Genomic DNA, 71,266 nt, shown 5'->3' on the forward strand with positions numbered 1-71,266 from the left:
AGGTTGTAGCTGGGCTTCGGGTTCATCCATTCGTGCGTTGCATCCAAATCGAGAGATCCAGACGCGACAAAAAACAGAAAGGATTACTTTTCCTATTTCTGTGATTGGAGCAGCTGTAACACGATCAAGTGCAGAGCGTAAGTACGTACCGTTTATCCAGTTCTTGGCAGACTGTAAGTGGTAGGTGGTTCTAGGTTATCAACAAGCTGAGCTCAAACGAGCTTGGATGAGACTGGCATAGCAACCTCGAGTTTGATAGAAACTCGAGCTTACTCTAGACGGAGTTGCTAACCGAGCTTAGAGAGAGGAAGCTCGATTTAGCTCGAGCTCGATTTGAGTAGGCTCGTTAATAGTTAAAAATTATAAACTTTCTTTTTTATTTCTAATTAAATATATAACTTATCAAATTATTGAGTCACAAGCTTCGAACAAAGCTCGAGTTTGGCTCGAATCTTAGACAAGCCGACCTAGAATCGAGCTTTTAGTAAGTCAAGTACAAGTAGCTCGTGGGTCTTAGGTTTTTGTTGACAGCCCTAGTTAGTTCTACCATGGTGCAGACGATGATTCCCGTTCATGGCGTGAATCGGGGGAGGATGAAGAAATGGAAGAGAAAAGGGGGCAAGGAAAATTTACGCCATTGCCATGGTCTAATGAGCGAGTTTTATAGCTGTTAAAAATGTTCGCTTGCAAATTGCAGAAGACTTCAGCCGCAATAGCATGTGAAGTCTCCAAGTTTAATACATGTTTTAGACATGAAAACGAGTGGACAATGTGTGTAAGTCTGTTAATTCGTGCCTAAGCATGCTTGAGTGCTTGACTACTAGTGCTAAACGGATGAGATGCTGAGTAAATTCGCGAGTTGTTTACAGGTGGAACACCCTATCTTCTCTTGACCAATGAAACGTCACGGTCAGAAAGCTCCTCACATTTTCGATTGGAGGAATGACTGGACCAAAGCAAATTCGCTGCCACCTCCTTGCTGCTCGACGGCAACGTCTCCGGCGCAGGCAAGACTCTCCTTCTTGCTATTCTTGTCCCAGCTCTGCTCGGTCCTCCTCCTCCTCTGTCTCCAATAACTTCCACCATCTGATCCACAACTGTCGGCCACAGCGTAATCCGTGACTATTGGCGGTGCCGGATTGTCGCTAAGCCACCCCTGCCACCAACACCGGCCATCGTCGATCCACACACTGTCGTCGCCAATCCATCGTACCACCCTGATGATCTCTCTAAACACGCCCCTACACCCCAATCTCATATCCTAACCCTAGCTCGCCGGATGTGTCATGACCAAGCGGCTGCAGTTGAAGAGTGAAACACTCGGACAATTGTGATTGGAGAATACCGGTTTGCTAATGGATCTACGGCTGGGGGCGTTCCGCCCTTCTTGTTACCGTTTATTTAGCTTTGTCAAATCAGCACAATTAAAGCTGTCTTAGCTTTCGGTTAAATTCTGTTAAGCTTTCATTTTATTGTATTTAAACTTGTAATCAGACTGGGTAATATAACCAGTCGTGGCGGATGGTTGGAGGACATTCAAGACCTCATGTATTGCTTGAGTTCCAAGTAGAGTAATAGACTACCGTAGCTACTTTCCCCAATTTTTGTCCGCGAATTTGATACGTTCTTCGTTTGATTCTCCTATTCGTGATCGATTCCATCTCTGGATCGACGCAGACCTATCAATTGGTACCAGAGCCTGACGATTCTCGGCCGAATTATCGATGGAATTGGTCATCGGCGAGGGTTGCGTTGCTCATCCGCGTGTAAAATTCCTTAGCCGATCTCTGATCCAAGCGACGATAGTCATTTGGCGCAGGTCTTCACGGGGAGGACTGAGTTATGAACCAATTTGCTCTGACGGAGAAGTATGACATGCAACACCAAAACAACGGCGGCGGCGGCCGCGACATCCACATGTATTACCATTCATGATGAGTTGGACGGTTCTAGTTTGGGGTTCGCTGAGAATATGCAAGACGAAGTGATTGAGTTGAAATCTAGAGTGGGTGGTGTAGAGCTTTAGTTGTCTCTCTTGCGAGATCAAGTGGACAATGTTTAGTCTACGCTAGTGGATCTAGTTAATCATTTTGAAGCAACTGATGGCCAAGGGGTTACAAGGGTTGCTAGTCACGATGATGACAAAAGGACTGGTGCAGAGATTCCCAAGGACTTGAGCAAAACCCTCTCTGATGAGAAGTTGGGAAAATTGTGTGAAGATCATATGTTGGATTTGCCTGACGCTGTACTCCCTAAGCATCATCAGTGTCCTAGGTTTGTTTACACTAAAAATCCTACTAGATTCTTTTCCTAGAACCATGATGTTGAGACCAATCAGAAGCACCATTTCTATTTTCAGCACCAGCCTCCTCCAAGATTTCCCACCCAAACCAGTTATATACCACCCTGTGCTAGGTCTACTAAAGCTCATAGACACAATTCCTGGATACATCAGGATAGATGGGGTCCTAAGAACAATGACACCACATTCAATCCATCTCAAGACATAAGCTGAATTTCCCAGCTTTTCATGGTGATAATCCCATTGGTTGGACATGCCAATGTGAGAAATACTTCGATTTAGCTGTTGTTACACCAGACATGTGGGTTCCTATGGCACTTTTTGCATTGCTCTGGTCGTGCTAAAAATTGGTGGTCTGGTCTCTGTTTGCTTCCAAGGCAAGTCAATTGGATTCAATTATGCACAATGGTGTGTAATAGGTTCGCTGAACACAGTGTTTATGATGTGGTCGAACAATTCCATTCCCTATCCCAAGACACAAATATCTCTCAATGTACTTATCATTTTGAGGAACTGATGTCTGCCATGCAAAGACAACACCCAGGTCTTCATGAAGACTATTACATCAGGTGTTATGTGAGAGGATTGAAGGATCGGATAAAACATCTCTTGAAGCCCCACAGACCAAATTCACTGGAGGAAGCATATGTCATAGCCAGATATTTGGAAAGGGCAGCCTTAAGCAAGAAATAATCTACCATATTCTATGCAGGACCTGGCAAACAAACCAGTGGGATCAACTCTCATCTCAGATCAACATCAGTACTATAGAGCACTCAAAGGCTGGATAACGATACAAAATCTGAAAAAATTCCCTACCCTGATCATAAAAACTAAGGAACCAGGAACATGTTGGAAATGCTTAGCTCCATGGATGCCTAAACACAAATAAAAAATGCAAATTCTATCAAGGTTCTGCCCATGCTATCTCTTTGGAACCTGAGGAACTGTAATTTTCAGAAGGAGAACAACAGGAAACCACAGATCAGGAGACATTGCCTCCATAATCAACCCTGATGCAAATATCATAACAAACTGTCCAAGGCACTAGAATTATATCCACATTTTGTTTACCAATTACCCTTAGTAGTAAATGAGTTGTTGCATTACTGGATAGTGGCAGTACACACAATTTTATGGATATCTCCTTTGCTCACAAGGTTGCTTGTTGCATTCAACAAACTACTTCACAATAAGTTGTGATGGTTGGTGGTGGTGAACTCAAATCTAGGGGACATGTACCTCACTGCCTCTATACTATTAACAAGGAGAAATTTCATACCAACATCCAATTATTGCAGCTCCATAGCTATGATATTATCTTGGGTTGTGATTGGATATATGAACATAGCCCAATTGCAATTGATCTCAAATGCAAAAAATTGACTATTCAGAAAAATAGGATTCAACATTTATGTTTCCAGGACTGTGTCTCAGATACTACTCCTTACCCCACATCTGCAAAATAATTCAACAAGCTATTGGCCAGAGGAGCCATGGGTTACATTTTGCGGATCAACATGATTTCGGCTGAACATTTACAAGACCAACACCTTGACCCAGTCCTCATATCTTTACTAGACCAATATGAAGAAGTCTTCCATGAGCTATCAGGTTTGCCTCCTAAAAGATAATATGTCCATTCCATTCCTTTGAAACCAGGTACTACTCCTCCCAACATGAGATCTTATAGAGTCTCACACTATCAAAAAAATGAAGTGAAAAGATTAGTTAAAGAAATGCTGCACCAGGGAGTGATAGAACCTAGTGAAAGCCCATACTCATCACCTTCCATTCTAGCTACGAAAAAGGATGTAACCTGGAGGTTTTGTGTTGACTATAGACAACTCAATGACCTCACAATAAAAAACAAATTTCCAATTCCTGTAGTTGATGACCTATTTTGATGAGTTGCAAGGTGCTTCATTCTTCTCAAAGTTGGATCTTAGGTCAGGCTTTCACTAGATTTTAATAGATGAAAAAGATATACATAAAATTGCATTTAGAACTCACTTTGGTCATTTTAAGTTCCTGGTAATGTCATTTGGGCTTACCAATGCCCCAACCACTTTCCAATCCATGACAAATAAAGTCTTTGAAGATTACTTAATAAAATTTATCCTTATATTCTTTGATGATATACTTGTGTACAACAAGTCTTTTGATGAACATATGCAGCACTTACAACTTGTCTTACATAGGCTATAGCTCAACCAACTCTATGCCAAGAGAAGTAAATGTGTTTTTACAGTGCCTCAGATTGAGTACTTGGGACACATAATTGATGCTAATGGCTTATCTACAGACAAGACAAAAATACAAACTGTATAAGATTGGCCAACACCTCAAAATATAGCACAACTCAGAAGCTTTTTGAGCTTGGTTGGATACTATAGAAGGTTTGTATAAAATTTTGGTAGAATTTGTAGGCCACTCCATGATATGCTAAAAAAAGACTCTTTCTCTTGGGGCCCTCAACAGACTGAAGCATTTGACAACATTAAGCAAAAGTTGGTATATGCTCCAGTCCTTGACTTACCTGACTTTCCCAAACCTTTTACTCTCGAAACTGATGCATGTGGTGTTGGTATTGGAGCTGTTCTTATGCAAGGGGGTCAGCCCATAGCATTTTTCAGCAAATCTCTAAGTAGTAGAGCTCAAGCTCTTTCCACCTATGATGAGGAGGCTTTAGCAATCTTAGAGGCAGCAAAAAAATGTAAACATTATTTTCTGAGGTCCAAATTGATTATCAAGACTGACCAAAGAGGCCTTAAGTATATTTCTGAGCAGAAACTTCATGATGGTATACAACAAAAACTCATGTTAAGGCTATTACAGCTGGATTTTCAAATTGAATACAAAAGTGGTAAAAAAATGTGGTAGCAGATGCTCTTTCCAAAAGGGACCACAGTTTCCATGCTATTTCTGCAGCTCAACCTCTCTGTATTACCCAAATTATCAAAATCTATGAAAATGACAACACCTGTCAGCAGTTGATCACACAACTATCTTTGGTAGCTGATCCTTCCTCACCATATTCCCTACATTATGGTATAATCAGGTACAACGGGAGAATACACTTAGGCAATGATGCTAATACTCACCTCCAGATCATATCCGCTCTTCATTCTTCTGCAATTGGTGGTCACTCAGGCATTGCCGCCACTTATCAAAGAATCAAGAGATTATTTCATTGGTTTGAACTCAAAAAGGCAGTAGAACAGTTTGTCTCTACCTGCCTAGTATGTCAGTGAGGAAAATCTGAGCACTGCCACTATCCAGGCTTACTTGAACCGCTTCCAATTCCAAACTTGGCATGGTCACAAATCTCTATGGATTTCATTGAAGGACTTCCAAAATAAGGTGGCACAAACATGATATTGGTGGTTGTCGACAGGTTGACAAAGTTCTCTCATTTTCTTCCTCTATCACATCCTGTCAGTGCACAAACTGTTGCTCAAACATTCATTGATAACATTTTCAAACTCCATGGGTTACCAATCATCATTGTTTTAGATCGTGATAGAGTTTTCACCATTTCTAGAAAGTCCTTTTCAAATACCTCAAGGTTTCACTCAACTTAAGTTTAGCCTATCATTCACAAAGCGATGGACAGACTGAAAGTGTCAACCCGTGTCTAAAAAATTACTTGAGGTGCATGGCCTTCTATGAGCCCAAATGGTGGTCTTCCTGGTTACCCCTTGTTAACTGGTGGTATAACATAAACTACCATTCTTCTTTGAAATGCACACCATTTCAAGTATTATATGGGTTCCCTCCTCCATTGATAAGTGAAGTAAGCATCCCTGGACCAGAATTTGCTACAAGGGACTTTCTAACAGAGAAACAAAATATGATCACAGCTCTAAAATCCAATCTGTCTCAAGCAGTTGCCCGCATGAAGAAATTTGCTAACCTCAAAAGATCTTAGCGAACCTTCAATGTTGGTGATTTTGTTTACCTCAAGATGTAGCCTTATTGTCAGGTCACATTTGGCATCAGAAATATTATGGTCCATTCAAAATTCTTCAGAGAATTAGGTCTGTAGCCTACAAACTGCTACTTCCTGCTCATGTTCAGATTCATGACGTCTTCCATGTGAGTCAACTCAAACGTCACCTGGGTTCTCATGCAATTCCCTCAGAAGACCTTCCTCTGGTGGACTCTCGTGGCCAAATCAAAACTAATCTAGTTGCGGTCCTGGAGATCAGAGCACTTCCTCGGGGCGACTCAGTGATCACCCAATGGCTGGTTCAATGGGAGAACACTCCCCCGGATGACATGACTTGGGAAGACATGACGTTCATCATATCCACCTTTTCGGACTTTTATGATCACACAATCAAATAATGGTGGCCTCAAGATGGGTTTGCTCCTACTCAACCAGCCGCTCAATCACTCAAGCACTAGGGGACAAGTGCTATCTTGGGGGGGGGGGGGAATCTTTGACATGACCAAGCGGTTGCAGTTGAAGGGTAAAACAGGTTGTGATTGGAGAATACCGGTTCACTAATGGATCTATGGCTGGGGCGTTCTGCCCTTCTTGTTGCCGTTTGTTTAGCTTTGTCGAATCAGCATAGTTAAAGCTATCTTAGCTTTCGGTTAAATTCTGTTAAGCTTTCGTTTTATCACGGTTAAACTTGTAATCATACTGAGTAATATCACGGTTAAACTTGTAATCATACTGAGTAATATCACAGTTAAACTTGTAATCATACTGAGTAATATAACCAGCCGTGGTGGATGGTTGGAGGACATTGGAGACCTCATGTATTGCTTGAGTTCCAAGTAGAGTAATAGACTACCGTAGCTACTTTCTCCACCATAGACAAAGAAAATCGCTAAATCTCACCTAAATGCTTTAGAGGGTTCAAGCACCTGAATTTGGGTGTATCGAATGTATACAAGATCTGTGCTTAAGGACGGTGAATATATGATGTAAGCAAAATTCATGTGTTTAAAGGCCTCGTAACGTCTTAGTTTTTGTTTACACATAGGTACCATCACTTTTTGGTGTAATTTTCAGGCAAAAAAAACCACTCGAGGCATGGCAGCGAAAAGGCTACAAAAATATTGACAATTATTTTCCCCCCAAATCTACCAATATGGATTTTCTCCACAACAATGTTCACCGGTATTTCTCATTTAAATACATGTTTTCTCCCCATATCATCAAATAAAATGTCCCCTGAAATCAAACCGACTAAGGGGAAAAATAATCAACAGGTCGGATTGTCACTGTAGCCATCGAACAAATTAAGCTGAAGCTTAGTATGGCTCACTTTCGCGTGTGGATTAAGACACAATCAAGCTGTCGCCTACAATATTTACGGTCGCCGTCGCGAGCTCCCACACCTCGAGCTTGGACACCCTCAGCGCGTCAGTTCCATTGTTGAACACGAACAAGTGGCTGTTGCTCGTCGCTGCGTGCTCTGGGTACACTCGAGCCGTGATGCAGGCCCGTCCCCCAGCGCCGAAACTCTCCACGACCGAATGATCAACCTATTTTTAAAAAAATATATATAACGTCTTATTTGATTTATTTTAGTGCATATTGTTAGCTAGCAATAAGCTTCGCAAAAAAAGGGAATAATTAGAACAGAGCAAATCACTGATGCTGCAGTACGTGACGAAGAACTCACCAGGGTTCTTAGTTTTATGCTCCTGTGCTCCTCTATGTCAATGTCCACAAATCCTCCGTAGGGTGGCTTGTACACCCCTGCTCTTGTAGATGACCTTGTCAGGTCCGTGCACATGAGAACCTTGTACTTCTCATGGTGCTTGAACACCCTGAAGAAGACGGCCGTGTGTTCCTGCAGGTCGCCGGACGCCATCACGATGAGCCCGAACGGGCCGATGCCGCCTTGCACGGAGGCGCCCTTCTCCCCGCACAGCTTTTGGGGGTCGAGCAGCCAGTTGGGATCGAGCGTCTCGGCCTCCGCCAGGCTCGGGATCTTGAACACGACCTTCACATCCGCCTGCGAGCCCGCGACGCCGACGATCTCTTTCAGGGCTCCGGCATTCACCTCGGTTCGCTGAAGACCGACGCGTTTCGTCCTCAGCGTCTCGATCTCCTCGATGGGCCACTGCCGCAGCGTTTTGCCGTCCTTGTCCATCCACACCTTCCTCGGGAACGTCTGCATCGCACAAGCCAATGAGAAGTTAGCGGATCATCGAGCAGAGTGTGTCAGATTGGTCGGAGCAAAGCGTGAGGGGACCTGAACTCCAGACCAGCCCCTGGCGATGTCATCGGCCTGGCTGTCGGACTCGTTGGCCCACGCCCACAGCACGCGCCGGTTCTTGCGTGCGTCGAAGAAAGATTTGGACGCGTACACGTGCCCGTAGTCAAGGCGCCGCCAGTTCCGTACGTCGTCGCCGCGCTCTGGCTCCTCCGGCACGAAGGCGTCCGTCGCGTCGTTGTACCGCCCGATCATGTAGTAGTCCTGGAGCGTGTCCATCACGCTGAGCTTGAGCACGTGCCTGACTCCGGGGCCGTTCGCCGACGTGTCGAGCCCGTCATTGCCGTGCTCCTTCACGGGGAACAGGTCCGGGCACTCCACCATGCCCGCGGCGCGGGAGGAGTGGAGCGGCACGGCGTTCCGCTCCCAGCGAAGGAAGTCCGCGCTCCGGTAGATAAGCGTGGACGCCACGCCGCTGACCTCGGCGGACAAGGCGATGCGCCACAGGCCATCGCGGCCGAGCCACGCCGTCGATGGGTCGCGGAACTTGTCGCCGGGTACGTCGACCGGCAGCGGGATGACCGGGTTGTAGCTGGGCTTGTCCCACTCGCGGAGAAGCGGGTCGGACGTGTTCTTGGGAAATGCCAAATTCTGCACTTGCTCTTTCTTGGCGTCAATGCCCGTGTAGAGAATGGCAGGGGTGCCACCCGGGAGGATGGTGGCGGAGCCCGACCAGCATCCGTTGGCGTCGAAGGGCACCGTCGGGTCGAGCGCGTTGTCGAGGGCGGCCCAGTTGACGAGGTCGCCGGAGACGGAGTGGCCCCAGGAGAGGTTGCCGATGTCCCAGAGCGCGCCGTGCGGGTTGTACTGGTAGAAGAAGTGGTAGATGCCGTTGTAGTACATTGGCCCTGTTCGTTTTAACGGAAATAACCGTCACTTTTCAGTACTCCAGTAAGTACCTCATGATCAGCTTAGTGTTACACATTGTCACATATTGTCTAAGAAACCTGGTTCTACCGTCTTTTGCTGTTAACATTCAAACGACTTCTGTTGACATAAATGGAGGGCTGCAGTGTTTTCCACGAAGATTAGGGCAATCTTATACGTTTGGCGAAGAGTAAAAAGAGATATTAATAATTAGCGCATAGCTATGACCACCGAAGCTAAGGATAACTAGTGAGTTACCACATGAACAATATCATGTTGTTGGCGTTTATGCTTCTACGGTTTTTTATAATGCCTCCATATAGTCAGCTTCGAGCTGCCGCATCGAAACTTCATTTTCTTTGTTTCTAAACTTGAACCTTCTTAAATGAAAGGGAAAAATGTAAAACCCCCCCTAAAAGTCACTTGTATTTTAACTTTACCCCTAAAAGTTGTTTTGTTGCAAAAAACCATCCAAAAGTTTGATTTTGTTGAAAAAATCTCCAAAAATTCAAAAAAATAAAAAAATCACAAAAAAATTCTAAAAAAAATTAGAGATAATTCTAAGATCTTCTGTGAAATTTGTTTTCAAAAATAATATCCTTTGCATAATATTTTATGGAGATAAAGTTTTGAAAAAAAGAAAAGAAAAATGTGCACTGCCACCTTTTTTTTTTAAAAATGACAGTGTTTTCCAGACCGAATGAGCTCAATGGCAGGGAATCGGAAACCTCGAGTCGAACACTTCTGTTTACTGAGTTCAAACAATATGATTTATGTTCAAAGGTAATGACTAATCACTACAGCCACTGAGCAGGTTAGGCATACGTATAAAATATGTCATCAGACACCAACTCCAAGCACGGCCACAGTAGCAGCAGCACTTGGCAAACCACACAATCTACCCCACCATTGCGGGCCACACAAGCATCAATGGATAGGTATGTTTCCTGGCTTGTTCCTTTCTTTCTTCGGTTCTTATCATCAATGGATAGGTTTGGTCTTGTTTAGTTAGTTTTTGCTACTTAGAAGTAGAAAGTTGAATTAAATAGTTTATTTTTAGAAATGATTTTTAAAAAGTAAAAATAAACAAAAATTGTCATTATTACGTGAAACTATAAATTAGTTTGGAGAAGCTTTTGTAGTTTCTGAGATATGATATTTTGAAAAATATTATATATATTATACATTTTACTTGCATCAAAAGCTATTTCAAAATTAAATTTCCTATCAACAACTTTTCTACCATAGTTTTTAAAATCAGCTTTTGAAAATAGCCTAACCAAATAGGCCCAAGCTGTTCACTACTGGCAATGCTCTTCGCTGGACATCATCCAAACTAGGTTTGACCGATAACAAAAAAAAAGTAGACAATCTGGGATGTAATTTGTGCTGCTGAATTAGATACACACAAGATATGATTAAGCGACCCAGTTTAGTAGAGCAAATCGAAACCTGTAGCTGTCAGATACCAAAGAGAAAGAAGAAACAGGAGAGCGAAACGAGAGGACAGCACGTACCATTCGGATCTGATTGGCATCGGCAGCAATCAAGAACCCATCCGGATCAGCAGTTCGGCACGCGATCGGAAAATCACACGAATTGCTTCAGTTAAATCTGTCTTCGAATCAAGCAATAGCACAAGCGACTCGAGAAGTCAGCAGCGTCCTTACCGTTCTGCCAGTTCTTGGCAGGCTGGAAGTGGTAGGCGGTTCTGGCACCATGGCGGCCTTCGCTCGAGGGGGTCAGCCGAAGAGTTGAAGACGAAGCCGCGAGGAGGCAGAGGTGGAAGGCGACGGCGGCGCACGCGGCGAGAGGAAACCCCGCCATGGCGACCGCGGGACGAGAGCGAAGTGAACAAGTGACCTCTCTCTGCTTGCTCTGCTTCTGCTTTGCTCGCTGAAGACTCCCGGATTAATAACCCCTCAAGTCTCAAAGTTCATTGCAAGTTGAAGACTTGCTGCCATGTTCATAAGACAATATATTTTTTAGTATGAAATGGAATAATTTCCCGTAAACATTTTCCTCGGATGCACACAACACATGGAATCAAGCATCAAGCTGTGTAAGGGATCTAGATTCCAGCCCTCTTTTGTTTGAATTTTGAGTTAGTAAAAAAAAGGAGAGGGGGGGGGGGGGGGGGATAAGATCTGATCGGGTCTTTTGTTAAAGGCCACCGGCCAGAAGACAAATCAGATCGTGGTTTGGGAATAGGGATCTACTCTGGCGCAAGTGATCCCTTCTCCTCCAACGCAAAATTACTTGGAAATTGACCGCAGTCCAGAGGTTAATTTTTACGAGTAATTGAGTACTGAAGCTTGATGACAGTGTATGTACCACAGGATATGACACAGTCGGATGGCCAAGGGGATGTAATCCTAGCTCGTCATGAAGGCAAAGGATAGGACCTTTTTCTTGGGGTGCTTCAGGTCTTTCTGAAAGTCTGAATATTTGATCTGGCTAAACTAATGATGTGGTCTTCTTAACTATTCTTTCGTCCAATGATGCCCATAGGTTGCTTCTGCATCTGGCCAACTAGGACAGATGCTCGTCAGCTGCTCAGTAATTTCAGGAGTTATTAAGCTTTAGTGGAGCCCACTCTTATTTTCCAAATGACCCTTATCTATCACATGGTATTCGTCCTGTCTGAACTCAGTGCCCGGCAAAGCATAGACCCAACTAACTAATATTCACATAATACGTGTTCAATCCAGACGGCTTTTTTTATACTAAGTTGGACGTGCACACACGCCCATGTATAAGAACATCCCAACCATATTCTCTTTTATCTTATTTTCTTTTTGATTTCTCTTCATGATTTCATTTCTTTTTATTCTCACTCTATCTCCAACAGTTTTTCTTCGAGAGATTTATGAAGAAAAAGAAAAGAGAATCTCAAGTGAAGGGAATGGAGATAGAAATATCTTCATGACAGGAACTAAAAAAAACTATTAAAACGTTAAATGGACGAGAATTTCTTCGTGAAATGAAAGATAACTACGAATGGATTCGGTTGAATATAGCCTTACTCGTGTCCTAGCGCTTGTCTAAACAGCCTTTGGTTTTTTTTTATGCTGCCAACTTTTTCTCTTTGTTTCTAAAGGTGGCATCTTTTTGGCCCATGTCGTAAGCTGGGCCACCGTGAACAGGTGGACTACAAATAGCTCAAAACAAGGCCGTCCGTATAGCCCAGCATGTAGAAATACGCACATAACAGCCCATTACCACCCGTTTCCAAGCCGTGTGCAGAAAGGAGACGGAGAGAAGGAAGAAGAAGACGGCATCATGGCGACGGCGCAGGCGGCCTCGGCGTCCCCAACCCACCACCGCGTGTCCTCCCCGGCGGCGTCGCCGCCGCAGCCGCCGTACCCCAGCGCTGCCAGGATCGCCGACTCCACCTGCTTCCCCCAGTACACCGCCTCCCTCAAGTGTATGTACCCTACTACCCAGCCGCCCTAATCCCAATCCATCCACGCCCATCTCCTCCGCGCCTCGACCCCTTCACGCTTTTTAGTTCGTTCTTTCGGAAAAATCGCATGCTTGTACGGTGACTCGCTGATGCTATGCTATCGCTGTCTCTCTTCAAGGTCTGGAGGCCAACCAAGACAAGAGCAAGTGCCAGCAGCAGTTCGACGATTACAAGGAGTGCAAGAAGAAAGAGGTTTGCTATCTCCCGATTTCTCTTCATTCTTTGGTGCTGATACGCGATGGATGGCTTCATTGGTTGCACACACCGACTTACTGTTAGTTGTTCGAGATGCTTCAATTGAGCAACTTTAGGCCTTTATTGCTCCAAAATTGCCTCTTTTAAAAGCTTTAAGCACTTTTGGTGCATCTTAAAGGACCTCAGCGTGCTCGTGATTATATAGACTCGCTTCCTAGCTATGTCATCTTGTTCTACTATGTTTACCGTATATGGTTTTGAGATTCCTCGTTTAGCATATGTCCATGCCTGCCAAATATTGATTTCAGTGGCTAATAGTTGCGGAGTTGTAGTCCACAATTCCACGGTGAGGTGGATTTGCGGAGTTGTAGTCCACAATTCCACATGATTCACTTCTGAATCTCTGACATATTTCTATATTTTTTGTTCATCTGATGCTGTCACGATTCAGTGATTCACGCCAACGGAAGCGAGCAAACGACGTGGAAGAGCTGCATCGTCCCCACAAGCTCCCTCGCGTGCCTGGCCGCGAGGGGCGAGCACCCCTGCCAGCTAGGCCAGAGTGCCAAGCGTTAGTGCGTTACAAGCAGCAATATGGAACTAGTTGCTGCGAACCTCCGTGAGCACTGAGCAGTGTTCACGGCTGGGCAGTCAACAGGTAACCACATAGTACATCGGTACCAATTACACAAGCAATCGAGTAAGGGCAGAGCTCCACTCCCAGCTCCAGCTGGATCCAGATCCTCTGTCAGTATGGAACAGTAATTTTGCGGGAGGACAAACAGTATTTTCAGTCGGCACTCTTAGTAATGCACCGGTTGAAAAAAAGTATTGTAACATCAAATCCTATCGGTCCATCTATGATTCAACAGCTCATGATGAAGCAAAATCATCGTAATTTCACTCCACTGTGAAGTTAGAAGATTTGGATTCGCTCAAGCTTTAAAAATTTTAGAACTACAGCTGTAAGCAAATTGATGGTCTTTGCTTTAACCATCTTGGTTCTTTTTTTCTGACTGAAAACATATATTTAAATAATTTTTTTATTTTATCCTATAAATTGCAGATGTGCATGAATCTCAAAGCTTGAGCTTGTCAAACAAGATCTAAAATCAGTATGCGTGCACGCATTATCCATGTCATTTCTCACGCAAACATCATTTCAACATCGACAGAAACTAACCCAGTCGGAGCAATAGCCAGCCGCATTCCTTCTGTGTCACGAAACCAATTTTTCCTTCCATGAAACAATTCAACACAAGGTTGTTGCAGTAAAAGCAGTCAAAGATCTTCTGCAAAAGTAGTGATATGCTGAACACGGCACTCTTCTATTTGTGCTGAACCACAGACAAGCAATACACACATCGAAACTGAATCTAACCACTACGGGACACTAACCCAAGCTATAATCTTCAGACAGCTAAAAAGAGCCTTCGGGAGTGGGACTGCCCTCGGGACACCAAATGCCAGTTCTCTAACGCCCTATGAATCACAGCTTCACAAGGTAATTTGCCTAACGAACTGCGCTCAGGAGAAAAGCCTTCGGGACCAAGCGGAGGCGGGTGCTGGTTGAACTGCAGCAGCTGTTGCTTTATGGGCGAGACTTGGAGCCTTTTCTTTGGCTTCCACTATCCTTGCTCCCTTCGGATCAGCCAAAAGGGACTGCTGGAAGGACTGTGGAAATCCTGTTGCGATGATCGTCACATGTATCTCACCAGTGTAACGGTCGTCAACAACGGCCCCAAAAATTATGTTTGCAGAAGGATCAGCCAAGCTTGTCACAATCTGCAAAAGGTGAATGAGCGATTACTTACTATTAGGATATGTGTTTGCAAATTTAATACTTCGTAGTTCATACATCTACAAGGCTTGATGCCCCTGTCCCAGTGGAACTATATGGTCACTATGATCTAAATATTCACATATTTGGTTCTTCTACTTGAGATACCCAACATTTCTTAACTTTCCAGAATTCATTATCCTGAGGCCACTCAAGAATAAGGGAAACATTTGTAAGGAATCCTAGACACACCTGGGACACCTTGTTCACTTCTTGCAAAGTGATGTCCTTCCCACCAGTGATATTGTACACGACACCGGTAGCTGCCTCGATGGATGATCCAATTAAAGGAGCAAGTGTTGCCTGCTCAGCAGCTTCTTGTGCCTGATTTTTGCTGGAAGAAACACCAACACTAAGCATGGCAGTTCCAGAGTTTTTCATGACAGCTTTCACATCAGCAAAATCAACATTGACTAGTCCAGGTATCTGCAAAGTTTTATCATAAGTTATGTGATCACAATTCGCAACTGAGTTAGCACATTATAGGGGGGAAATCACCCATCGTGATAATGTCTGATATTCCTTGCACACCCTGACGAAGGACATCATCTGCAAGTAGAAACGCATCTTGCAAGGGCATGTTTTCATCGGCAACATCTAATAACTTATCATTGTGTCTACACTCTTTTCCAGCTTCTCTAATGCTTCCAGTGCCTGAAATGGGTACATACAGATCAAGTAACAAGAGAAAAAAAAAACAGAAGCTATCTGAAAAGAGAAACTGTGGTCTGTTGACCAAAAAATGTGCATAGAAATTCAAAAGTTCTAACACCTAAAGAATTCATGCTAGAAAAATCTTGAAAAAATGCACTTTGATATTTACAAAGCAAATATCCCTCCATAAGCCACCCAGATAATTGCAAGATAATTTTAGGCATGACACATCCAGAAAGGCAGGGACTGAAAATGATGAAACGAACTACAGGTAATGCTATGTCTCACCTACCAGTTTGTAACTTTGTATATGATCAGCAAAAAATGCGGTGAAATAACATTGTTAATACTTCAAATTAATGCCTCCGCCAAGCAAAAGAAAGTTTTTGAATGGGATATGACAATTTGAATTTGAACTCGGGAGGGGGGAGGGACCTCAGATACATGCCTGTAGAGAGCGCTTACGGCCTTCAAAGCTGAATGGATAGGTGACAACACCAACAGTAAGATAACCAGCTTCTTTTGATATCTGGGCAACAACTGGAGCAGCACCGGATCCAGTACCCCCTCCCATTCCAGCTGTTATGAAGACAAGATCTGAATCCCTGAGGGCATTGGCTATGGCTTCTCTTGATTCCTCGGCCGCTTGCTCTCCCAAATTAGGATTTCCACCAGTACCTGTGTGTGTGATCATATTTAGTGAATCTAGTTAACCTCTGTAATATTTTCAATGGAAATTTACAGTATTTACACGATCCATCTGTTCCAGTGTTCCCTATCATTCAATTGATCAGAATGCCAAGTACTATTTACATTATCAGCGCATGTTTTTACATTATACAAATTTGCATGTAAACATATCTTTTATACACGAAAAGCAAATAAGGGGAGCATACAACATTACCTAGACCACGAGTCAACTGCTCTCCAATTTGGAGAGGATATTGCGCTTGTGAATTAATAAGCGCCTGTGAATCCGTGTTTATAGCATAGAATTCAATGCCCTGAAATTGTACAGTTCAGTTATCAGTATTGAGGAGGCAACAGAATGTACAGTTATTTCCCAGTTAAATAATGTATTGGACTTTAAAATTCATAGATGTTCCAATAATTCCAGTGCAATAAGCATATAATAAACAACAGCATGACTACACAAATACTCGTATGCTAAACTAAAGCACTGTACCATGAACGGTGGCATGGAATTGGATGGAGAGGAAGTAAGCAATGTGGTCCATTCAATTGCTACTCTTTTTTTAGAATATAAATTTGTTAACTTGTTCTAAAGTGGACATCCGACTATCAAACAGCATCACTCCACAGAAAACAACAGCATTACTCCACAATCTCATATGCTGAACTAAGGCATTGACGCTTTGTCATGAACGGAGGCATGGAATTGGACGGAGAGGAGGAATGCAAAGCAGTAGATTGTTCTAAACTTCACATCATCCTCTCAAACAGATCTGGACGTGGAGCACGGGCGGAAAAAGGAAGCCCAATTCTGGAATGAAAGGGGCCAAGGAGCGCCGCAACTACCTGTAGGCCGCTGCCGATCATGCGGTTGACGGCGTTGTTGCCGCCGCCACCGACTCCCACCACCTTTATCCTGGCCGTCTCCACCGGCGCGAACGAGCACCGCACGGTTGCGTGGCGGGGCCGCCGCATCCGCGGGTGGTTCCGCCACCCACGGGGTGGGGCGCCAAGGTGAGCCGGGCCCGGGAGGTGGACGAGGGCGGAAGCCGACGAGGAGGCGGAGGAGGACGTCATATGCTTCGCTTCTGGTAGAAATGCGGGGAACGGGAGGTGGGGGAGAGGAAGGGATCTGGTGAGCTCTGGTGCCGTTTGGATATATGGAAATGGGGGTTGGGATAGGGAAATAGAAGGTGAGATGATTTTATTCCTTTGTTTGGATGGAGGGTTTGGGAAAAATAGGGGGTTTTGGAATGGGATAGGAGTCCTCTTTTTTCACCGCTCAAAACCCGCTGGCGGGGGTGGGTTTGGGCTGGATAGAGCGGGAAAACATGTGAAATTACATTTTTACCCTTATCTTCTCCATTGGTACAGCCCAATTTGCTTCGTTCCTCTCGTCTATTCGCAGCGAGGAGAACGAGGCGCCGCTCTGGCTCCCTCTCACGATTCCCAGCGCTCTAGCTCACGCTCTCAATTTGCCTGCGACAGCTGGTTTGGTCACCGCGGCCGGCGGCAAGCGCGACCAGGTAAATTGCTTTGTTCTTCTTGCGATAGCTTGTTTGCATGCACCAATATGTTGATTGGATCTTTGTTGGCTCAACACAAGATTAGGTCACTGGATGCTTATTTCTTCTCCGAGTGACTATTGTTTCTTGAACTGAACATTTTTGTCCCTTTCTGTTTGACAAATTCGATGCATTTTGCATGCATAAAAATTGAAAAATAATTATAAAAATGGCAGAGAATACAATATTAGATTGGGTCTGTTCCAATTCTTTTAGATTGCTTCCTGTGTAATTAGCAAGTACTCTACCATGACCTGCAGTTTTGGTGGAAATTTAAGCTTGATTCAGCACTTAAACGAGTGAATTCGACTTCAATTTTTTAATGCATTACTTGGGTCCTGCGATTTTGTTACTGCTGTACAAGGATTGTTAAGTCTCCTAAGAAATGAACTAATTAACTATATGTACAAGGATTGTTTTGTCAGGTAAAGCTGGTAGCTTCATATGCTTGTTGCCCTGTACCAGATTTTACTAATCAGGATCGGTAAGATAGAGAATGTGCAGTAGGACAAATCTTTTCTGAATTCTTAAACCAGTACAGTGATTCCGTGCAAATGAAAATGGATATGTAACTTCACCTTTTCTAATAACTAGCATTCCTTGGTTTCTGCAGATTTAGTCACTTGTGAAACCAACTCATTTACCAACTTTATGTACATGTAGACAGGACACTACTTAGATTTGGGGATTTTGTCTCGATTGATACAACTAATATTCTGTATTACTAACATTCACTCATATTCAAACAGAGGCAATGGCTCCAGGGTGTATCAATATCTTGATGCACCATGGGGGTTCTTTTTCAAAGGAAGATACAGTAACTTATGATGGAGGTGAAGTCTCCCTTTTTCGAAATATTGAGAAGGACGTAATGTCCTACTTTCATGTAGTGCAACTGGCAAAAAGTGTAGGCTTCAAGGATGGCGACACTCTGTTCTATGTCATTTCTGGTCGTAGTATTGAAGGTGGTATAGACCAGCTCACAGATGACAGATCTGTTTCTGAAATGATGAAGTTCGCAAATTAAAACAACTATCTAGAGGTTTATATTCAGCATAATGAACATGATGTTAGCAGCTGTCCAACAATTGGTGACACCGCCCAACAAGATAGCACCACTGAGGTACTACTTATGCTTCACTGCAACTTTTTTTTTTATGCAAAACCATGTTATAATGCAAATTCTACCTGAGCGTTGTTTGATTGAGGATTCCGAGTTGCTGTCCAACTGTGATGCTTATTTGGTTCTCTCTTCTTTTATTTTATTTTCATCAACCAAATTTGTACGTTTATGAACTTATTAAATTTTATTTCACAGAAAATGACCCGACCTGCAACCAAGAGAGACATTCTAGTCTTGAGCCAACAAATGAGATGTCATAGGATGAAACTTTTGATGGCTTTACATATTGCTTTGCTTTACTGGTTGTATTTTATTAGAAAGCAGCACTTAAGGTTGATTAGAGAGCCCTATAGGTTTGACCCGGCAAGCCGAACCAAGAATTTAAATGATATGATCTATCAAAGCGATATCCTATATGTTCAGCAACTTCGAATGGATAGGCGCTGTTTCTGGACTTTGTGTTCTTTGGTGAGAGACGTTGGAGGATTAAGGGATACCAGGAATGTGAAAGTGGAGGAAATGGTTGCGATGTTCCTACATATACTAGCTTACGATGAGAAAAGTCGCTCCATGAGGACAGATTATCAACGATCTCAAGAGACTATAAGTCGACACTTCAATAATGTGTACGGAAGAAAGATGGAAGTGGTTTAAGGTAAAAGTGACTTAAAACACAGAGTAATATAATAAATTTGTACACAGACTACTCACTATATTTTTTTTCCATATTGTAGAATTGTATAGGTGCTCTAGATGGTACCTATATTAAAGTTAGAGTTCCAACAGTTGATAAACCAAGATACCGTTAAAGAAAGAATGATATTGCCACAAATATTCTTGGTGCTTGTACATCAGACATGCAATTTATCTATGTATTAGCTGGTTGGGAAGGGTCTGCTGCTGATGCAAGGGTACTCAGAGATGCCTTGTCAAGGCCAAATGGTTTGAGAGTTCCTCGTGGTAATATATGTTAGCTTAGTTCATAGTCTTTTTCATATACATATATCATATCTTAGAAAAATATAATATGATTTAACAAATGTAGGTTGCTATTACCTTGTGGATGCCGGGTACAAGAACTGTGAGGGATTCCTTGCTCCGTATAGAGGACAACGTTACCACCTAAAAGAATGGAGTAATCCACCAACAAGAAGGGAGGAATTGTTTAACATGAAGCATTCTTCGGCACGAAATGTGATAGAAAGGACTTTTGGGTTATTGAAACTACGTTGGGGTATAATTAGGAATGGATCGTATTACCCTATAGATACCCAAATTGCTATAATCCTTGCATGCTGCTACCTCCACAATCTCATAAGACAACAAATGAGTTCTGATCCATTTGAGCCACAGTTGGAAGCTTTCTTGCAATGTGAAGGCAACAGCCTAGGCGTAATTGATCGTACTGAGTCATCAGCGGAGTGGACTGAATTTAGAGATGGTCTAGCAACTAGGATGTGGGACGCTTGGCTAGCAAAGAGCCGACGCTAAATGTACTTTGTAATGCTTGATGACAAGATGTCATCTTATGTATTGTGGTACTTATTTTCATGCCTGTAATTGTTAATTATCATGTAATATTATGTTGCTATGGTTCTGAACTAGATACTTGGTTAATGAATTGATTAATTTTGCTTTCTCTTCCCTCTTATTATATAACTATTGCTATGAGATAGATAAAGAAGGGAAACAAGACTAAAATGCTGCATAAGAAGAGAGACAAGAGGATTTAGACTGCAGAAGAAGAAAGTATACTTGTTGATATTCTCTATGAAATGAATGACTCTGGGTGGAAGGTGGACACTGGTCACAAATGTGGTTACATGCTGTACATTGAGAAGGAGCTTGCTAAAAGATTGCCTAATGCTAATATCAAAGCTGACCCTCATATTCAATCTAAGGTGAAGACATTGAAGAAGTTGTTGTCCTATGTCTTGGATGTTCAGCAATATGGTAGTGGCTTTGGCTAGGATGATGAGAGAAAAATGGTTATTGAAAACAAAGAGGAGTTCATGGGCTGGGCAAAGGTATATCAGGACATACATGGATTTTTACTTCTTTGTTTCTCATTCAATTTACTCTCATTCATTTGGTCATGATTATGTACTGTGTATTGCAGAGTCGTCCTGGTGCAGCAACTTTGTATATGAAGCCTTTTGTAAATTATGATAAGCTTTGTGGGATCTATGCCGAGGATCTAGCAAAAGGAGGCAACGCTAAAGGCCCTGGAGATGAGTGTGACCTGCAGGAAGAACAATTTTCTGCAAATGTGACCGAAGCAACCCATCAAAGTGAAAATGTTGATGACTCTCAATCTCAAGACCCATACCATGGTAGCAACCCATCAAGTGGAGTTAAATCTACAGCTGGTCGCAAGAGAGTGTTTACACAAGATGATGTCTTCGCTTTGGAGTTGTCAAATGTATCGAAATCACTCAAAACTCTTGTGGAAGCTGAAACAGCAAATGCACGTGCTATGAATGCCATCCAGTCTGCATTTACCCAAGAACTTGAGGCTCAAAAGAAGATTGATGAAAGGAGGAATCAGTTGTTCCATGTGCTTACCAAATGTACTGAATTTAGCCGGGATCAAATTGTGAAGGCAGCGCTTAAAATTGGTCAGGATGCAGCAATGCTAAATCTGTTCTTTACCACTCCAGATGATTTCAAAACTGACTTTGTTCGGCAGGTCCTTCAAAGTGTTAAGTAGATGGTGTAAATACATCTCTATAAACCTGACTTTTGGTGTAAGTACAGTAGATAGTTGGAACCGGTTCGGCAGGGTCTTCAAAGTATTAGGTGGATATTTTGTTGTAAATATGTAAAGTGTTCATGGATGTGCTCCTTGCACATCTTAAAGCTGCCATCTCTGTAATGCAGCAGCTAGCAAACATCTAGCAATTGGAAACCTGCCAAAGTAGCATCGGGCTGCTCTTTCAAACATTTATGTGTCTTGGATGAATTCTTATGTTTAGTTTGTTATCCATATAACTCCAGCTCACATGACGAAAGTGTCTCGAACTTGGATGGAGAGATTTTTCAGGCCTATTAGATATATGTTCAAGCCTGCCGAGGCCTTGTCAACCTCTTTGCATCAGGTTTAGTGGTAGCCAAGTCATTTGTTTTAAAAAATTTATATTGAACTTCATCTTTTGGTAGCCAAGGTATTTATGTTGTATAACTTGACTGATGTATACTGTAGAAATGGTATAGGTTGATCACTGATGTATATGAGAATGGTGAAAGCTTGAATTTTCAAAAGAATGCCAAAAGTTTCGGTGTACAATGTCTCAACTGGCCAATTTACACCACTACTGTTGTAAGCCTGTAACTAATCATCATTACATTGCGTTGTTCATTACATGTTAACTTCAGTTGCTTTTGAAGCTCGTTTTCATTCTTATTGATAAACGAACAGTGCAGAAGATTTAAGAGAACAACAACCATACAACCTGCAAGATCATACATTTTCTCATGAAATCGCATCATAGATTTGAAGTTGACACTGACAATTAGAACATGTGCAATCTCAGCAGGGTCAATTGAAGTCGAAGAGGACATCAATCTAGTCAGCAGAGTTATAGCAAGTCCCTGATATCCATCTGCTCTTGATACTGTATGACTGCAGAAGGCACCGAAGACGAGCTCGGAGGAGCAGAAGGCGCCAGTATGGGGCCTCCGGGGAGGCGCGGGATGCGACGCCGCGGGACGGGAGGACTGCGGGGTGCGGCGCCGTGGGGAAGAAGAGCTTCGAGGTGTCAGCGGTCATGGCGAGCGGCGGCAGCAACAAGGGTATTTTTGTCTAATAAAATTCTTATCTCATTCCCAAACCTAACTTATCCAAACATGATATAAATCTATAATTCTCATATCCCTATCCCTAACCCACCATTTCGTATCCCATCTCATATCCATATCCCAAACCCACCCACTATCCAAACGCCACCTCTAGGTTTTGAGGATTTGGAGGGTTTAGTTTATGGTCTTCATCTCTTCACTCTTTCCTCTAGCTAAAAAATTGTAGCCTGCTGATGTGAGCCAACAACGAGCTCACCAGCAATTAGGGTGTAATCGGATTATTATATTCTATTTTATAATTTTTTATTCGAGCTAGAGCTAAATGCAGATAAGGTCGGATACAAATATAGATGTGGATAGTCTCAGTCATGAATATGTATCAAATATGTGATGAGTCAGATATAGATAATATCAGTTACGAATATTTATTCAGATATCGAGTAAAAACAACAACCATATATATCATATACGTTATGATTATTTGACTATTCCACATATTCAAAACTCAATTATGTTAGAAGTCCAACAAACAAATCAACAATATACTCACATTGAAATAGTTATGTCAGTGTATAGCCTAGTGTGCCTCATATTCTATGGTCTCACAGCTGGCGATTTTAATTGACAAAAGATTTTTTCAGACCAGTGTTCTATCGCGCGACCAGTATGTGCTCATGCGACCAGTCGCCTTCATGACTAGGATCCTCACCACAAATGTCTCATGACCAGCCTTCGCTTTTCGTGAGGCAAGTATTCACCAAACCAGTCTATTTTTATTAAGTATTTTTCATTCAAGTGTATTTCCTTCCCCACCCACTCCTCCCCAGCGGACAAGTTGTGGCCAGTATAAAGGTGTCATGCCCTGTCCCATAGCGTTAAATGCTACGAGACGAGCTCGCAGGTGTGATGGGTTGCTTCACAGGCACGCGTGCGAGACCAGCAATAGGACAAGGCAGGCCGGCTAACCGGGGTGAGGTGAGCATGGAGGTGTTCGACGGATGGGACAGGCTCAACAATATCTTCAGGGTAAAAGGGATCCACTTGTAAATTCTCCCTCTCTCTAGTATAAAAAGAGATGAGGATCTGGTTTGTATGGGGGAATCAGTTTAAAACACTGATAACCAAATACACAGGACGTAACGTTATTATTTTTATGGAGGCTTGAAATTGGATAACCCCTGTGTTCTTGAGTTTATAGCATACGCGTCTCGCAAGCGTTGTTCACGTGCTCTTTAATCGATACACCCTAGAATCATTCTCAGGGATTAATCCTCGACAAGTTATATTAGAACAAAATCAGAGAAGTTACCCAATATAGTGGCTGAAGATTCTATTAATTATTTGAATATATTAATAATTTCAAATAAAAAAGTAGCAACTACAAATTTATATATCTCATCGAGAGCTATAATTTTCATATAAAAATCATCTCCATCCGATTTTGTATAAAAAAGTTACACACTCTAGAAGATATACTCGAATAGTTGTCGGCTAGTCTTAGGATATATCCGATTTTATTCTTGAACATCTGATATCTTATAGATACCTGATTCTTTACATCTGAATCTGATATCCGATCAACTATTCGAGATTTTTTTCGGATATCCGAAATCTAATTAGCATCTAAAATGGTTCAGACGATCTAGCGGGCCGAAAAAATCTGACCCGTTTTCACCCCTATAAGGAATTAGGTAAAATTATGCATTTGGAATTTTTTCAGATATATTATTGTTGATTTGACATTTTTAGGTTTTTCAACTAAATATTGTCATGAATGATTGAAAGGACAATGATGTCGCTTAGAGGGGGTGAATAGGTGTAAGGATCGGTGACGTCCTAAGAGGGGGGGGGGTGAATTAGGACACTTAGAACTAAACTGGCTCAAAAAATAACACAAGATAAACCTATATCAATTTCTATCTAAATGTGCTCTAGGTTTATCTAGCGTGTCTACTCTACCGATTAAGGAAACTTGCAACCTATCTAGTAAGGTAAATTGCAAGAATGTAAATGCGGAAGTGTAAAGAGGGTAGAGAGAACAAACTCGGCACAAGGATTTTTATCCCGTGGTTTCGATGGCATGAAAGCCACCCCTAGTCCACGTTGGAGCTCCACAAAGGATATGCTCCCGGTCGGCACCCGGTCACGGCCTTTGAGCCACCAAGTCACAAAGACAAGGCCTCTACCCGGATGAGCCACCAAACCACCAAGGCAAGGTCTCACCACTAGCCTCTCTTCCGGTTCCTCGCCGTCGTGATCACTTCGGAGCTTGAGCCACAAAGGCAAGGGTCTCCGCGTCCCCGCACAAATACCTTGCCGCCTCTCCACACCAAGTCGGAGGGTCAACAAGCTTACCGGCGAGTCACCAAGACTCCAAGGTGCCGGCGTACCACTTGGTACAAGTTAGGATCACTCCTTGATCCACTCTCTATGCAGCTATCAACTAGCTACACTCTCTCTAGGCCTACAAGCACTAATCACTCTCTAATGGTGTGCTTAATCGCCTTGGATTTGATCACTTAAGCACTTTGGTGGCTTGGATGTCTTCTCAAGTGTACATGAACTTCTCTGGACTCCAGCCCCTTCAAATGACTGAGTGGAGGAGTATTTATAGCCTCAAATCCGCCAACTAGCCGTTGCCCCAACGGCTCAGAAAATTGTGAGCACCGGATAATCCTGTGATGATAGTAGTACAAGCACCGGATTATCCTGTGAGTACATCAGAGAAACTAGCCGTTGGAACCCACTCAAACTCAACTGTGAGCACCGGATTATCCTGTGATGAGTTAGTTAACACCGGACAAAAGCACCGGATTATCCTATGCCCATAAGTTCATTTTGGAGCTCTCTGCAAAAATTAGTCCGGTGAGTTCATTTTGTGAGCACCGGATTATCCTGTGATGAGTTAGTTAACACCGGACAAAAGCACCGGATTATCCTATGCCCATAAGTTCATTTTGGAGCTCTCTGCAAAAATTAGTCCGGTGAGTTCATTTTGTGAGCACCGGATTATCCTGTGATGAGTTAGTTAACACCGGACAAAAGCACCGGATTATCCTATGCCCATAAGTTCATTTTGGAGCTCTCTGCAAAAATTAGTCCGGTGAGTTCATTTTGTGAGCACCGGATTATCCTGTGAGGCACTGGACTTATGTTGATTTGAGCACCGGAGTTATGTTGATTTGAGCACCGGATATTCCTCTGAAGCACCGGAGTTATGTTGATTTTGATCACCGGATTATCCTGTGAGGCAAATTTCAGCACAACTGTATTTTGGGCATAACTTTTCGCTACGAACTCCGATTTTGATGATCTTGGGCTCTATTGAAAGCTTGTGAATAGATCTACAAGATTATACAAAAATTCATCCCATTTGATCACATCAAAATTCATTGTGACAAGTCCAATTCATTTCTTTCTTTATTCCGGCTTCGGTGACTTCTCTTTTGTTGCATCCATGAGACCTACTAAAGCATATACTTGACAAACATGTTAGTCTTATTGACTATATTGTCATTAATCACCAAAATTACATACATGCCCTTATGTAATTTAGGCAATCAACCTAAGGGCATGTTTCCTACAATCTCTCCCTTTTTGGTGATTGATGACAACACAACCAAAACAAGTGGCAAATAATAAAAGATAACAAATGTAAACCAATTGTAAAAGGCAAAATGCCTTACCACATTGCTTGGATGCATATTCTTACCATTAAGTCCCCCTTTGTTGTGGCTCCCCTTTTTTCCATCGCCACTATCTCCCTTGGATGGCCCATGCAAGAGCTTCTTCCCTTTGTCAACCTAGATGCCTCAAGTTGTTTCTTGTTCCTTCTTCTCCCCATTTGTCAACACTTGCAACTTGAACTTGATTTGTCTCTTACTTTGGTCACCATAATTCTCCCCCTTTGTCAACAATCTCCTAAAAAGGCTATATGCACATGTTGAACTCAAGGGAAAACATTAGAATACATGGGAGAGAGTTTCACAAATCATGATCCAATAAAAGAAAATGATACCAATTGAAGGAAATCAAATCAAGGAGATGGTACCAATTCAATGCAAAGAAAGCATATGGATCACAATTCATGAAACTCACGTAATATGATTTAAACTCTCCCTATATGTGTGCATACATATGATAAGAGAAAGACATATGCAAAACTAGATAATATAGAAGATGGAAAGTTTAAACCATATTATGTATGGAGGTAGCTTAAATGAACAACCGGATTGGCAATGATACCAAATGAAAAGTATGTGCATAACATACCTTCGGGGACTTATTGACTTCTCCATGAGACTACAAAAGATACAACTTGCAACACATGTTAGTCTCAAAATCACAACCCATAGGATATACTCCCCCTAAATGTGTGTATACAAGTGTTGAATACTTGTGAGGGATATATGCACTTGTTATTGATAACAATGAGGATTTATCCTATAGATTGGACTTATGGCACATAAAAAGATATCAAATGAAAACTAGTGCCATTGATTAAACCTACAACTAATAAACTATGTAGGTTGCTCATAGATTAAAGATAAACACAAGCAACCTACCATATGAAAACTTACACTAGGCATTGCAACAAATTGAATTAAGCACATGCAATCCTAGACAAGGCAAAGGTACAAATTGAAAGAAATTAACATATGGTACCTTCCACCTTTGGATGGGGATTTGGGTATATGATGATTATGATCTTCATCAATACGCCCATCTTGTACACTTGGCTTCATTGCTTGAGCTTCATCTTCATCTTGTGAGCCAAGTCTCCAAATCCCCGTAGCCGCTTCGGACTTCAAGTCTTCTTTGGAACCCAAACCGATTGGGGCCCCTTCATGTTGGTGATGACTTCTTTAGGTACCCAAATGGATTGGTTCCTCCCCCAATCTCTTCTCCCAACCTTGTGTGCAACCACCTTACCATTTTCCTTCTTCTTAAGCTTGTAGTGGTTGTTCTTAGACTTGAGCTTGTAGTTGGGCTTGGTGTAGAAGTTGGAGGCTTTGTTTAAGAGGTTAGCCATCTTCTTCTTCTCCTTGGTCTCCTTCTTCACTTGCTTGCATTTGAAGGACTTGTGGCCTTCCAAATGGCATTTGAAGCATGTCACGGTTGACCCCTCCGCAAGCTTCTTCACCATGAATGCATGGTTATCTTGAGGAGGTTGGACATGTCCTTTGCCCTTCAATCTTGCTAAGTCTTCCTTGAGCTTTTCCACTTCTTGCTTGAGCTTAACATTTTCTTTTGCAATGAGGTTGTTAGATGATTCTACAACAAAATTCTCAACACACATCTCATTGCAAAGGGGTGAGCATGATAAAGCAATTAAATCATTACAAGAAGTGAAAGCATCTACCTTAGGATTGTAATTAAAGAGAGAGGTAGATTGCTTCAAAGGGGTCTTAGTTTGAGATTCAATGCACTTAGCCTTAAGCTCTTCATGCTCCTTGTTTAGCAAATTGAATTTGCACAATAATTGATCATAATTAGAAACAAATGTAGCATGGATGTCATTAAGTGCATTGAATTTCTTAAGCTCTTTTGATTGTTTCTTAATGGCCCTTTGTTGCTCATTTATCAATTGAAGGAGTTCATCATAGGAGGGGGAATCCTCATCGGATTCATCATCACTTACATTGCTATCTATACTTTTGGCCATAAGGCACTTGTGTGAAGACTTACGTGATGATGACTTTGAGGAAGAGCTTCTCTTGGGGTAGAGGATGGTGATGCTCTCATCATTTGAGCTTGAATCTTCATCTTCACTCACCCATCTTCCCATGGTTGCAAAAGCTTTGGCTCTACTCCTTGTCTCCCTCTTCTTGATCTTCTTCTCTTTCTCTTTCTTGATATGATCCATTGTTTTGATCATGTCTTGAATGGAGATTGGATGATCAATCTTGGCGTTGATCCTCTTCATGTTCTTCTCTATTTGCGAGAAGAGCTTAGCCATCTTGGGATCCAATTCTTCATCACTTGATGTGCTTTGATCATCCTCTTCTTCGCTCTCTTCTTCGCTCTCTTCATCTTGATCACCATCATCTTCGCTTGAGCTTGACTCTTGCTCTTGCCTCCTCATCCTTGCCTTCATGTGTTGACATTGAGCTTGCTTGCTTGTGAGAGCAAGATTCTTGGTGTTGGATGAGGTAGGGGCTTCCACCTCCATGTTCATGGTCATCTCATGGACGGTGATCTTGCCTAGCACTTGACTTGGAGTCATCCTCTTGATGTCATTGTTGTCATAGATGATGGAGACTATCAACTTGTACTTTGGAAGAAGAGCTTGAAGTATTCTTCTCACCACTTGATCGTCTTCAATTGGCGTCAAACCTAACCCATTGATCTCATTCACAAGAATATTCAAACGAGAATACATATCATTAGCACTTTCATAGGATAGTTGTTTGATGCCATTGAGCTTAGTAACAAGCACATGATATTTCTCATTACGCACATCCTTTGTGCCCTCATGTATTTCATTGAGACTAGTCCAAATATCATGCGCATTGGTGAGAGAATAAACACGATTAAATGCATCGGTGCATAAAGATGATAAAAGGATACTCTTCGCCAATGCATTTAATTGTCTCTCCTTGTTGGTGATGCGTTGCCTCATCCCTTCCTCAGTGACTCTCCAAATATCTAATCCCCGGGCTTGCAAATAACAAGACATTAGAACCTTCCAACGGGGAAAATTTGTGCCATCGAAAAGTGGAGCGCTATGGAAATCCATCCCAACCCCGGACGTCACAACTCTAGGCGGTTAAGCCCAATTTAAGAGCACGAGGCTCTGATACCACTTGTAAGGATCGGTGACGTCCTAAGAGGGGGGTGAATTAGGACACTTAGAACTAAACTGGCTCAAAAAATAACACAAGATAAACCTATATCAATTTCTATCTAAATGTGCTCTAGGTTTATCTAGCGTGTCTACTCTACCGATTAAGGAAACTTGCAACCTATCTAGTAAGGTAAATTGCAAGAATGTAAATGCGGAAGTGTAAAGAGGGTAGAGAGAACAAACTCGGCACAAGGATTTTTATCCCGTGGTTTCGATGGCATGAAAGCCACCCCTAGTCCACGTTGGAGCTCCACAAAGGATATGCTCCCGGTCGGCACCCGGTCACGGCCTTTGAGCCACCAAGTCACAAAGACAAGGCCTCTACCCGGATGAGCCACCAAACCACCAAGGCAAGGTCTCACCACTAGCCTCTCTTCCGGTTCCTCGCCGCCGTGATCACTTCGGAGCTTGAGCCACAAAGGCAAGGGTCTCCGCGTCCCCGCACAAATACCTTGCCGCCTCTCCACACCAAGTCGGAGGGTCAACAAGCTTACCGGCGAGTCACCAAGACTCCAAGGTGCCGGCGTACCACTTGGTACAAGTTAGGATCACTCCTTGATCCACTCTCTATGCAGCTATCAACTAGCTACACTCTCTCTAGGCCTACAAGCACTAATCACTCTCTAATGGTGTGCTTAATCGCCTTGGATTTGATCACTTAAGCACTTTGGTGGCTTGGATGTCTTCTCAAGTGTACATGAACTTCTCTGGACTCCAGCCCCTTCAAATGACTGAGTGGAGGAGTATTTATAGCCTCAAATCCGCCAACTAGCCGTTGCCCCAACGGCTCAGAAAATTGTGAGCACCGGATAATCCTGTGATGATAGTAGTACAAGCACCGGATTATCCTGTGAGTACATCAGAGAAACTAGCCGTTGGAACCCACTCAAACTCAACTGTGAGCACCGGATTATCCTGTGATGAGTTAGTTAACACCGGACAAAAGCACCGGATTATCCTATGCCCATAAGTTCATTTTGGAGCTCTCTGCAAAAATTAGTCCGGTGAGTTCATTTTGTGAGCACCGGATTATCCTGTGATGAGTTAGTTAACACCGGACAAAAGCACCGGATTATCCTATGCCCATAAGTTCATTTTGGAGCTCTCTGCAAAAATTAGTCCGGTGAGTTCATTTTGTGAGCACCGGATTATCCTGTGATGAGTTAGTTAACACCGGACAAAAGCACCGGATTATCCTATGCCCATAAGTTCATTTTGGAGCTCTCTGCAAAAATTAGTCCGGTGAGTTCATTTTGTGAGCACCGGATTATCCTGTGAGGCACCGGACTTATGTTGATTTGAGCACCGGAGTTATGTTGATTTGAGCACCGGATATTCCTCTGAAGCACCGGAGTTATGTTGATTTTGATCACCGGATTATCCTGTGAGGCAAATTTCAGCACAACTGTATTTTGGGCATAACTTTTCGCTACGAACTCCGATTTTGATGATCTTGGGCTCTATTGAAAGCTTGTGAATAGATCTACAAGATTATACAAAAATTCATCCCATTTGATCACATCAAAATTCATTGTGACAAGTCCAATTCATTTCTTTCTTTATTCCGGCTTCGGTGACTTCTCTTTTGTTGCATCCATGAGACCTACTAAAGCATATACTTGACAAACATGTTAGTCTTATTGACTATATTGTCATTAATCACCAAAATTACATACATGCCCTTATGTAATTTAGGCAATCAACCTAAGGGCATGTTTCCTACAATAGGGGTTTTTGCAAAAATTTGTTCTCATTTACCATTGATCTAAACTTGCAGCGGAATATAAACTAACGGATTTTTCACAAGTGAAAAACCTAAATATGCTAGGCTCAACTAGTGCATAATCACCATAAGTAAGTGTGAAAGTTACAATCATAGGGTGACAAGAATTACTCTAATCTAGCGAGAGATATGCAATAAAACCTAAATTGAAAAATGGCTGAAAACACTGTTCATCCAGAGTATCCGGGGTACTCTGGATACTCCGGGTTGTACATGTCCGGAGTCTCAAAAAAGTCCGGAATCTCCAGATTCTATACAGAACAGAGCTCGAAACTGAAATAAAAGGATGTTTAAAGAGTTCTAGCTCAAACCAAGTGATGTCGTGTATTCCAAGAGATGATTCCAATTAGATTCACGAAGAACCTACACTCAAATACACACAAACAAGTAGATCAAGTAATATGCACAAAGATTTGAACAAGAACTTGAAAAATAAGGGAATAAGAGATGTGACACAAAGATTTGTTTCCCGAAGTTCGGATTCACCACCGTGAATCTTACGTCTCCTTTGAGGAAGCTCCAACAAGCCGGATCTCTTTCAACCACTTTCCTCGATCCACTCTTGATTTCTTCCCTTGCGAAGGCGAAATTATAGCATTCACAAACTTCCGCGGCACACCGCAACTTTAGGTGCTCGCTGGTAACACCTACCGGCTAAGAGACTTTACTTCCAAAAATAACAAACGCGATCGAATTTCTTGCTGAGAACTCAAGAGCTCAATCGACCCGTGCTAACGCAGCCTCGCTGCTAACTAGTACGTGTAGCAACGCGTCACCACCATCTTATCCGCCCGCTAATTTTATCGAACCAATTAGACCATACACGGAGCAGTGAAGTCAATTTGGATTGCTGAAAAGAGGCTAAAATTAAACTCTATCTGACAGATGACTGTGATTAAGAAACGGAGATGATGAAAAGTACGAAATACTCGTGCATTTTGAATGAGTTTAACTAGCTTGTACCTTCCAATTGACTTGCAACGAAGCAAATGGGGCTTACTTTCCAAGCCAAAGCATCAATTAGCTTGACTGATCAGATCGAAATGTTTGGTGTGGACTTGTCGTGCGACCTGTAGCAAGTTTCGTCGAAGCACACCAAATTTCTCAATGTTCCATGAGTTAACTTTTTAACCTGCAGACGGTGTTATGGATCAGTTCTTGAATTACTCCATTTCCATCAGTTAACTGTTTTGACATGTTATGCATGCATCCTTGCAGCATCGTGAAGCGGAGGCCTGGGGTCGGTAAACCAAACAACCAGCACTTCAGATCCCCGTATTACCAGATGATCTACATTTGGCGATGGCATGGAGAGCCAAGAATCGCGAGAAAAACCATGGAGAAGGGGGGTGGAAGTTCGCATCATCTTGCAGAAATTCAGATTTTGATGTGATCTCTAGAGGGAGCAATGAAAAAGAAAGAGAACGAGCGAATGCTCGGTTGGTAAGCTCAACGGGAGCGAACCAACGAGTCGGGGTTAAATCTCTAGCTCTAGCATCTTTGCCGGTTGTGCTTTAAGGTGGAATCTGTCTTCATATGACCTCCAACGAAGATCGAGACCGTAGCAAAAATTAAAGCCTCCTTTTTTAAGTAATGAAAAAGAAAAATTCTACCTGGGGGTGGTCGGTGAATGAAACAACGGCCACACCAGAACCTCACGTCGTCTCGATCTCCTCGACGGGCCACTGCACAGCTTCCCGCCACTGTCCAACCACAACACCCGCAGAAACGCCCGAAGGCCGGACCAGCCCTTAGCGACGTCGTCGGCCTCGCTGTCCAGGGCGGCTTGGCTGAGGGGAGAGAGGAGAAGGGGGAAAAGAAGAGGACGGCTTGGGTCGTTGTGGCCCAGCGAGAGGAGAAGAGGGGGAAAAGGGGGCCGGACTGGGATGAGAGAGCGGACCGGCCTAACTGCCCTCTCTCTTTTTTTTCTTCCTTTTTTATTTGTACAAATATCCCTTTTATACATATACATACATACATATATATATATAGATTTATATCCATAAGTGTGTGTATATATATATCCCAAAAACAATAAATGGTTCAATAAATTTCAAAAAAATCCCTCGTACACCTGGTTTGTAACACAAACCGATAGTGATATATCATTGTCGGTTTTAACAACTCAATGTTAAAATTGTCGGTTCGACTTATGAACTGACAGTGATATCTGATCACTATCGATTATTACCGAAATGACAGTAAAAATGAGACAGATATAACCTTTTTATAGTAATGCCTCTCAAATAGTACAACAGGGCATTAAGTCATGAACGCTGTTAGGGCCAAGGGCCAATGGGATAACAATTTTGACACAGCTTAAGCCCATAGGTAGTAAAAAGAAGCAACAAAACATTTCTCGTTGGCTAGGAGCAACAGCAAGATAAGTGCATGTACTTCAAGAAACAGCTTATTTCTAACCGCTATTAGCACCTCAAAGTAAGGATGGACCATGCGATGGTACCGCAAGCCGTGAATTTACTTGGCAAAGTCAGGTTGGGTTGAGCCATCGAGGAGGCATATTAAATTTGGAGCAAAAAAAGTATACTAACCCCAACCTCACATGATAAGTCTAAATATAGTTATCTTTAGGGAGTGACTTGTTGTCAGGTGACTGAAAACAAAATTAATCTCAGTCACTTACTCTCACCCGATTCATATGTGTTTTTTCTATAGGTAATTCAAAATTACACTGTTCTACCACTAAAATTACATACTCACAACACTGTTATTTTAGGGTAAACAATATGTAATTTTGGGTGACTGAGAGCGGAATTTTTTTCAAGCGTCTGTGAAAGAGACATTCATGTGCACTCACAGTCTATAACGTGGCTCCGTCACTGCCGTGAGGGTTGTACTGGTAGAACAAGTGATACATGCCGTTGTAGTGCACGGGCCCTGTTGATCAACGAGGCCTAAGCAATCAGGGATCGAGGAAACAAATCAAGAACAGAGTAGCAAGACAAGAACACGCACCATTCGGATCTGTAAGCACCCGTCGTGTCCATGGTTTTCTCATCCACATGAGTGGTTCCACATCCGTAAGAGATAATTCACCAAAGTCTGTGACTGGACCAATTCACAACAACATGAGCGTATACATACCGTTCTGCCAGTTCTTCGCGGGCTGGAAGTGGTAAGCCGTTCTGCCATGGCCGTGCGTGTTCGCAGCACAAATCGATGAAGAAGAGGCAGATGAGAGAGGAGGGCAAAAGAGCGCCGTGATGGCACAGACGACAAGGGGAAATGCTGCCATTGTCATGGACGGATGTGAGTGAAGCATCTGCACTTCAGCGGAGCAAATGCTCGGTGACTTGGTGTTATAGCTTTTACTAATTTACAATTTTCAGAAGACTTAGAAATCAATACCATTCCTGGCATCTAGTTCGATACTTTGGGCACAAGAATTAAGGTGGAGGTACAATGACCTTATTGTCCATCAATTATTGCTAGGGTTAAGATTAGCGACAATTTTACTGTATTGATTAGAGTATATTTAAATAGGGGCAAACATGGAAGAATAAAACAAAAATATACATCGGAGTTGTGATGGACTTATATTTAGTGCGTTTGAGAAAAATCTATATGAACTTATATTTAAGATTAGAGGGAGTACAAGTTTGCGATCTGGCACAATGTGCCCGATGTTTTATTAAACACTAATGACCAATTAGTCACAGTCAATCATATTCCTACGTAAGCATTTTGAGCAGATGCCGAGTAATTCAATATTTCAGTAGTTCTTTACTTTGGTGGAACCCACTCCCTCTTATTATATGACAAGACTTGATCCGTCTACTTAGTGATGTAGCAAGAAAACATTTTACCTAGAGGGCCCTATAGTTAAATTACATAAATAGTAACGAACCAAATGAAGATATGTTTGCTATCGTACAAGAAAAAATAAATACTAAATAGACCAAACATAAGTATAGGGGCCAAGGCTCACCCTAGTCTTCGATACCTCGAACCTTCATCCATAAGTCTATCGGTTGCTAATACATGTTTCTATTTTATAAATCATGCATCAGTCTCTATTTCTATCTCTATCTCTATCTCTACTACTAATAATAATTTAATAATTAATAATAACGTGGGACTTTCATCGTGCGTCATCATCCCCTCCCCCTCCCTTTCTAATAAAGAAATCGGTAGAAAACCAAATACCGCAAGGAAAACACTCTGGAAGTAAACCAAAGAAACCGCTTTGCTGACGTCTCACCAACGGAAACCGCTGCAATCCCCCTTGCACGATTCTGCAAGGCAACTTCCCACGCTCCTCTCAGCACAGCATCCAGCCTCACGTGCCGCACCATGTCGCCGCCCTCCAGATTCACCCTAATGGCTGCACAACCTTATCCACCCCTGCTCCTATGTTGCCTCTGCCATCCCTCAAACCCTATCCAGGCGTGTTTAAATCCTCACCGCCCGCTGCTCCCTCGTCCTCTGAGTCAGCAAAAGCTCGCCTTCTACCTCGATCGCCCTCGCACCCTCGGCACTGGCCGCCTGGGACTATGGAGGTTGTGGGTCTCAGAGACGATCATCTCCATCATAACCTACCTTGGCAGTGGCCCCATGGTAGTTGGCAATCGGGATCGTGCGTAAGGCCCGGCGTCAGCGGTGATATTAGAGGTGCTGGTGGACATCTAAGGCAGAGGAAAAAGGTGAAATCCATGAATAAGACAATACCACAATGGTGGGATTGACAAGCTCAGCAACGATACTGCTTTCCGTCAAGGTGCCTCCCGACACTGTACAGCTGTAGTCATTGAGCAGCATGAACGCCGGATGCAATCTCCCACGCTGTGCAGCCAAGAGATCGGTGATCCGGTGCTCGCTCCTCGTCAGAGGCTTTGGCGGCGCTGCCTCCTCAATCCTTTTGAGCAGCTGAGACCTGAGAAAACACCCACCTATCCTCCTTCCACGCCGTGTCCACTTGCCAAGCACATGTTGGAACACCTTGGCTCACGACGGCAGCGAGTACATGCGTGCACGCCTTAACTAGGAGGCGGCACTGGTGTGGGTTGATGTGGAGGGCGGCTCGAATGGCGCTAGCGGGTTTATGTTGCCCATCATCTCGTTGAGCTGCTGGAGCTGCTTCATCATGACCGGCGATCACAGATCACCCCTTGACAAGATGAGCAGGGACCAAGTGTTCGTGTGCATCTTGCCTTAAAAAAAGTGTTTTCCATTCAATTTGTTTTCTGCTAGCACGTTCTGAGTTAGCAATTTCGATAGAACATTAGAAATAGGCTGGTTGATGCATATATTGTCATCTTTCAATTTGTTGGCAAGCTATGTGTTTGAAATAAAATAAGTGCATGAGTATGAAATTTAGGAACCGTTGTAACACACAGGCATCTTACTAGTCTTTACCAAAGTTTCACTATTCAAAACGAGGCTCCAAATGTGACCTTAGGCCATAATGGATCAAGGACTATCAGTCCGCAATACAATGACAATGGAATGAACTCCTGCTCAACAAAATGACAATGGAACAAACTACAGCTTCTAACATGCTTCACTGCACAAGATGGTTGCGCGCGGCTATTCGGAGACATCTGACAGAACTGGAACAACTACTGACGACCGCAATGCAGTTAGACTGCCATCTTCATTCTTCAACATTGACGGTTGCCGTCCCGAGCTCCCAGGCCTCGAGCTTGGACACCTTCACTGCGTCCCATCCATTGTTGAACACGTACAGGTGGCTGCTGCCTGTTGTTAAGTGTTCATGGTACACCCGAACCGTCATGCAACCATAGTTCACCTTACCGATCGGAGCTCGATTACCGAGCTCCGGCGGTAACCTAAAATTCACGGTTACCGTGGTAATCGGTTGAAAATTCAAAAAAATTCGGATAAAATTTATTTGGTAAAATTTGAAATTAAAAAAAAATTGTGACTTTAGTTGTTCGGTAACCGGTCGGTTTGGATTGGTTACCGAGCGGTTTTTGCGATTTATCAAGCAGTTTTTTCGATTTTTTGTATTATCGGTAACCGCTCGGTTTTCTCGATTTATCAAGCGGTTTTCTCGATTTTCAGTGAAGTTAAAAAAAACCCAAAAATTATCTCAATCTTGTAAAATTAATAACTAATTCATCTGAGCTTCAAATAGTAAAACAAAATTTGTTAGTTTCCTTGTAACATGATCTACATGATAAAAGTATTTATACTGAAAAAAAGTTCAAAATTTTCTGTGAGAAATTGTATTTGTTAAACCAAGTTAAATGCATAGTTTACTCTTTGCTAATCCAAAAATCATGAAACTAATTTTATTAGTCTTCTTACATGATTCTATGTCTTTTAAAAATACATAAACTCATGAATTAGTTATTGTAATATGTATGATTGTGTAAATATGTTGCAACTAGATTAATTCATAACTAACCCATCACACCTCAAAAATTAGTGAAACCGCTTTTATTAGTTTATTTATACTATGATTTACGTAGAAAAAATAATAGTAGACATAGAAAAGTTGATTACAGTGGTGTTTCTTAACATATTCATTTTATGCTTGTGAACTTTGTAAAACTCATAGAGAAATTAATAAAACTCTAAACAAAGTGAAATCAATTTTAAAGATCCTCTTAAGATACGTTTTAAAAAAATATGTGTTTGCTTGTTAGACTTTTCCTTAACATGAGTTAATAACTGAGCTGCACACTTGAATTTTTTTCAAACTTCCTCCCTATAGAATATGATGCAAACGATATTATTTTTAAAAATTGTTTTCACATAAGGTCTTAGAATTGTGTCTAGTTTTTTTAAAGATTTTTTTAGTTTTTTTATTTTTTTCGATTTTTTTAATTCAAATTCGGTTACCGTTCGGTTTCTGAAACCGAACCGGACCGAGAAGGTCGATTATCTTGATTTTTGCTTGGTTACCGTTGGTTTTTTGAACCCTGTATACAACTCCAGCATCCAGAAAGAAATTCTATAGGACTGAATCCTTCAAAAGACATCTTCTTCCAACACGTGTCGTGCCCTCATCCTTCTCTCTTCTGTACACGCCAACTGTTAAAACAGTAAAAAGACAGTATAGATCAGGATCTCGTGAAATTCTTTCTATAAAATGTCATATAGAATTTCCTCACCAGCCCCCACCTCTATAACTCTCAATGACAGAGTGATGATCTATTTTTTTGTCGACGTATGTGGCAGTTTCGTCACTCGGGCATACAATTAGGTTTCAACAAAAAAAAAAATCAATAATTGCTTTCTGATGTCACTGAAGAGTGACTGAAATAGTATGGGACAGAGAATTCACCAATGTTCTCAAGGATATGCTCATGTCCTCTACGTCTACATCCACAACGCTCTCGGGAACGCCTGCACATGGCATTGCCCAAGCCAATCAGCACAGCAAAGTTTCATGCCAGATTGTTCAGTTCAGGGGAAAAAATCACAGGAAAAATCATGGAGACAGGGAATGAAGCTACGTAGCGTCGTACAAATTTTCAAACTGTGAAGTCATCTGTAGTGGGAGAAATGAAAATGACAAATTTCAGCCTGGGTGGTCGGTGGATGAAATAACGACTACCCCGTATTATCAGATGATCCACATTTGGCGATGGCACGGAGGGCCAAAATAGCGAGAAAAATCATGGAGAAGGGGGACGGAAGTTCTGAGACGTCGGCGAGGAGCGGGACGACGAGGTTGTAGCTGGGCTTGGTCCATTCGCCGAGGAGTGGGTCGTGGGCGTTCTTGGGGAACGTGACATTCTGGACCTGCCGGCAGTTGGCGTCGACGCCGGAGTAGAGGATTACTGGTACACCATCGGGGAGGATAGTGACAGACCCTGACGCGTAACCATTGGCATCGAAGTGCTCGGACGGGTCGAGCGCGGTGTCGAGAGCGGCCCAGTTGACGAGGTCGCCGGAGACGGAGTGGCCCCAGGAGAAGTTGCCGACGTCCCAGAGCACGCCGTGGGGTTGTACTGGTAGAACAAGTGGTACATGCCGTTGTAGTTCACGTTCACCGGCCCTGTTGGTTAACGAGGCCTAAACCAGCAGCCGAGCCTGACCAGCAGCCGTCGGCGTCGAAGGGCGATGTCGGATCGAGCGCGGTGCCGAGAAAGGCCCAGTTTACGAGGTCACCGGAGACGGAGTGGCCCCAGGATAACTTGCCGTGGGCCCACGTCGGGCCGTGCGGGTTGTACTGGTAGAAGAAGTGGCACATACCATTGTGGTACAAAGACCCTGCCAGAGAACGGGAAATTACCTCCCCATTCAATCTTCAGAAATTTTACCCTCAACTACATCCAACCAAGATTTCGTGGAGTACATACAAATTTTTACGTTGAACACTTGAAGTTGAAATGTATGCAAGTCCGAACTTAACTAGCTCTAAGATACTGAATAGAGTCGAGATACATTGTTTGGCTTTGCGGAACCGAAAGAACACAGTAAAGGACAGATGAAATTAAACAAACACGTACCATTTGGGTCTGTTCGGGTTCATCCATTCGTGTGTTGCATCCAAATCGAGAGATCCAGACGCGACAAAAAACAGAAAGAATTACTTTTCGTATTTCTGTGATTGGAGCAGCTGTAACACGATCAAGTGCAGAGCGTAAGTACGTACCGTTTATCCAGTTCTTGGCAGACTGTAAGTGGTAGGCAGTTCTAGGGTTATCAACAAGCTGAACTTGGGTAAGACTGGCATAGCAAGCTCGAGTTTGATACAAACTCGAGCTCACTCAAGCCGGAGTTGCCAACCGAGCTTAGAGAGAGGCTCGAGCTTAGCTCGATATAATTCGAGCTCGGTTTGAGTAGGCTCATTAATAGTTAAAATTTATAAATTTTCTTTTTTTATTTCTAATTAAACATATAAATTATCAAATTATTGATTCACAAACTTCGAGCCAAGTTCGAGCTCGACTCGAATCTTAGACAAGTTGATCTAGAATCGAGCTTTTAGTAAGTTAAGTTTAAGTAGCTCGTGAGTCTTAGGTTTTTTTTTTTTTGACAACCCTAGTCAGTTCTGCCATGATACAGACGATGCTTCCCGTTCATGACGTGAACTGGGGGAGGATGAAGAAATGGAAGAGAAAAGGGGGCAAGGGAAATTCACGCCATTGCCATGGTCGAATGAGCAAGTTTTATAGCTGTTAAAATGTTCGCTGGCAAATTGCAGAAGACTTCAACCGCAATAGTCTATGAAGTCTCCAAGTTTAATACATGTTTTAGACATGACAACGAGTGGACAATGTGTGTAAGTCTCTTAATTCGTGCCTAAGCATGCTTGAGTGCTTGACTACTAGTGCTAAACGGATGAGATGCTGAGTAAATCCGAGAGTTGTTTACAGGTGGAACGCCCTATCTTCTCCTGACCGATGAAACGGCACTATCAGAAAGCTCTTCACATTTTCAATTGGAGGAATGACCGGACCTAAGCAAGTTCGTTGCCACCTCCTTGCTGCTCAACGGCAACGTCTCTGATGTAGGCAAGACTCTCCTTCTTGCTATGCTTGCCCCAACTCTGCTCGGTCCTCCTCCTTCGTCTTTAACAGCTTCCACCGTCTGATCCACAACTGCTGGCCACCACGTAATCCGTGACTGTTGGCGGTGCCGGATTGTCTAACCCTGATGATCTCTCTAAACGCTCCCCTACACCCCAATCTCAGATCCTAACCCTAGCTCGCCGGAGGTGTCATGACCTAGCGGATGCAGTTGAAGAGTGAAACACATGGACGGTTGTGATAGGAGAATACCAGTTCGCTAATGGGTCTACGGCTGGGGGCGTTCCGCCCTTCTTTTTACCGTTCATTTAGCTTTGTCGAATCAGCACAGTTAAAGTTGTCTTAGCTTTCGGTTAAATTCTGTTAAGCTTTCATTTTATTGCGTTTAAACTTGTAATCAGACTGAGTAATGTAACCAGCCGTGGCGGATGGTTGGAGGACATTCGAGACCTCATGTATTGTTTGAGTTCCAAGTAGAGTAATAGACTACCGTAGCTACTTTCCCCAATTTTTGTCAATGAATTCGATATGTTCTTCGTTCGATTCTCCTATTCGTGATCGATTCCATCTCTGGATTGACGCGGACCTATCAATTGGTACCAGAGCTCGACGATTCTCAGCCAAATTAGCGATGGAATTGGTCACTGGTGATGGTTGCTTGGCACCTGTTCGAGCATCAAATCCTGGGAACTAGTGACTGATTCGTAATCACAGTGGTGATAGCAGGGATCAGATTCAGTGCGAGGGTTGTGTTGCTCGTCCGCGTGTAAATTCCTTAGCCGATCTCTGATCCAAGCGACGGTAGTCATTCAGCGCAGGTCTTCACAGGGAGGACTGAGTTCTGAACCGATTTGCTCTGACGAAGAAGTATGACATGCAACACCAAGACGATGGCAGCGGCGGCGGCAGCCGCGACATCCACAGGTATTACCATTCATGAGGAGTTGGACGGTTCTAGTTTGGGGTTCGCTGAGAATATGCTGAACAAAGTGATTGAGTTGAAATCTAGAGTGGGTGGTGTAGAGCTTTAGTTGTCTCTCTTGCGAGATCAAGTGGACAATGTTTAGTCTACGCTAGTGGATCTAGTTAATTATTTTGAAGCAACTGATGGCCAAGGGGTTACCAGGGTCGCTAGTCACGATGATGACAAAAGGACTGGTGCAGAGATTCCCAAGGACTTGAGCAAAACCCTCTCTGATGAGAAGTTAGGAAAATTATGTGAAGATCATATGTTGGACTTGCCTAACGCTGTGCTCCCTAAGCATCATCAGTCTCCTAGGTTTGTTTACATTGAAAATCCTACTAGATTCTTTTCCTAGAACCATGATGTTGAGACCAACCAGGAGCACCAGTTCTATTTTCAGCACCAGCCTCCTCCAAGATTTCCCACCCAAACCAGTTATATCCCACCCCGTGCTAGGTCTACTAAAGCTCATATACACAATTCCTGGATACATCAGGATAGATGGGGTCCTAAGAACAATGACACCACATTCAACCTTTCCACCTCAAGATCTAAGCTGAATTTCCCAACTTTTCATGGTGATAATCCCAGTGGTTGGACATGCCAATGTGAGAAATACTTCGATTTAGCTACTGTTACACCAGACATGTGGGTTTCTATGGAACTTTTGTATTGCTCTGGTCATGCTGAAAATTGGTGGTCTGGTCTCCATTTGCTTCCAAGGCAACTCAATTGGATTCAATTCTGCACAATTGTGTGTAATAGGTTCACTGAACACAGTGTTTATGATGTGGTAGAACAATTCCAGTCCCTGTCCCAAGACACAAATGTCTCTCAATGTACTTATCATTTTGAGGAACTGATGTCTGCCATACAAAGACAGCACCCAGGTCTTCATGAAGACTATTACATCAGGCGTTATGTGAGAGGATTGAAGGATCAGATAAAATATCTCTTGAAGCCCCACAGACCAAATTCATTGGAGGAAGCATATGTCATAGCCAAAGATTTGGAAAGGGTAGCCTTAAGCAAGAAACAATCTACCATATTCTTTGCAGGATCTGGCAAACATACCATTGGGACCAACTCTCATCTCAGATCAATATCAGTACTACAGAACACTCAAAGGCCGAATAACGATACAAAATCTGAAAAATTGCCTATCCTAATCATAAAAACTAAGTAACCAAGAACATGTTGGAAATGCTCAGGTCCATGGATGCCTAATCACAAACAAAAAATGCAAATTCTATCAAGGTTCTGCCCATGCTATCTCTTTGGAACCTGAGGAACTGCAATTTTCAAAAGGAGAACAGGAGGAAACCACAAATCAGGAGACATTGCCTCCATAATCAACCCGAATGCAAATATCAAAACAAATTGTCCAAGGAACTAGAACTATATCCATATTTTTTTACCAGTTACCCTTAGTAGTAAATGAGTTGTTGCATTACTGGACAAGGTAGTACACACAGTTTTATGGATATCTCCTTTGCTCACAAGGTTGCTTGTTGCATTCAACAAACTACTTTACAATCAGTTGTGGTGGTTGGTGGTGGTGAACTCAAATCTGGGGGACATGTACCTCACTGCCTCTATACTATTAACAAGGAGAAATTTCATACCAGCATCCAATTATTGCAGCTCCATAGCTATGATATTATCTTAGGTTGTGATTGGATATATGAACATAGCCCAATTGCAATTGATCTCAAATGCAGAAAATTGACTATTAAGAAAAAAAGGATTCAACAGTTATGTTTCCAGGACTGTGTCTCAGATACTACTCCTTACCCCACATCTGCAAAATAATTCAACAAGCTATTAGCCAAAGGAGCCATGGGTTACATTTTGCAGATCAACATGATTTCGGCTGAACATTTACAAGACCAACACCTTGGCACAGTCCTCATATCTCTGCTAGACCAATATGAAGAAGTCTTCCATGAGCTATCAGGTTTGCCTCCTAAAAGACATTGTGTCCATTCCATTCCTTTGAAATCAGGTACTACTCCTCCTAACATGAGATCTTATAGAGTCTCACACTAGCAAAAAGATGAAGTGAAAAGATTAGTTAAAGAAATGATGCACCAGGGAGTGATAGAACCTAGTGAAAGTCCATACTCATCATCTTCCATTCTAGCTAGGAAAAAGGATGGAACCTGGAGGTTTTGTGTTGACTATAGACAACTCAATGACCTCACAATAAAAAACATATTTCCAATTCCTGTAGTTGATGACCTATTTTGATGAGTTGCAAGTGCTTCATTCTTCTCAAAGTTGGATCTTAGGTCAGGCTTTCACCAGATTTTAATGGATGAAAAAGATATACATAAAACTGCATTCATAACTCACTTTGGTCATTTTAAGTTCCTGGTAATGCCATTTGGGCTTACCAATGCCCCAACCACTTTTCAATCCATGATGACCAAAGTCTTTGAAGATTACTTAATAAATCTATCCTTATATTCTTTGATGATATACTTGTGTACAACAAGTCTTTTGATGAACATATGCAGCATTTACAACTTGTCTTAGATAGGCTATAGCTCAACCAACTCTATGCCAAGAGAAGTAAATGTGTTTTTACAGTGTCTCAGATTGAGTACTTGGGACACATAATTGATGCTAATGGCTTATCTACAGACAAGACAAAAATGCAAGCTGTATAAGATTGGCCAACACCTCAAAATGTAGCACAACTCAGAAGCTTTTTGGGCTTGGTTGGATACTATAGAAGGTTTGTAATGAATTTTGGTATAATTTGTAGGCCACTCCATGATATGCTAAAAAAGACTCTTTCTCTTGGGGCCCTCAACAGATTGAAGCATTTGATAACATAAGCAAAAGTTGGTATATGCTCCAGTCCTTGCCTTACCTGACTTCCCCAAACCTTTTACTATCGAAACTGATGCATGTGGTGTTAGTATTGGAGCTGTTCTTATGCAAGGGGGTCAGCCCATAGCATTTTTCAGCAAATCTCTAAGCAGTAGAGCTCAAGCTCTTTCACCTATGATGAGGAGGCTTTAGCAATCTTAGAGGCAGCAAAAAAAGTGTAAACATTATTTTCTGAGGTCCAAACTGATTATCAAGACTGACCAAAGAAGCGTTAAGTATATTTCTGAGCAGAAACTTCATGATGGTATACAACAAAAACTCATGTTAAGGCTATTACAGCTGGATTTTCAAATTGAATACAAAAGTGGTAAAAAAAAATGTGGTAGCAGATGCTCTTTCCAGAAGGGACCATAGTTGCCATGCTATTTCTGCAGCTCAACCTCTCTGTATTACCCAAATTATCAAAATCTATGAAAATGACAACACCTGTCACCAGTTGATCACACAACTATCTTTGGTAGCCGATCCTTCCTCACCATATTCCCTACATTCTGGTATAATCAGGTACAAAGGGAGAATACACTTAGGCAATGATGCTAATACTCACCTCCAGATCACATCCGCTCTTCATTCTTCTGCAATTGGTGGTCACTTAGGCATTGCCGCCACTTCTCAAAGAATCAAGAGATTATTCATTGGTTTGGACTAAAAAAGGCAGTAGAACAGTTTGTCTCTACGTGCTCAGTATGTTAGTGAGCAAAATCTGAGCACTGCCACTCTCGAGGCTTCCTTGAACCACTTCCAATTTCAAACTTGGCATGGTCACAAATCTCCATGGATTTTATTGAAGGACTTCTAAAATCAAGTGGAAAAAATATGATATTGGCGGTTGTCGACAGGTTGACAAAGTACTCTCATTTTCTTCCTCTATCACATCCTGCCAGTGCACAAACTGCTGCTCAAACATTCATTGATAATATTTTCAAACTCCATAGGTTACCAACCATCATTGTTTCAGATCGTGATAGACTTTTCACCAGTGATTTCTAGAAAGTCCTTTTCAAATCCCTCAAGGTTTCACTCAACTTCAGTTCAGCTTATCATCCACAAAGCGATGGACAGACTGAAAGTGTCAAGCAGTGTTTGAAAAATTACTTGAGGTGCATGGCCTTCTATGAGCCCAAACGGTGATCTTCCTGGTTACCCCTTGCTAAGCGGTGGTATAACACAAACTACCATTCTTCTTTAAAATGCACACCATTTCAAGTATTATATGGGTTCCCTCCTTCATTGATAAGTGAAGTAAGCATCCCTGGACCAGAATTTGCTGCAAGGGACTTTCTAACAGAGAAACAAAATATAATCGCAGCTCTAAAATCCAATCTATCTCAAGCAGTTGCCCGCATGAAGAAATTTGCTAACCTCAAAAGATCTGAGCGAACCTTCAATGTTGGTGATTTTGTTTACCTCAAGATGCAACCTTATCGTCAGGTCACATTTGGCATCAGAAATATTATGGTCCATTCAAAATTCTTCAGAGAATTGGGTCTGTAGCCTACAAACTGCTACTTCCTGCTCATGTTCATATTCATGATGTCTTCCATGTGAGTCAACTCAAACGTCACTTGGGTTCTCATGCAATTCCCTCAGAAGACATTCCTCTGGTGGACTCTCATGGCCAAATCAAAACTAATCTAGTTGCGGTCCTGGAGACCAGAGCACTTCCTCGGAGTGACTCAGTGATCACCCAATGGCTGATTCAATGGGAGAACACTCCCCCGGATGACATGACTTGGGAAGACATAACGTTCATCAGATCCACCTTTTCGGACTTTTATGATCACACAATCAAAGAATGGTGGCCTCAAGATGCGTTTGCTCCTACTCAACCAGCCGCTCAATCACTCAAGCACTTGGGGACAAGTGCTATCTTTGGGGGGAGGCTTTGTCATGACCAAGCGGCTGCGGTTGAAGAGTAAAACAGGTTGTGATTGGAGAATACTGGTTCACTAATGGATCTATGGCTGGGGCGTTCCGCTTCTTGTTGTCGTTCATTTAGCTTTGTCGAATCAGTATAGTTAAAGCTGTCTTAGCTTTCGGTTAAATTCTGTTAAGCTTTTGTTTTATCATAGCTAAACTTGTAATCATACTGGGTAATATAACCAGCCGTGGTGGATGGTTGGAGGACATTCGAGACCTCATGTATTGCTTGAGTTCCAAGTAGAGTAATAGACTACCGTAGCTACTTTTCCCAATTTTTGTCCACGAATTCGATCTTTTCTTCACCCGATTCTCAAATTCGTGATCGATTCCATCTCTGGATCCATGCGGACCTATCAGGAGGTCTCAATGGCGGCCAGAGTTGGTGGGGGAGAGGGTGTGCAGTGAGCGGCTTTAGGTCAGTGCAACCTATGTTTTTCCCAAATTTATTCCCTAAAATAAAGCGGGTATTCACTAGTACGCCTCTGGTTCACTAGGCCCTGGAACTACGATACATTCTCCACCATAGACAAAGAGAATCGCTAAATCTCACCTAAGTGCTTTAGAGGGTTCAAGCACCTGAATTTTGGTGTATCGAATGTATACAAGATCTGTGCTTAGGGACGGTGAATATATGATGTAAGCAAAATTCATGTGTTTAAAGGCCTTGTAACGTCTTAGTTTTTGTTTACACATAGTTACCATCACTTTTTGGTGTAATTTTCAAGCAAACAAAACCACTCGAGGCATGGCAGTGAAAAGGCTACAAAAATATCGACAATTATTTCCCCCCAGAATCTACCAATATGGATTTTCTCAACAACAATGTTGACCGGTATTTCTTATTTAAATACATGTTTCCTTCCCATATCATCAAATAAAATGTCCCTTAAAATCAAACCGACCAAGGGGAAAAATAATCAACAGGTCGGATTGTCACTGTAGCCATAGAACAAATTAAGCTCAAGCTTAGTATGGCTCACTTTCGCGTGTGGATTAAGACACAATCAAGTCGTCGCCTACAATATTTACGGTCGCCGTCGCCTACAATATTTACAGTCGCCGTCGCCTACAATATTTACGGTCGCCGTCGCGAGCTCCCACACCTCAAGCTTGGACACCCCCAGCGCGTCAGTTCCATTGTTGAACACGAACAAGTGTCTGTTGCTCGTCGCTGCATGCTCTGGGTACACTCGAGCCGTGATGCAGACCCGTCCCCCAGCGCCGAAACTCTCCACGACCGAATGATCAATCTATTTTTAAAAAATATATATATAACGTCTTATTTGATTTATTTTACTGCATATTGTTAGCTAGCAGTAAGCTTCGCAAAAAAAAGGAATAATTAGAACAGAGCAAATCACTGATGCTGCAGTACGTGACGAAGAACTCACCAGGGTTCTTAGTTTTATGCTCCTGTGCTCCTCTATGTCAATGTCCACAAATCCTCCGTAGGGTGGCTTGTACACCCTTGCTCTTGTAGATGACCTTGTCAGGTCCGTGCACATGAGAACCTTGTACTTCTCATGGTGCTTGAACACCCTGAAGAAGACGGCCGTGTGTTCCTGCAGGTCGCCGGACGCCATCACGATGAGCCCGAACGGGCCGATGCCGCCTTGCACGGAGGCGCCCTTCTCCCCGCACAGCTTCTGGGGGTCCAGCAGCCAGTTGGGATCGAGCGTCTCGGCCTCCGCCAGGCTCGGGATCTTGAACACGACCTTCACATCCGCCTGCGAGCCCGCGACGCCGACGATCTCTTTCAGGGCTCCGGCATTCACCTCGGTTCGCTGAAGACCGACGCGTTTCGTCCTCAGCGTCTCGATCTCCTCGATGGGCCACTGCCGCAGCGTTTTGCCGTCCTTGTCCATCCACACCTTCCTCGGGAACGTCTGCATCGCACAAGCCAATGAGAAGTTAGCGGATCATCGAGCAGAGTGTGTCAGATTGGTCGGAGCAAAGCGTGAGGGGACCTGAACTCCAGACCAGCCCCTGGCGATGTCATCGGCCTGGCTGTCGGACTCGTTGGCCCACGCCCACAGCACGCGCCGGTTCTTGCGTGCGTCGAAGAAAGATTTGGACGCGTACACGTGCCCGTAGTCAAGGCGCCGCCAGTTCCGTACGTCGTCGCCGCGCTCTGGCTCCTCCAGCACGAAGGCGTCCGTCGCGTCGTCGTACCGCCCGACCATGTAGTAGTCCTGGAACGTGTCCATCACGCTGAGCTTGAGCACGTGCCTGACTCCGGGGCCGTTCGCCGACGTGTCGAACCCGTCATTGCCGTGCTCCTTCACGGGGAACAGGTCCGGGCACTCCACCATGCCCGCGGCGCGGGAGGAGTGGAGCGGCACGGCGTTCCGCTCCCAGCGAAGGAAGTCCGCGCTCCGGTAGATAAGCGTGGACGCCACGCCGCTGACCTCGGCGGACACGGCGATGCGCCACAGGCCGTCGCGGCCGAGCCACGCCGTCGATGGGTCGCGGAATTTGTCGCCAGGTACGTCGACCGGCAGCGGGATGACCGGGTTGTAGCTGGGCTTGTCCCACTCGCGGAGAAGCGGGTCGGACGTGTTCTTGGGAAATGCCAAATTCTGCACTTGCTCTTTCTTGGCGTCAATGCCCGTGTAGAGAATGGCAGGGGTGCCACCCGGGAGGATGGTGGCGGAGCCCGACCAGCATCCGTTGGCGTCGAAGGGCACCGTCGGGTCGAGCGCGTTGTCGAGGGCGGCCCAGTTGACGAGGTCGCCGGAGACGGAGTGGCCCCAGGAGAGGCTGCCGATGTCCCAGAGCGCGCCGTGCGGGTTGTACTGGTAGAAGAAGTGGTAGATGCCGTTGTAGTACATTGGCCCTGTTCGTTTCACGGAAATAACCGTCACTTTTCAGTACTCCAGTAAGTACCTCATGATCAACTTACTGTTACACATAGTCACATATTGTATAAGAAACCTGGTTCTACCGTCTTTTACTGTTAACATTCAAACGACTTCTATTGATATAAATGGAGGGCTGCAGTGTTTTCCTTGAAGATTGGGGCAATATTAGGTCCTATTTGTTTCAGATTATAAAAGCTAAATTATGATTAAAATCTAAAAGCTGAAACAAAGAGCTGGATTGTAAAAGCTGAATTCTGATCATAATCCAAAAGCTGAAACAAACAGCTAATTGGAAAAGCTGGATTGTTATAATCCAACACACAGATTGTAACAATTCAGCAATCTGTCTTCCACCAGATTGTAACAATCCACAATCCAGTTTTTACAATCCAGATTTTATAATTCAGCTTCTTACAATCCACAATCCATAAACTGCTTTTCACAATCTACAGCTGAAATAAACAGAGCCTTATACGTTTGGTGGAACATATGCAAAAAAAAACAAAATCGACGGGTGTCTGAAAGGTCACGAAGAAGATTAGTGAAGGTAGCGATAAGAGCAAAAGAGATATTAATAATTGGCGCATAGCTATGACCACCGAAGCTAACGATAACTAGTGGATTGCCACATAAACAACGTCATGTTGTCGGGGTTTACGCTTCTACGGTTTTTCTATAATACCTCTATATAGGCAGCTTCTGCCACGTCGAAACTTCATTTTCTTTGTTTCTGAACTTGAACCTTCTTAAATGAAATGACAAAGCACCTGCCACCTTCTTTAAAGAAAAGCAGTGTTTTCCAGACCGAATGAGCTCAATGGGCAGGGAATCAGAAACCTCGAGTCGAACACTTCTATTTACTGAATTCAATGATTTCTGTTCAAAGGTAATGACTAATCACTAGAGTCACAGAGCAGGTTAGGCATATGTATAAAATATGTCATCAGACACCAACTCCAAGCACGGCCACAGTAGCAGGAGCACTTGGCAAACCACTCAATCTACCCTACCATTGCCGGCCACACAAGCATCTTTTCTGGCTTGTTCCTTGCTTTCTTCGGTTCTTATCATCAATGGATAGGTTTGGTCTTGTTTGATTTTTGCTACTTAGAAGTAAAAAATTGAATTAAATAGTTTATTTTAGAAATGACTTTTAAAAAGTAAAAATAAACAAAAATTGTTATTATTACGAGAAGCCATAAATTAGTTTGGAGAAGCTTTTGTAGTTTCTGAGATATGATATTTTGAAAAGTATTATATATATTATACATTTTACCTGCTTCAAATGCTAATTCAAAATTAAATTTTCTATCAACAACTTTTCTACCATAGTTTTTAAAATCAGCTTTTGAAAAAAATCTGAGCCTAACCAAATAGGCCCAAGCTGTTCACTACTGGCAATTCTCTTCGCTGGACATCATCCAAACTAGGTTTGACCGATAACCAAAAAAAAAAAGTAGACAATCTGGGATGTAATTTGTGCTGCTGAATTAGATACACACAAGATATGATTAAGCGACCCAGTTTAGTAGTGCAAATCGAAACCTGTAGCTGTCAGATACCAAAGAGAAAGAAGAAGCAGGAGAGCGAGACGAGAGGACAGCACGTACCATTCGGATCTGATTGGCATCGGCAGCAATCAAGAATCCATCCGGATCAGCAGTTCGGCACGCAATCGGAAAATCACACGAATTGCTTCAGTTAAATCTGTCTTCGAATCAAACAATAGCACAAGCGACTCGAGAAGTCAGCAGCGTCCTTACCGTTCTGCCAGTTCTTGGCAGGCTGGAAGTGGTAGGCGGTTCTGCCACCATGGCGGCCTTCGCTCGAGGGGGTCAGCCGAGGAGTTGAAGACGAAGCCGCGAGGAGACAGAGGTGGAAGGCGACGGCGGCGCACGCGGCGAGAGGTAACCCCGCCATGGGACCGCGGGACGAGAGCGAAGTGAACAAGTGACCTCTCTCTGCTTGCTCTGCTTCTGCTTTGCTCGCTGAAGACTCCCGGATTAATAAGGCAACTCCAGGAGGTACTTAAATTTACATCATCTAAAACACTATTATAACATCCCTATTATTATTACAGCCTCTCTCATTCCATCCATCTCCAGCAGATCCCTTATATCTGGATTTCTTTTTTCTCTTTCATATTTTTTTAATGTTACGTGGGCTACCGCCATAACCGCCCTAGCAGGTTTAAATTTTAAATAATCGGGGTTCATTTGACGCAAAAATGGAACATCGAAATTTTATGGTGACATTTGGAAGGTTTTTAAATTCATAAAATTATCTATGATATGTGGTGGGGCTTGTTGCGGAAGACAACGTGGCTTGCAGAGAAAGGTTTTAGAGTAGTGGCTTCCTGTGGAAGGAAGGGAGCTTGCTTCCGCCAGAAGATTGTGCGTGGCACTATAAGTAGGAGGGAGGAGGATGGTTAGATTTGGAAGTCACCGAAATGGATCCTCAGCAAGCTTGGAAGGAATACTTGAGGGAGTTATGTTTCTCGTCCAACGACTCGTCCGATGAAGAAGATGAATTGTTCATGGAGGGTATGAGAGCTTGGCAAGCCGACTTGGAGGAATCAGAGAGGCGACCATGGGGCGGCTCAGTGCCAGGGCGGAAGCGCATCGACCGGTTCCGGCTCGAGGGCCATATGAGGTTGTTCAACGACTACTTTATCGATCCCCCCGTGTACCCCGACTACGTATTCCGACGCAGGTATTGTTTCATTTGCTAGTGTTAAGGTGTACAAAATCGGTGGGTTGTTCGTAATCATGTGCGTTGTTGCAGGTTCCGGATGAAACGCAACCTGTTTCTGAAGATAGTTGCAGCTGTTGAAGAGAAGGACCCCTGGTTCCAGCAGAGGAGAAACGCAGCTGGAGAGCTCGGGCTATCGACATTGCAAAAAGTGATTGCGGCATTTTGTATGCTAGCATACGATGCGCCGGCTGATTCTCTCGATGAGTGCCTTCGGCTTGGTGAGAGCACCATCATTGAGAGCATGCGTCGTTTTGTCAATGCTGTTGTGCAAGCATTCGGCGATGAGTACCTTCGTTCTCCTAATGAGGAGGACATTGCGCGTTTGCTAGTCATCAACTCGCGTAGAGGCTTCCCCGGGATGTTAGGAAGCGTTGATTGTATGTATTGGAGGTGGAAGAACTGCCCCACGGCGTGGGCCGGGTCTTATACGGGTCATGTTAACGCTCCGACTATCATTCTCGAGGCGGTAGCATCGCACGACCTGTGAATCTGGCATGCCTTTTTTGGCGTGCCTGGTTCGCTAAACGACATCAATGTCCTCCACCGATCACATCTCCTCGATGACTTAGCCGCCGGAGAGGCACCAAAGGTTAATTACACAATCAATGGTCACGAGTACACTATGGGTTACTACCTTGCCGACGGAATTTATCCAGAATGGGCCACGTTTGTGAAACCCATTCCGTCGCCTGTCGGGCGGAAGCGCCAACACTTCGTCGTGCAACAAGCGGCGCCTCGTAAGGATGTCGAGCGCGCCTTCGGAGTACTCCCGTCGCGGTTTCCCATTGTTCGGGGGGCAACACGGTTGTGGGATGAGGAAACTTTGTCCGCCATCATGACCGCATGCATAATCATGCACAACATGATTATTGAAGATGAGCGTGAAGACAACGATGTGGAGTACGTGTACGAGGGAGCAGGTGACGACATCCAGCCTTCTCACGATGTGACGCCACCATTGATGGTCTTAAGCCAACGGTACAATGCTATTCGATGCAAGCAGTCCCATGTTAATCTCCGGGAAGACCTAGTCGAACACCTTTGGCAGTTACACGGAGGCGACTTCTAGCGTCATGGTAGTAATAGGATGCGCTATGTTTCCGCATTCCCTATATTGTGTTATCGGTATCGAGCTGCACGTATAGTGCATTGTATTGTGTTTGGTACTAATAGTGTGTGGTATTGTCTTTCGTGTATTGTGGTAGTTTATGATTGTCGATGTATCGTGTAAAAGGTGCCAAGCTACACGTATAGTGCATTGTACTATGTTTGGTATGGAAAAGATTTAGTTACGATATGTATCACATGCAACTTATTCTGCAAATTCCAAGACCATATCCTGATATCACAATCACAAATTTCAGACCACAATCAGAAATTTGACAGCTCAATCTGAAAAATTCAGACCACATATCTTGTAATTTCAGAGCACAAGCTGAAATGTGAGAACACAATCTGAATATTTCAGACCACATTTTGAGAAATTTCAGACCACATATTGGGAAATTTCAGACCACATATTACGAAATTTCGGACCACAAGCAGAATTGTGACAACAAAATCTGAAAAATTCAGACCACAACCTGATATTTCAGAAGAATAAGCTGCAATTTCAGAACACAACATGACATTTCAGAAGAACAGCTGACCTCAGACCACATATCTTGTAATTTCAGAACACAACCTGACATTTCAGAAGAACACTTGACCTCAGACCACATATCTTGTAATTTCAGACCACAAGCTGACAACTTGACACCACAACCTGATGTTTCACAACATATCATTGACATTTGAGACCAGAAGCTCAAATTTCAGACCCCAACCTGATATTGCAGACCACAACCTGAAAAATTTAGACCACAACCATGAATAATTTCAGAACACAATCACAGTCTTCGAAACACCAATGAACCGACACATACATGTCTTAACCCGAACCTTACAAGTCTGACCATAGCATATAAGTCAAACCAGACAAATACAACCGAAGCAAGGCATATTAGTCCGAAGGAAAAAACATTGTTTAGCTCACAACTGAAGTTTCAAAAAGTAGAACCAGAGGAGGCTCGCCTAGCAGCAATTATACTCTGCCGAAGACTTTTGTAATACTCTTTTTGTTCATCGTCCATTTGCGATAAGTCCATGTTCATTATCCTCATCTCCTCCTTCACCTTCTCTAGTTGCATTCGCTCCTCCTCGAGGCGAAGGCGCTGCCGCTCTACATTCATCATCTCCGCGAACCTCTCGGCCCTTTCCTTCTCGAACTCTTCCTTCATACTAAATTGCCTGTCAAAAACTTTCTTCATTGGTGCCGACGGCGAGTTCGAAGACGCCGAACCGCGACCTAAATCTTTGGATCGGCTCCGGCCAACAGGCCTCTTAGCTCTTACCGTGCCTTCGCTACCTGTTTCTTGTGGTACACCCGCAACCTGTGATGATTGCACGTTCTGAGTCGAGGAAGGGCTTCCACCTTCTCCTGCACCGGTTGTCTTTTGCTTCTTCCGCGACGCCTCGGACTGCCACTTCGGATGGTGCCTCAATTCACGCCAACAAGGAAGCAACGTGAACTCTTTATGTTCAATGGCCTGGAACATTTTGCAAGCCTCCACAATCTGCACAACAAGGAAACATATACAACAAGCCGATTACAAAAGTAATTATAAGCAAGGAGTGAAGACAGCATACAACATCTTACTGTCTCCACCTCCGTGGTATCGCTGCGTCTACTACGCATTGCACGCGCGTAGTGTCCGCACAACTTTTGGACCATGCCGTTAATGAATGCCCACCTCCCTTGCAAGGACTTCTTGTTGCGAGTTGACGGGAAGTCTTTGTGGTCGTGGAAGTAAGACTCGATCCGCTGCCAAAACGCGCCTAAACTTTGGTTGGAACCCACCACGGGATCCATGCTAACGTTGAGCCAGGCAGAAACAAGTAGTAGGTCTTCCTTCATCGAGTAGCTCTGCCCACGGCCACCAGCAGCAGCTACCTCTGTCGGTGCATCTTCACTCTGCACCACGGGCACCGGGGCCTGCGAACCACTCAAGCCTTCTTGGGTCAGTGGTACTACATCATCCCATGGAATATCATCGTCGTCTCCTCTAAGAAAGTCTACGTACTCCATGGAATCCCTGCACACTTAGATATAAGCACATATGCAGAGCATGTATAGAACAATTGCAGCATGTTGCATCCCATATTGATTAGAGAAGGTCCATAACATGTTTGAAAACAGGATTCAAAGAAGTACACAGTACACACAAATACTTTATTCGGCTTATAGTCGCCTCTAGTCAACCTAGCATCCTAGAGCCTCCATGATCGATCAGACTCAATGGAGTAGTCCTCCACGGACTCAGGACATAACACGGTCTTGGAGCTCCACTCGTCGGACAGTACTTCGTCTTGATCACTGCCTGGTGCACCCGATGCTTCATCAACGCCGGGTACGCTAAGGTTGTCTTCGGTGGCTGAGTGCTCGGGTTCTCTAGCGTTGATCAAAGCATCTTCGACCTGAAACACAACCTGTTCCAAGTCCTGAGCTATGCTCTCTACCTCAAGTAGAGCCTGATTCATATCCATGGCCGCAGGGCAGCTGTCCGTTGTCAAATTGTCGACGGCAACCTTCTTCAACGCTTGCGCAGCCTCCTGCACATTGTCCTGGAGCATTGAAAGAAGGGCCACAAGCTCTGGAGCGTCCATCTATAATGAGGCCAATCATCAACACCCAAACTATCCAATATTCAATTACACATTCGACCCTAACCCATACTATGACACCATGTTGACCTAACCACAGAAAAAACCTTACATGACCTACATCAATGCCTAAAAATGTATCTACTTCATTTCTTGCCAACTACCACCTCTGTTGGTTGCAAGAACAAATTATTTCTTGCCAACAACCTACACTGCCTAAAAATGTAGTGCACATGTGCCTTCAATCCTTCATTGACCAAGACATAAGCAACAATTTGTGTATATATTTACTCCTGCGTTCTTCAGCGACTACAAAGATAATTGACCTTGCTACTGCAATCCTTAATAAGTTTTTTAAGCAATGCAAAATGTACTCTATAGTTCATCATTTCATATATCCAATTCAGTTCAAATGCACCTTTCCAATTCAGATAGGTTCATATCCTCTCCTGTCAACCATTGTACCCTACCAACTAATTATGATCAGATGCCATATAACATTAACCTCCTAAACTAGGTCAAGGACAAACTAACATAACCCATGGAGTGACATGAACAGCAGAAAATAGCACAAACCATTTAGGCAATAGTGTTCATCTATTCCATAAAACAATGCCTGTAGGGAAATTAACATTGCAGTAACACAACCTTGAGTATAAACATACAAACTCGGCGCAATTGGCACACAATGCATACAACAAACTAGCTTAATCTCTAATTCATCTCAATCTCGGCCCACTGGCTTCTCTCTGCATCTATCCAGGAGATGCTACCCTTCACACAACTTGGATAAAGAGGGACGGCGACCTCATGCCGGCGAAGATCACCGTCGCCTTCAACCGGCACACACAGCCAGGACCTCAAATGCATTGCACCGAACGCTCTCCTCCACTCCAATCTACCCTACGCGCAACCTAGTCCCACACCACAGCTGCATCTGCTCATCGTCGCAAAATTTCTGATCCAAATCGCTCCAATCGCCCTCCCCGACGTGGTAACGGATCGGTCCTCCTACGTCCTCCCCAAACCCCACCCTCTCCACCCCTGCCGCCCACCACCGAGGACCTCCGGCGCACCGCCTATGCAGCCCAACCCCATTCCCCACCCCTCCCCACCCCCGGCCTTCCGAGAACAAGCACAGAAGACGACGTACCAGCGACCACCTGCCTGCGCGGCGGAGCAAACCAAAGGGGGGGATCCAGGGAGGTGGTTCGCCGGATCCGCCGCCACCCAATCTTCCGCAGCCGGGGACGCCTCTTCTTCGGCCGCGTCCCCTGCTTCTTCCGGCTTGCGTCGGCCACCGACGCCGCCCGCCTCCCCTCCACACGCGCCCTCCAGCTTCGCTTCCTTCCCACCGTGGGAGTCCCGAGCGCTGCACAACTGCCCTCGCCCACAGTGATGCAGCCGCCGCATACCTCCGCACTTTTGCCGACTCCTTTCCTCCCCCTGCAACGCTGTTCACCCCGATAGCGCCTCTGCTGGAGACCGATGCCGCACGCCACCCGCCCTGCATCCGACGTGGAAGCCGCTCCTGGGCCGGATACCGTCTCCGCTGGAGTTGGCCTAACCCCTCAAGTCTCAAAGTTTATTGCAAGTTGAAGACTTGCCGCCATGTTCATAAGACAATATATTTTTTAGTATGAAATGCAATACTTTCTCATAAACATTTTCCTCGGATGCACACAACACATGGAATCAGTCTGAGGTCCGAGTGGAGCGGTGCATTTGACCGAAGCCGAGCGGCATCTCAGTCCTCTTTTATGTGCACTGCCTTTACCTAAGTACCAGCGACACTTCGACTTCTTGTCCTGCAGGACAATAGGTGTTTTGCACCCCTTTCTAGAGATGAAATACACATTATAACCGATGTATGCACCTTAAAAATAAATATTTAAATGCAATGATGTAATCCGGAGACATGATTTGTCTTCGCTGCGGGGCAAACACTCTTAGCCTCTGTCGGAGGATGAACCCCTCGAGCGGGGATCCAGATGGACCCCCTTTTGAGATTCGGTCGGGGGGATGATTCTGAATCTGCCTCATGGCGCGGAGTGGACGCGTGTGTGTACGAGATCTAGTTGGGCTGGTGGACAAGGGGGATTTTATACAGGTTCGGGCCACGCGGAGGCGTAATACCCTACTCCTGTGTGGTGTATTGTACTATCAGGGCTCTTGGAATGCCCTTCTCTGGATCTCCAACTCTCTAGAGCTGGTCTATGTTACAAAGGTGTTTCTGTCTATCTATCTTGAGCCCGGGTATTCAAGCGTCGGGCTCTCTGAGCTTGATGAACTTCCTTCTGAGCTCCCTGGACTCTGGGGGCTGAGCTTCTCCCTCCGTCCTCTGGAGCCTTTTGCTTCTTCCGGTCGTCTGGCCTATCTTCTACCAAGTCGTCTGACCTCAGAGCTTCTGGCTTGAACTCCCCCTCTTCCTGATGAAGTGCTCCCCCTCTTATACAACTGGGGGAGGCTTGTCGTGCCCAGAACTGGGGCACAAGTTCCCGTAAACCATAAATAGAGAACAACCATCATGGGTCTACAGTTTGATGTTACAGGGGTTGAAAACACACCCCTGGGCTGTCCCGTCGGCCTTCACGTCCCAGCTTTAGCAGGCGCAGGGGAGGGGGCCCGCCGGGCAGCCACCGGGCAGCCCCGCACATCCGCTCGGTCAGAGTGGGTCTGACACAGCAGGGGGGGGGCAGGCGATAAGCCTTGAGCCCAGCGTCGATATCTCTAAGCCACACAGGACGACAGGCGATGGGACCCATCGCATTAAATGTCCCCACGCCTTCCTGCCGGGCGGTGGCAGGGACTGACATACTCAGCACGATAGGCGTGGGGGGAGTGGTTGGAAGTGACAGGCCATGCTACCTCTTGAATGCAGCATTGGGCCTCCCATCGATTGACACCTCACCGCTGAGCCCTTGTGGGGTCCAGCGACAAGGGGCTTCTAACGTCGTCGGGGAACTGCGGGTACCCGGGGGCCACGCCCGAGCACCCTCTTCCCGGAACTGTCTTCTCGGGTCCTCGGGGAACTCGGGTACCCAGGAGCCACTGTCCGTGAGCACGCCACCTCCCGGAACTGTTCATGTCGGGTCTTCGGGGAACTCCGAGTACTCGGGGGCCACTGTTCTTGGCCCCGAGCACTCTTCTCCTGGAACTGTTCATGTTGGGTCTTCAGGGAACTCCGAGTACTCGATGGCCACTGTTCCTGGTCCGGAGCACTCTTCTCCCGGAACTGTTCATGTCGGGTCTTCGGGGAACTCCAAGTGCTCGGGGCCCAGAACTTGTCTTCCTTGGGCCCTCAGGGACCTCCCGGGGTGGCGATCCCCGAGGCTTGGCGCCACGTGGTACTGTGCTGTCCTGGTCTCGGGACTCAGGGACCCCCCGATCCCATTTCACCGATAGTAGCCCCTGGGCCCATTTACAGACGATGGCCCAGAGACTGCGGATGGGGCCCTTATTTCTTCGAGGCCGACTACAGCATGGGTGTCACGTGACCTTATGTTGTTTGATGATGTAGAGCGTCCTGGAGGATGTCATCGACAAGATACTCTGGTCGCTGCGTCCGGCGAGCTTCGACTGCTGCCCCGCCTGGGGCCTTGCCACAGCCCCCAAGCCCGCACGAAGAATCCTGTGCTAGGGGCGCGCAGCCCCCGGGCGCTCGCGGTTACGCTGCTGCTGAGCCAAAGACACAGACGGACACAAATTTCTTTGCTCAGGAAACAAATCCACCTAGCACGGTACACGCCATGACTTGTTGAAAGTGCCTAGAGGGGGGTGAATAGGCTTTTCTGAAAAATTAAAACTAAAACAGCGGATTAAATCTGCAGGATACTCCGGTCTGGTCCAGAGTATCCGGTCTAGTCCGGAGTCTCCGGTCTATACAGGAATTCTAGAACAACTACGAATTAAAGCTAATAGCTAGAATCTAATGTTGAAGCTAGGTCTACTGGATATCACAGAGCTAGAATAACACTTAACACTAGCAAGATGATCACTAGAGAAATTTGTATGATGAATCACAAATTTCACACAATAAAACAAATTGCACGAATATGAACACAAGAGATTATCCCGGAGTTTGGCCACCTCACAAAGAAGTGCCTACATCTCCGTTGAGTAGCTCACAAAGAGCCGGGTCTTTTCCAACCCTATCCTCTTCTAGCGACCACCAAGATCAAGCTAGAAATTCTTACTCAAATCGAAGATGTTTACAAACTTCCCGTGGCACTCCACAAGTTTGGGTGCTCTACGGGCGACGCCTTGCTGTCTAGAAGCACAAAGCTTCAAGAGAAATGATCGCAGCGAATGCTCGATGAAGAACTCAATGCTCAAGTGGCTTGAACCCTCTCCAAACACAAACTCTCTAAATTTTTGCAAACTAGAGTTGGTTGGAGGGTCTTTGAATGCTCTTAAAGTGCTCAAGGGGTCTAAAGTTCACCAGCAACAGCAAGCACTAAATGTCATGGGGTGTGGGAGCATTTATAGCCCTCTCTCAAAAACTAGCCGTTACTGTTTTGTCAGAACTGACCGGAGTATCCGGTGAACATCGGAGTATCCGGCCCTAAATCCAAAAATGGCGTCAGAACGGTCACAGAACGTGTCAGAACTAGCCGTTACAGTTCTGTTCAATTACCGGAGTCTCCGGTGAACACCGGAGTCTCCGGTCCTGACAGGGCTTCCAAAAACATTAAGTCCGGAGACTAGTCGGACCCTCCAGCCTCTCCAGGTACCGGAGTATCCGGTACACACCGGAGACTCCGGTCCCTTTTATTAAAAAGATTAAAAGCTAACCTAGAGTCTCTGCGAGGGAGACTCCGGTTAACACTAAATCACTTACCGGAGTATCCGGTGAACACCAGAGACTCCAGTCCTTTTTAATTAAAATAAAGACCTAACCGAGACTCTCTGGCGGAGTCTCCCACGGAGACTCCGGTCTATTGACCAATAAATTACCGGAGTATCCGGTGTACACCGGAGACTCCGGTCTTTTTTCAATAAAAAATAAACCGTAACCGAGACTCTCTGCCGGAGTCCACCTCGGAGACTCCGAACTAAATACTGAGTACCGGAGTATCCGGTGTATACCAGAGTATCCGGACTCAGTGAATTTTTGCAGAATAAACTTGGTGTCCGTGGGTGATTGTGTCTCTCAACTAGTTGGTTCTAAGGGATATCTTGAGCATTGAGACACTAACCAAGCAATCAAATGCAACCCTCTTAATAGAGCGGCTATCCTAGACTCAATTTCAAAAAATAAAATAATTTAAATCCTATTGAGTACTCTTCGTTGATTCTCCATTTATTTCGATGGGCATCAAACATCACTTATCTTTTCAATTAATGCTTAAACCTGTTCATAACTTAGATAAGCATGTTAGTTCCTTAATCGTTTTGTCATCAATAAGCCAAAACCCACTTAGGGGGTCTAGATGCACTTTCAATCTCCCCCTTTTTGGATATCCCTTACATAAAGATATATGAAATAAGATTTTGAATTCTAGAAGATATGGTGAGCTCTCCCTAAATGTGTGCATTGGTTTAAACTCGAGTTATACACAAATGCACATATTTAAGATTTAAATTCACAAGAGCTCCCCCTATATCCTAGAATCCGTGGGATACAATCTTAAGAAGATAAAATGCTTTATGGCAGGATATGGAACACACTTAACTTAAGAAAATACGACAATCATCACACTAACATAAAAGTCTTACAAATTTAAATGAGCACAATGTTCATCACAAACAATAGTCCAATTGTCCAACAACGATAAGAATTAAACAGAGTCCAAATAAAGGAAACTAGGAAACTATGGAATGGATGATTTTCTCTCCCCCTTTGGCATCAAGCACCAAAAAGAGAGAGCCTAATCGCTGCTGCCATCTTCATCATCACCATCGTCTTCTTCTTCTTCATCACTTCCTTCAGAGTCATTGCCGGGAGAAGCGTCGGAGGAGTCATCTTAAGCTTGTTGTTGAGAGCTCTCTGCAGCTGCTTGGGCTTCATCATACCATGCCCAAGGGTTTTCAAACCCAACTGGTGCACTCTCCGCTTCATCCGAAGCGATGGGTGAACAAGGTGGCTGAAGGTTCATGGAGGTGTATATCTCTTTCTGACGCTTCTCCATTTTCTTTAAGAGAACACCTTGCTCCTTGATTTGAGTAGTATTGTGAGTGCAAACTCTGAAGATTGCTTTGAGAGCGCTTTTGATGAATGATGACCCTCGAGGAGGAGCACGTCTCGAGGCAAACTGTCTTGAGCTAGGAGGAGCACGAGGAGGTGATGGCGATGGAGAAGGAGCTCGGATGTTCAGGAGCCTCATCCGATATGGTTCATGCTTTACTTCCTTCACAAAGGTCTTCTTGGACACCCTCTCAATGATAAACATTATGTAAGGGGCATATCCACAGCTTTTGATTGGCGACTTGGATGTAAATACAATCTCTTCCCAAAGAAAGTGCGCCACACTGAAGGGAGTATGGTCATTGGACATGGCGGCGAGGAGGTTTCTGGAGATACTCTGCACTGTTGTTACATCCTCACTCTTAGGCGCCAAGGTGAGTTGAAACAGGGAGTTTAAGCAGCGATAGAAAGGCCTCATCCATGTAAGCTTTCCGAACTCAACTCGTCCATGATTTAGATACATGAACCCAATTTCTTCCAAAGTCAGCTGATTCTCATTGTGAATTTGATCTTTGGATGTATCTCTAGCATCAAGATGAAAGTAACGAGCGAAACCTCTGAAGCTAATTCTGTACCTAACTCCTTCTATCATCCAGTGCATAACGGGATTCTCATATCCCTCAAACCACACTGTAGCATAGAACTGTGCGATAACTTCCTCACACCAATCATACCTGAAAGCCATAATATTTTTGACCTTCTTGCTCTCACAAGCTGCAATGACCTCATTGAACACAGGGTCATCTTTCTGAGCCATATAGTTCCAGTCAATCCACTGCATAGGAGTAATCGACTTCTTCTTGGCCAAGATCACCGTCTCATAGAAATCTGCCTGAAAATCATTCCAGAATCGATGATCTGCAACATTTTTCTCATAATCATATGGGTTGTTCAACCTTTCACTAACAACCCTGGATACATGCTTCATGTAGTTCATTGTTTGTTTTGGAGTGTCAAGGATGCTAGCAGTTCTCCGAGGTCTATGAAGCTTCAATGGTCCAATAACTTCATCAGCCTGCTCTTCTTTATTATCCTCGGACTCAGACAAGTGTTCTGAAGCAACACCTTTGCCTCTCTCTTCCCTAGAGGGCATTTCACCTCTTCCCCTTCCCGCTGTCACTTTAGCTAAGCCCTTTCCCCTTCCACTTTCTCGGCCCCTCATAGCTTGAGTTTCGGTCCGGCATACGGTCACAATGTCCCTTTCATATTGTTCAGTGGCTCCTCCTTCTTCAATGTGAATACCTCTGCCTGAGGCCACTTTGTGGACTCTTTCACCGCTTGCGTGTCCACTTCCACTATCTTCAGAATGTGCTGGTGCTCTTGCTTCTTGAGCGCGAGGGTCACTCTTTTGTTTCTTTTTCCTTTCGAAAGTATGACCCTTCACAAAATGATCTCCGGCCATTGCAATACCCTAAGAGATGTAGAATGAACAAAGGATGTGAGGAAAAAATGATTAGAAAGGAGCTGCTGAAAAAACACCGGATACTCCGGTCAGCCCCGAGAAATCTCCCAAAACCTAGGGTTTTGGAAGATTCGGCCGACTAGAGTTGAAACATGTTTAGGGATGAGTTCTAGGAGGTACTAGGAGCTATTCTACCAAGGGAAAACGATCCTAGATAGGGGCATTGATAGATCGGGAAGATTTGGGAAAAAGTACCTTTTGAGCTCAAATCCTCCGGAGATCTTGCTGAATAGGAATTTTCGGAGGTTCCGGCCTTGAATCCAAGTGAGAAACTATGCAAATCTTGAAGCTCCTTGGTTGTTTCTCAAAAATCGCCGGAGAGGGTGCTTTTGGGAGAGAGGAGTTGAGAGTAGATTGAAAAAGAAGAACTGTTCGGGCAGGGGGTTATGTAGGAAATCTGGAGACACCGGAGACTCTGGTGAAGACCAGAGACTCTAGTCCTGACACTTATACTGGAGACTCCGGTGGACACCGGAGACTCTGGTCCTGATACTTGTATCGGAGACTCCAGTGTAGACCAGACTATCCGGTAACTGGAACCAGGACTGGAATCAGTTTGAGCAGTGAACAGTGTCAGGTCCGGATACTCCGGTGAACACCGGACATTCCGGAACCTGGAACTGTGACAAAATAGATTTAGAGCTGAGATTTGGGGAGGAGTTTTTCGGGTGAGAATTGTTGGACACTAGGACTAATTTGCTAAATGTGATCAGCCAACAAGCATCATTACATAACTATGATCACAAATTGCAAATCATGATCGAGAGATCAAAGAGCCAAATAATTTTGAGAAAACCACTCAAAAATGCAGTTTTCGCAAACTCTTAGCTAAGAAAGCTATAAATCTATAACAAGCAAATGTATGCAACAATTTAAGCCATGTTTCGAGAATCTAGGATGTTTAATTCACTTCTCAACTCGCAAAACCTTTGCTCGTCTAGTGGCTTAGTGAGGATATCGGCTAATTGTCTTTTGGTTTTCACATGGTGAATATCGATATTCCCTTTCGTTGCATGATCTCTCAAGAAATGATGTCTAATGTCTATGTGCTTGGTTCTTAAGTGTTGTACGGGATTGTTGGCTATTTTATTGGCACTCTCGTTATCACACAAAAGTGGAATTTTGGATGTTTTGTGGCCATAGTCTCTTAGAGTTTGCCTCATCCATAGGAGTTGAGCACAACAAGCTCCCGCAACAACATATTCGGCTTCGGCGGTAGATAGAGCTACGGAATTTTGTTTCTTGAATGACCATGACACTAAGGACCTACCCAAGAATTGGCAAGTTTCCGAAGTGCTTTTTCTATCTACTTTGCAACCGGCATAATCGGAGTCCGAATAGCCGATAAGGTCGAAGGATGACCCTTTAGGATACCATAAGCCAAGGTATGGAGTATGAACTAAATATCGAAGAATCCTCTTAACGGCCATTAAATGGTATTCTTTGGGAGCGGCTTGAAATCTTGCACACATGCACACACTAAGCATGATATCGGGCCTAGATACACATAAATAAAGCAAAGAGCCTATCATGGAACGATATACCTTTTGATCCACGCTTTTACCTTCTCCATTGAGATCAAGATGTCCATTAGTTTGCATGGGTGTCTTGATTGGTTTGGCATTCTCCATGTCAAACTTCTTGAGCATGTCTTTGATATACTTGGTTGGCAAATGAAGGTTCCTTCCTTGAGTTGTTTGATTTGAAATCCGAGAAAAAACTTCAATTCCCCCATCATGAACATCTTAAATCTTCTTGTCATAATCCTACTAAAGTCTTCACAAAATTGTTGATTAGTAGAACCAAATATAATGTCATCGACATATATTTGGCAAACAAATAAATCATTATCAACATTCTTAGTAAAAAAGAGTAGAGTCGGCTTTGCCTATTTCAAAACCCTTTTTGACAAGAAAATTCCTAAGGCATTCATACCATGCTCTAGGAGCTTGCTTTAGCCCATAGAGCGCCTTATGGAGTTTTAAAATATGTCCGGGATGCTTGGGATCTTCAAAGCCGGGTGGTTGCTCCACATATACCAATTCGGAGATTGATCTATTGAGAAATGCACTCTTCACATCCATTTGATATAGCTTGAAATCATAGTGAGTAGCATAGGCTAATAAAATACGAATTGACTCAAGCCTAGCTACGGGAGCGTAAGTCTCACCAAAATCCAAACCTTCGATTTGAGTGAACCCTTGAGCAACCAAGCGAGGTTTGTTCCTTGTTACTATCCTATTTTCATCTTGTTTGTTGCGGAAGACCCATTTTGTCCCAATCACATTTTGCTTTGGCCTTTCCACCAAGGATCAAACTTCATTTTTTTTGAAGTTGTTCAATTCTTCTTGCATAGCCATCACCCAATCAGTATCATCAAGCGCTTCTTCTACCTTCAAAGGCTCCAAAGAGGAAACAAAAGAGTAAAATTCCAAAAATTTGCAATTCTTGAACGAGTAGTTACCCCCTTTTGTATATCACCAAGTATGTTGTCCACGGGGTGATCTCTTTGGATGCTTTGATGAACGCGTGGGTGTGGCACTTGTGATTGATGTTGAATGTCTTCCATTTCATCATCCAAAAAGTTATTTGGTTCTTCAAGATCTTGATGTTGGTCTTGTGGTCTTTTGTCGTCTTGATCTTGAGTTGATGTTGATGGTTCTATTTGCATTGATGAAGACGGTTGATCTTGATCATTTTGAGCCTCTTGAACCTTTTGTTGCTCTAAGGGCTTGATTTCGCCAATAGCCATCTTCTTGATTGCTTCGATTGGTATTTCTTCGTCGCCTAGCACATTAGGATCAACTTGCTCCACTTGGGAGCCATTAGATTCATCAAATGTTACATCTCTCGCAATTTCAACGCAACCGGTGGTTTTGTTGAAAATACGGTAGGCATAAGCATTTGATCCATAACCAAGCATAAAGCCTTCATCTACTTTTGGAGCAAATTTTGAACTTCTTGCTTTCTTGTTTAAAATAAAGCATTTGCTAACAAAAATCTTAAAGTAAGAAATGTTTGGTTTGTTACCGGTTAGAAGCTCATATGCGTTCTTGTTCAATATCTTGTGTAAATACAACCGGTTGATGGCGTGGCATGCGGTGTTGATTGCTTCAGCCCAAAATTGATCCGATACCTTGTATTCATCAAGCATTGTTCTTGCGGACTCAATTAGAGTCCTATTCTTTCTCTCGACTACTCCATTTTGTTGAGGGAGTAGGGAGCCGAGAATTCATGCTTGATTCCCTCTTCATCAAGAAACTTTTCAACTTGTATGTTCTTGAACTCGCTTCCATTGTCGCTTCTCACTCTCTTGATCTTCACTTCGAACTCATTTTGGGCTCTTCTTACAAACTTCTTGAAAATAGCTTGTGTTTCGCTTTTATCATGCAAGAAGAATACCCAAGTGAAACGTGAAAAGTCATCAACAATGACTAAACCATATTTGTTACCTCCAATACTTATGTAGGTAATTGGCCCAAATAAATCCATGTGGAGGAGTTTCAATGGTCTTGTAGTTGTCATCACATTTTTCACAGGATGAGATGCTCCAACTTGTTTTCCCGCTTGACAAGCACTACAAATTCTATTTTTCTCAAAAGAAACATTTGTTAGTCTTAGAATGTGTTCGCCCTTTTAAATTTAGACAAATTCCTCATGCCAACACGAGAAAGTCGGCGATGCTAAAGCCAACCCATGCTAGACTTAGCCATCAAGCAAGTTTTAGGCTTCACTTCATCCGTTGAAAAATCAACAAGATAAAGTTTACCCTTCAACTTACCGGTGAAGGCTATTGAGGCGTCTTCCCTTCTAGAGACAATCACACCCTCATTTGTAAAAAGACAATTATAACCTATCTCATATAATTGAGATACGGATAATAAATTGTAATTAAGAGATTTGACTAACAAGATATTTGAAATAAAATGATCATTTGAGATGGCAATTTTACCTAGGCCTATTACCTCTCCTTTTCCATTATCGCCAAAAATGATGTTTTCATGAGGTTCTCCATTTTCTTCAAAGGAGGAAAACATACTCTTTTCTCCGGTCATGTGATTTGTACATCCACTATCAATGACCCAACTTGATCCACCGGAGGAGTATGTCTTGCGGCTTTTAGCCATGAAGCACTTCGGGGAGTCGTCATCATCATCACTCATTAAGAGTGATTTTCTTGGTGTAGGCTCATGAATGGCAATGGACTCCTTCATCATCGGAGTCGAAGTCGGAGTTTGAATCTCACTTTTCTCCAATGTGTGCGTGGCCTAAATACTTTTTCTTGTACATCTTGTTCTTGTCCTTCTTGTATGGCTTGATTTTGTTGTCTTCTTTGTCCTTTCCTTTCTTCTTGTTCGGACAATCGGCTATGAAATGACCAACTTCGCAACATTCATAGAAGGCCCTCCTTGATGTTCTCTTCTTGGGCATGTCTCTCTTGTATTTTGAATAGCCTCCCTTTCTCATGCATTTTTTGAACCTTTTCACAAAGAAGGCCATTTCTTCATCTTCGGAGTTTTCATCTTCACACGTACTTGATTCTTGGACTTGCTTGCCTTTGCTTGCCTTGAATGCAACCTCCTTGTTCTTTGAGGTTGAGCTTTGTTTCGCATGAATCTTCACTTCATTTGCTTCTTCTTCCATAAGCTCATGAGCAAGAATCCTTCCAAGCACATCGCTTGGTGTGAGCCTCTTGTAGTCCCTTCTCTCTCGGAGAAGCGTCACCAAAGTGGGATTTCTAGGAGCAAATGCTCTAAGTAATCTCTTCACCACTTTGTGATCATCAATGTCCTCGCTTCCGAGCCCTCTTAGCTTGTTCACCAGCACCATCATCCGATCATACATTGCTTGAGGAGTTTCATGATCCTCCATCACAAATCTTCCTAGCTTTCCCTCGAGCAACTCTATTTTGGATTATCTCACACTTGTAGTCCCTTCATGAGCAACTTGAAGTGTATCCCAAATTTTCTTATCTTCTTCAAGTCCATCCACTTTATTGAATTCTTCCGGACTCAAAACACTAAGCAACATACTTGTGGCTTGAGCATTGCGATGCATATTTTGTTCTTCACTTGAGGTGAGCTCTTGATCTTCCTCCGGCAACTCAAAACCTGTGCAAACAATCTTCCAAATACTTGGATGAAGAGAGATTAAATGCATTTTCATTTTGTGCCTCCAAGCGGCATAATGTGTACCATCGAAGAATGGTGCACGCCCGGAAGGCACAGAAATATAGTTGCTTGAAGAATTCAAATGATCATAATTGAAAGGAATTTCACTTCTCTTTCCTTTACCATTACCGTCGTCACTCCTTGACGGATCATCTTTAAAACCCCTCGAACTTCCAGATGTCGACATAATGATTTCCTCCAAGCGGTGAAGCCTTGTAGGAGGTTAGGCTCTGATACCAATTGAAAGTGCCTAGAGAGGGGGTGAATAGGCTTTTCTGAAAATTAAAACAAAAATAGCGGATTAAATCTGCCGGATACTCCGGTGAAAGTCGGATACTCCGGTCTGGTCCGAGTATCCGGTCTAGTCCGGAGTCTCCGGTCTATACAAGAATTCTAGAACAACTACGAATTAAAGCTAATAGCTAGAATCTAATGTTGAAGCTAGGTCTACTGGATATCACAGAGCTAGAATAACACTTAACACTAGCAAGATGATCACTAGAGCAATTTGTATGATGAATCACAAATTTCACACAATAAAATAAATTGCACGAATATGAACACAAGAGATTATCCCGGAGTTCGACCACCTCACAAAGAAGTGCCTACGTCTCCATTGAGGAGCTCACAAAGAGCCGGGTCTTTTCCAACCCTATCCTCTTCTAGCGACCACCAAGATCAAGCTAGAAATTCTTACTCAAATCGAAGATGTTTACAAACTTCCCGTGGCACTCCACAAGTTTGGGTGCTCTACGGGCGACACCTTGCCGTCTAGAAGCACAAAGCTTCAAGAGAAATGATCGCAGTGAATGCTCGATGAAAAACTCAATGCTCAAGTGGCTTGAACCCTCTTCAAACACAAACTCTCTAATTTTTTGCAAACTAGAGTTGGTTGGAGGGTCTTTGAATGCTCTTAAAGTGCTCAAGATGTCTAAAGTTCACCAGCAATAGCAAGCACTAAATGTCATAGGGTGTGGGAGCATTTATAGCTATCTCTCAAAAACTAGTCGTTACTGTTTTGTCAGAACTGACCGGAGTATCCGGCCCTAAATCCAAAAACGGCGTCAGAACGGTCACAGAACGTGTCAGAACTAGCCGTTACAGTTCTGTTAAATTACCGGAGTCTCCGGTCCTGACAGGGCTTCCAAAAACATTAAGTCCGTAGACTAGCCGGACCCTCCAGCCCCTTTTATTAAAAAGATTAAAAGCTAACCGAGAGTCTCTGCCGGAGTCTCCCTCGGAGACTCCGGTTAACACTAAATCACTTACCGGAGTATCCGGTGAACACCGGAGACTCCGGTTCTTTTTAATTAAATAAAGACCTAACCGAGACTCTCTGGCGGAGTCTCCCACGGAAACTCCGGTCTGTTGACCAATAAATTACCGGAGTATCCGATGTACACCGGAGACTCTGGTCTTTTTTCAATAAAAAATAAACCGTAACCGAGACTCTCTCCCGGAGTCTACCTCAGAGACTCCGGACTAAATACTGAGTACCGGAGTATCCGGTGTATACCGGAGTATCCAGACTCAGTGAATTTTTGCAGAACAAACTCGGTGTCCGTGGGTGATTGTGTCTCTCAACTAGTTAGTTCCAAGGGATATCTTGAGCATTGAGACACTAACCAAGCAATCAAATACAACCCTCTTAATAGAGCGGCTATCATAGACTCAATTTCAAAAAATAAAATAATTTAAATCCTATTGAGTACTCTTCGTTGATTCTCCATTTGTTTCAACGGGCGTCAAATGTCACTTATCTTTTCAACTAATGCTTAAACCTGTTCATAACTTAAATAAGCATGTTAGTTCCTTAATCGTTTTGTCATCAATAAGCTAAAACCCACTTAGAGGGCCTAGATGCACTTTCACTTGTGAACGCTTTTCGCCCTGCAACCTCTCAAACAAATAGACCGGAGACACGCGCAGGCGGAAAAGCAACCAAGAGCCCCCACGGTTTGGTGGTGTCCGAGGTAGGACTGACCGTCCGAGCACCGACAGCCCGCCCCTAGGGTCTAGGCGGTCCCGACCACTCTTTGTTCAAGCAGTAGGACTACCCGAGAACCCCAGAGACTCGGTAGTACTCAGGGTACTGCCAAGCCGGCTGGGCACCACGGCCACCATAAAGTGATCGTCGCATGTGCGGTACACTGACTACTGTTTGTTTTTATCGTTCCGGAAAAGGGAACACGAAGGCGGGGGTTTTGCGCGCGAGGAGAATGCCTCACCGAACAGATTAGAATATGAGGGTCCCGAGGAGCAACTCGGGAACAATAGTTTATTACGAATGTATGAAAGGAAATTCATAAGACTTTAATGACTCACCGAGTCGGTGCTTGGGGCGCCCGGGAGCATGGATTCCCCTGCGCAGAGCGCTTAAGCCCTTGGGACATCCTTCTAGCACCCGAGTATTGCAAATCTAATGATGGAGCCAGGGGCTAGGCGGTCCCGACCACTCATGCTCGAGCGGTAGGATTACCCGAGGACCCCGGAGGCTCGAGTGTT

The 71,266-nt window shown here is 43.8% G+C and overlaps 4 protein-coding genes, 1 long non-coding RNA gene and 1 pseudogene across 7 annotated transcripts; 2 read left to right on the forward strand and 4 right to left on the reverse strand.

Annotated features, from left to right (window-relative positions):
• Window positions 1-7,362: 7,362 nt before the first annotated feature.
• On the reverse strand, window positions 7,363-11,534 carry LOC133888688 (beta-fructofuranosidase, insoluble isoenzyme 7-like). Its single transcript, XM_062329022.1, has 5 exons — window positions 11,079-11,534; window positions 10,926-10,934; window positions 8,521-9,389; window positions 7,945-8,439; window positions 7,363-7,804 (listed from the first exon to the last, which is right to left on the reverse strand). Exons 1-5 carry the CDS (start codon window positions 11,233-11,235, stop codon window positions 7,598-7,600), a joined length of 1,737 nt encoding a protein of 578 aa, XP_062185006.1. The 5' UTR covers window positions 11,236-11,534; the 3' UTR covers window positions 7,363-7,597.
• A 1,054-nt stretch (window positions 11,535-12,588) lies between these two features.
• LOC133888479 (uncharacterized) lies at window positions 12,589-13,496 on the forward strand. Its single transcript, XM_062328749.1, has 2 exons — window positions 12,589-12,835; window positions 12,993-13,496. The coding sequence occupies exons 1-2, from the start codon at window positions 12,691-12,693 to the stop codon at window positions 13,151-13,153; spliced, it is 306 nt and encodes a 101-aa protein (XP_062184733.1). The 5' UTR covers window positions 12,589-12,690; the 3' UTR covers window positions 13,154-13,496.
• A 785-nt stretch (window positions 13,497-14,281) lies between these two features.
• LOC133888478 (cell division protein FtsZ homolog 1, chloroplastic-like) lies at window positions 14,282-24,218 on the reverse strand (annotated as a pseudogene).
• Window positions 24,219-32,029: 7,811 nt separating this feature from the next.
• LOC133888689 (uncharacterized) lies at window positions 32,030-34,714 on the reverse strand. Of its 2 annotated transcripts, XR_009903813.1 has the most exons (4): window positions 34,349-34,714; window positions 34,191-34,270; window positions 32,336-32,504; window positions 32,030-32,222 (listed from the first exon to the last, which is right to left on the reverse strand). It is a non-coding gene; the product is annotated as an uncharacterized LOC133888689 (long non-coding RNA). The 2 variants fall into 2 exon arrangements; XR_009903812.1 differs by having other exon boundaries at window positions 32,030-32,504.
• A 12,656-nt stretch (window positions 34,715-47,370) lies between these two features.
• LOC133889133 (beta-fructofuranosidase, insoluble isoenzyme 7-like) lies at window positions 47,371-51,479 on the reverse strand. 2 transcript variants are annotated; one of them, XM_062329597.1, is made up of 5 exons: window positions 51,249-51,479; window positions 51,096-51,104; window positions 48,592-49,460; window positions 48,016-48,510; window positions 47,371-47,874 (listed from the first exon to the last, which is right to left on the reverse strand). In XM_062329597.1, exons 1-5 carry the CDS (start codon window positions 51,403-51,405, stop codon window positions 47,650-47,652), a joined length of 1,755 nt encoding a protein of 584 aa, XP_062185581.1. In that variant the 5' UTR covers window positions 51,406-51,479; the 3' UTR covers window positions 47,371-47,649. The 2 variants fall into 2 exon arrangements, with proteins under 2 accessions (XP_062185581.1, XP_062185583.1); XM_062329599.1 differs by lacking the exons at window positions 51,096-51,104; window positions 51,249-51,479 and adding an exon at window positions 50,168-50,666.
• Window positions 51,480-51,934: 455 nt separating this feature from the next.
• LOC133889624 (uncharacterized) lies at window positions 51,935-52,726 on the forward strand. The gene is made up of 2 exons (XM_062330074.1): window positions 51,935-52,197; window positions 52,270-52,726. Exons 1-2 carry the CDS (start codon window positions 51,935-51,937, stop codon window positions 52,724-52,726), a joined length of 720 nt encoding a protein of 239 aa, XP_062186058.1.
• Window positions 52,727-71,266: the final 18,540 nt, after the last annotated feature.

Source organism: Phragmites australis, chromosome 13 (genome assembly GCF_958298935.1).
Source record: "Phragmites australis chromosome 13, lpPhrAust1.1, whole genome shotgun sequence".
In the NCBI taxonomy this organism is placed as follows: Eukaryota; Viridiplantae; Streptophyta; class Magnoliopsida; order Poales; family Poaceae; genus Phragmites; species Phragmites australis.

Bases quoted from the DNA above. Each gene is read 5' to 3' on its own strand.
- LOC133888479 (XM_062328749.1), top strand. From the start codon at position 12,691: ATGGCGACGGCGCAGGCGGCCTCGGCGTCCCCAACCCACCACCGCGTG. The intron at 12,836-12,992 runs GTATGTACCCTA...TCTCTCTTCAAG, and splicing joins GTACACCGCCTCCCTCAAGT to GTCTGGAGGCCAACCAAGAC.
- LOC133889133 (XM_062329597.1), bottom strand. From the start codon at position 51,405: ATGGCGGGGTTACCTCTCGCCGCGTGCGCCGCCGTCGCCTTCCACCTC. The intron at 48,511-48,591 runs GTCCCCTCACGC...TGTGCGATGCAG, and splicing joins GGGGCTGGTCTGGAGTTCAG to ACGTTCCCGAGGAAGGTGTG. The intron at 47,875-48,015 runs GTGAGTTCTTCG...TTTTAAAAATAG, and splicing joins GCATAAAACTAAGAACCCTG to ATTGATCATTCGGTCGTGGA.
- LOC133889624 (XM_062330074.1), top strand. From the start codon at position 51,935: ATGGATCCTCAGCAAGCTTGGAAGGAATACTTGAGGGAGTTATGTTTC. The intron at 52,198-52,269 runs GTATTGTTTCAT...GCGTTGTTGCAG, and splicing joins GACTACGTATTCCGACGCAG to GTTCCGGATGAAACGCAACC.
- LOC133888688 (XM_062329022.1), bottom strand. From the start codon at position 11,235: ATGGCGGGGTTTCCTCTCGCCGCGTGCGCCGCCGTCGCCTTCCACCTC. The intron at 8,440-8,520 runs GTCCCCTCACGC...TGTGCGATGCAG, and splicing joins GGGGCTGGTCTGGAGTTCAG to ACGTTCCCGAGGAAGGTGTG. The intron at 7,805-7,944 runs GTGAGTTCTTCG...TTTTAAAAATAG, and splicing joins GCATAAAACTAAGAACCCTG to GTTGATCATTCGGTCGTGGA.